Source organism: Physcomitrium patens, chromosome 22 (assembly GCF_059467195.1).
Source record: "Physcomitrium patens ecotype Gransden chromosome 22, ASM5946719v1, whole genome shotgun sequence".
Taxonomy (NCBI): Eukaryota; Viridiplantae; Streptophyta; class Bryopsida; order Funariales; family Funariaceae; genus Physcomitrium; species Physcomitrium patens.
The window spans coordinates 1139968-1212056 of record NC_143431.1 but is presented as its reverse complement, the minus strand read 5'-3'; the positions used below and the strand labels follow the sequence as shown (position 1 = coordinate 1212056).

The window sequence follows — 72089 nt, the reverse complement described above, 5'->3', positions numbered from 1 at the left end:
CATGACTAAACAAAGTCTTTTATCGCCTTCCAAATTTTTGGCCACCAAAAATCTCTAGATATAAATTCTAAAGTCTCATTGTACCAAAAATATCATGCTACTGAAAAGTCATGATGTGCTTAAAGAACATGTAAACATGCTTCTTCTTTTGGAATATATAGGAATCCTTCAAAATAGAGAAGGTTATTTTTGAATTCAAACTTTGAAATATCATGAATAAGAGAATCAAAGGACATACTTGATTGAATTTGTTTGACAAAGATTAATTCGACAGTCAATGTTGATTTCATTGATCAAAGATGGAAATGCTTTGGCTTTAAGAGGATTGTTCTTTGTTGATCAAAAGATACGTCTCCTTCTTTTGGTGCAAGATAAGAGCATTTAGATAGAGAAATTGATAAATCTTGTTGTTTTCTAGATCAATATGTGATCTTGAAATCAAATCTTGATAATGACATATTCCAACGGACTTGGCGACGATTTAAAATATGTACCAACATGAAATACTCAAGGTTCTTAAAATCTGTATATATTGTGACTAGACTTGAAGCGCCTTCTAGATAATGATGCCATCCTTGAAATGAATCCACAATTGCAAGAATTTCTTTGTCATATATCTCATAGTTAATCTTGGTTGCTGAAAATTTCTTAGAATGGAAAGCTACGAGATGGAGTTTGTTATCTTTTTTCCATTTGTGATAATATTGCATCCAAGGCAAAGTTTGATGTACCTATTTCAATAAAAAAAATACCTTAGAAAAGTCAATATAATACAAAGTTGGAGTAGAAGTAAATTCCTTCTTCAAAGCAACAAACAATACTTTGGTTTTTTTATTCCACTGAAGTTTGTCTTTACAAGTCAAATGTGTAAGTGGAGCTATAATTTAAAAAAAGTTTTTAATAAAGATTCAATAATAATTATCAAAGCCCAAAAATCATTTTACATTTTTTACTATTCTTGAGATCTTTCAATCTATGATAGTTTGGACCTTTTTTGGATCCATCATAAGGCCTTTATTAGAAATAATGTATCTCAAAAAGTCAACTTGAGTAGTGTGGAATACACACTTTTTCATCTTTGCATATAATCCAACATCTCTTAGTTTTTGTAACACATAACAAATATGAAGTTCATGCTTTTCTGTGTTCTTAGAATAAATTAAAATATCATCCAAATAACAAAGAATAAAATCATAAAGAAACTCACAAAAGACATCATTCATTAGATATTGGAAAGCAATTAATGCATTTGTGAATTCAAAAAGCATGACATTATATTCAAAATTTCCATACCTAATTTGGAAAGTAGACTTTCATTCATCTCCTTCTTTGATGGAGTCTAGGTTATATGCTCATTACAAATCTATTTTTGTGTAGAACTTTGCTTGATTTAATTAATCAAGAAGTCTTGAAATCAAAAGTAGAAGATACCTAAACTTAATAGTGATCTTGTTAAATCTTCAATAATCTACACACATCAGTAGAGATCCATCTTTTTTCTTCACAAATAAGATAAAAGTACCAATTTAAGATTTAGATTCAGGTATAAAGTTTTTAGCTAAGTTTTCATCAATTTATTTTTTGAGTGCAACCAACTCATTTTGTGATAGGCTATAGATTGGTCCAAATGGTGGTTGAGTTTTTTCTAGAAGATCAATGGTACAAACATAAAGATGATGCTTTAGAAGAATATATGTATTTTTTTTAAAAAAATACGTCCTAGAAATCTTGATACTGATTAGGAATACCACTTGATATCTTTTCACCATCAATAATAGACATGGCATATATAGTAAAAGATGGCCCTTCAGTTGTGGCATGTATGAGAGCTTTTGTATCTACTAATAAGGATTTGGATATACTAGACTTATAGATTTCTACTTGCATAGCAGGACCTTGGCCTAAACTAAGGAAAAAATTTAGATTATGAAAAATCCAATCTATTTGATGGTTATATCTTTCTAACCACAATAATCTAAAATAATTGAATTAGAATGAGACTTAATCACATTAAATATTATTAAAATATTGTAATCACTAGTTGCTACTTCTATAAGAATAGTTTAATGTGTAATATTCTCAGAAGATAATGTACGTCCATCTATTACTTCTACTTCTACATATTTGATTTTCTTAATTAAGAATATATCTTCTTTTTTGACAAAGTCTTCATCTATAAAAGAAGTTGAGGTTTCCAAATCCAACAAAGCTAAGACTTTGTGATTTTTTGGTCCTAAACAAACTTCTATTGTAAAACAAGGTGAGGGTTCAAAAGTGAAAAAATGACCTTTATTAGATTTTCCACATGATTCTAGCTGCACGATCCCTATTATAGCTAGAGCAATTCATTTTTCAAAACATTGTCTTTTTTGGCAACCTCGCTTCTCATTTTTGTAATTACATTGTTTCTTTGGATAATATTAAGTAGTATGTTTAGGTTCTCTATAATATAAGCATAAATCTTCTTAAAATTGTCAATTCTTTTTTTACTTAGTGAGGGATTTAAAACGTACTGTATCAATTTGCATTGATTCTAGCTTTGATAAATAAGTTTCTGAAAACTTAAGAACTGCCATTATTATTTGATTTATTCTTCTCTAGCCATATTTTTATTTTTGATGTCTTTCAAATAATCAATTGTCTCATGCAATGGCTTGAGCAATAAATTGTTTTAAAGATTCTACCTATGGTAGTGTCAGTAATAAGTCTTTAATATTATCCTTCAATCCATATTGAAATTGATTCCTTACGGCTGTCATTTCAATCTACGTCATAAGTGAAGTTTAGAATTTAATAACATATATTGTAGTTAACTATGATCTTTATCGTAAAGATAAGAGCTTGGTCTTTGCTACTCTTTTTTGATCACTTTTTCCAAATGTGGCAATAAATACTTCTAAAAATGAATTCAAATTATAAAAGAATCATGAATTTTTTTCTATTAAAGGTGCAAACTAAGAAAGAGCACTTCTTCATAGAAATGTATATATGAATCCAACCATAGTAAATCCATTGAGACATTGAAAAATATGCAACCTTAGATAGAGCTTGACTTGTTGTAAAAATCCTCAAAAATTTGATCTTATTCTATCAAACTTCTCAAGTATACTAATCCTTGCCCCCATTATACTTGTAGAAGTAAAACTTCTTAGATTTGATTGTAAGGTCAATCTACTTGCTTCCTTTAATTGTACAACTTCTTGCTATAAACTCTGAATTTTGTCCATAGACATAGGCATAATACTTCTATGATTCATATCAGAAATATGTGAGATTTTCACTCTTAAAGTATTGTTAAGCTCATAAAAATCTGCAATAATTACAAATCTATTCTTACTTCTATTAAGAGTAGCATCCATAATCTTTTCTTTTATAAACAACTCAAAAAAATTCAAAAAATTAAATTAGACGAGGATAATCTGCAATCTTTAATAAAATTTTTCACATAGAGGGATAATCTATTCTCTTTTAGGAAAAAATGAGTGTTAGAAAATAAGATTTTTTGTTTAAAGGTAGATAATCAATAACCTTCAAAATACAATAATAAAAGTGGAAAAATCCACTTACTTCTAAAAACAAGATAGAAATAATATGTTAGCACTTTTATCAAACTATCATGGATATGAATCTCAAAGAAAAAAAATCCTTAATATACTCTTGTATCATTGAAGAGAAATAAAAAGTCACTCAAAAGGTAATGTAATATTAAACTAGAATTCATATTGTCAAAAATAAAAAGACTAAAAAGTCTTGAAATAAGATTAAGGACTAGAGAGATATTGATAAAAGTGAAGGCTTCATTTTTTCCTCTATATATACTCTTAACTAGGAGCTACCTGACAATGTCGTATAAGACCTCCAAAATATGTTGACTTTGCAACACACTTATCTTTACTTGTAAGACAAGTTTTTTATATGTATGCCATATAATTAGCTTATTCTGCAAGCTACTAACACGTCGTTAACTTGTTGACCAAGTTTCAAATCTATCAATCAACTACAAACATATGTAAAGTCAAGCAGCATCTATGGAGCTTCTAAGAAGCTTTTCTAAAAGGTCTTATGAGATTAATCTACTTTTATCTACTTTTACCTATTTCTACCTAATCATATAGGTATTTATTATAATATCTATATATATCCATGATACTTCTTTATTAAAATTCTTTTGTTTAACTTCTTAGATGTTTATATAAATATATTGAATGCTTTATCTTATAGAACTGCTGAAATTGAGGCATTTTTTGTAAGATTTCATAGTGATGTAAGACTTGGAGGACTTAAGCCTATGATTTAATCACTTTTTTAAGCTTATATATCCAAGGAAGGAATAGCACTTACACCTCAAGAAGAAAATTCACCTATTTAACATCATAAAGAATATCAATTTAGTCTTTGAAAAATATTTGATGGTACATGCTCTAAATTCGAAGGATTTGCTAACTTAATTTAATTAATATTTTTTTTATAATTTGAGTACCATCCAACAAAAGAGTCGTGAGTTGGTTTAGTTGGAACCTTGCTCTTTTATTTGAGAAGAAATTTCTAATCTAAAGCAACTTTGAAGCTTTTTTTAAAAGCATTTATAGAAGCATTTAGAGAATATGATAAGGCTCGATGGACAACAACAAAGATTTGCTCATTAAATCATAGATCATGCTTTGAATTAATTTATGCATCTGATTTTAGGCCATTGATTTGTGACATCAATTGAGATAAATAAGCTATCATGAGCCAATTCTATTAAAAACTAAAGAATAATGTGAAATACCTATTATTATAATTATTTAATCTTTAAACATTCAATAAATCTATCAATCAAGTTATAAAGTGTGATAATCTATTATTTTAATGCCATGAAGATCAACGCTGTTGTATTACGTGTTATTTTGCTCAAGAATGCATCAGGCACTTAGTTGTAGAAGGTGAGATTATTTTTCATAAGTAGCCAAGAAATCCTAATAGGTTTCATCCATGCCAGAAGAATATAATTTGAATTTCAATTCAAAAGTGCTTAAAACACTCTTTTTAGTAGTCTTAACTATACATAAATCCCAATTATCTTGTTACTTTCATATTTAAGCAATTTAAATTTTTCTTATAAATCCCAATCCTAATCAGTGAGCTTTAAGAAGTTGTAACATCCAATCCAACCGTCTACTTGATGTGGAATTTTGCATACAATTGTCAATGCAAGTCTTCTAAATTCTCAAGAATTTTTAGCCCAATCCAACTTATAGATTGTGAGAAAACCTCCAAAAATTGCACCAATGTTACTTGGCCGCTAACTTGAAAAGCAAAGTAAAAATCCTAGTAATGATTTCTCCTTCTCCAACTGTTAACTTTGTCTCAAAATTGGTGTGTAGCTTGATCTATAAGTCTTCCAATACCATGCCAATTTTCACCTTAATTCGATTGATAGATCTTCAGATATCATAGAAATCCTACTCAACCTCAAATTACCACCTTTTGAAATCCTCTTGTGTTAAAAACTAGATATTTCTAAACTACACCGTTAGATTATTGCAAAATTTTGTATACACTTAATACACCCAATAATCCAAACAATATAAATTTTTCAACTATAGATGTCATGTCAATTGCACGAACTAGTCAAAATTGCTAGCTCTAATTATATTAAATAAAACCTAAATCACTGATACAAACCTTGACTTTGAACAACAATTGCTAAGTCCTTTAAAACCCTCTTAAAACAAATCTTAGGTCTCTGAAAAGAACTTCAAGCTAGCTCTCAAACACTAACCTCCAATCTTCGAATGAAACCCTATTTTGTCCTAGGCCGTCGTTTTAGTGGCTAGAGGTCCGATTTCAACCCTGTCTCACAAATGGTCGACCCTTCGGTATCAATCTATCCTATCCTAAGGATTTTTTAGCCCAACCCTACTCTCAACTTAATCCTAGTACCAAATATACTAATTATTTACCTCTTCAACCTGATTTCATCAATTTATGGTCTTTCTAAGATAGTAGAAGAGTCTCTACAACCTAGAAGGTAAATTTACTAACTAATCTTCAACATACCAATTATTAAGATAAGAAAATAACCTAAGAAGATTTTATAAAATCCATGTTTAGTTACCTCAAATTATAATTAAACTAAGATAATTAGATATTAATTAGAAATTCAATTTTGATTATAATTTCACTATATAGTCGTATTACATCACAACAATGCTTATAGACTTTGTCAACTCATTACATTAGAAATTTGTACTCTACTGCTTCAATAAATATATTACTTCTACACTTTGGAGGTGAAAATATGCAAATTGATGTAGCATAGTTCAAACCTTTCACAATAGAGGAAAAAGAAGCGTCAGTTTGAATAAGACCTATGCTTGTGTTATGGTGAAGGAAGCTACAAATTTGGAAATTGTACAAAGAAACAACATACAATTAAGATTAGAAGTGTGATTGTTCACAAAAACAAAGAGACCTAGTCACAATAGGAATAATGTAATTAGACATTCTAACACCTCAAATTCATCAAGATCTCTCTTCTTACCCAACCTGCTTATTGTTTTACTCTATCTTTATTTTTTAACCAACAAAAACATCAAAAAAATGCCGTATTAGATTTCAAGAGCATTTTCTTGATTTTTAGATGAAGAATTTTTTAAATTCCATAAAATTTCTTTTATACAAAAGTCAAAAATTGTACTTGTAGAAGTAATAGATGGTCGACCTTTATCTTAAAGCAATGTTACTCATGAGACTATTTTGTTAGAAATATCATTTGAAGGTTATAATAATAAAATAATATCCAATATTATTAGAACCTTATCTATTCTTATCATTTTAGGACTTTTATGGTTGAAAAGATATAATCTATCTATAGATTAGAGGTTTCATAAGATTGAATTTTTTATAGATTCTTTTGAACAAAGCCTATCAATATGTCATCAAAAACAAAATATTTATTTATTGGAGTAAGGACTTTTATCAAGATTGTTAAGAAAGAAATGTCATTTGTCATTTTGCAATCCTAACTTCTAAAGAAGCAAGCTTGTTAGTAGCTATCTTAAACTACTATAAGTATTTTTAAGATATTTTTTAAAATAAAAAATACTAATATATGATTAAAATATTGACCATATGATTGTGCCATTGATCTTCAAGAAGGACTCAACTACCATTTGAATGAGTTTATAGTATTAAAGGATTACATTAACAAAAATCTTGCAAAGAACTTTATTTGGCATTCCAAATTTTGAGTAGGTGCATGAATACTTTTTATAAATATGGGTCTCTGTAAATGTGTGTTTATTATTACAGCCTCATTAAACTACAATAAAGAATTGTTATCTATTACCATTGATATTAAGGCTTTTGAAGTAATTCAATCAAACCAAAATCTACACTAATATAGATCTTTGTGGATTATAAAATTTGGTGAAGATTAAAGAAGAAGATAAATAGAAGATAATATTTTAGACAAAATATGGATATTTTGAATATAATATTATACCTTTTGGATTGAAAAATGATCTAGCTATATTCTAACATTTTATAAATGATATTTTTTGAGAATTCTTGGATAAATTTGTAATCTATTATCTTGATGATATCTTAATCTACTTCAAGTCTTTTGAAAAATATAAAGAACATATAAGATTAGTCTTGCAAAAATTATAAGATATAGGATTATATACCAAATTAAAAATATATATATATATTCTATTAACTAAAAGTGGAGTTCTTTAGATATATTATATCGAATGAAGTTTTATTGATGGATTCAAAGAAAGTTTAAGCTATAATAGAGTCAATAACTTTAAAGACAATATAAAATATATAATGTTTCTTAAAATATGCTAATTTTTATCAGATATTTATCAAGAATTATCTCCAAGTTATTGCTTCTTTTACTTAATTGACATCCAAAGATAAATTGGAATGGAGACTTCAAATACAAATAGCTTTTTAAGATTTGAAGGTAGCTTTTAGTATAGCTCTAATCTTCATGCATCCAAATTTCATGAAGGTCATTTATTTAAAATCCGATGCTTTGAATTTAGTATTAAGAATTATACTATCTTAAATGAGAAATAATAGAAAACTCCATCTAATTGAATTCTACCCTAAAAAATATTCAGCTGCAAAGATGAATTATGAGATTCATGATAAAAAACTTCTTGTGATTATAGGCTCTTTTTAAGAATGGCATTACTTACTAAAAGGTGATATATATCTTATGATTTTATATATAAATCACAAAAACTTTGAATATTTTATATCAGCTTGGATTTTAAATCGCTTCCAACTTCATTGAAATATATCATTATCTTGTTTAAATTTTGTAATTATTTATCAATCGCAAAAGCAACAAAGACTATCAGATGCTTAATCAAGGAAATCATGTCTTGTTCCAAAGGCTGAAAAAGCAACATTTGATCAGCAATATACCACTCTCTTGAAGCTAGAATAATTTTACCTTTGTATTATTTCTATAGTTATACGTGTTGATTCAAGTTTTCTTGAACAAATTTATGGAATGTCAATTAAGGACTTATTAGTTTATAATATCAAGTAATGCTTTTATAATAATAGATTCAAGTTTTTGAAAGATCTTTTGTATTTTGAAGATCATTTATATATTTCAAAAAGACTAATACAACTTCATGTTTTTGAATCTTATCATGATTTTTTGACTATAAGATATTTTGGATTTAACAATACATTGGAATTTATATCTCAAGATTTTTGGTAGCCTCAAATGTAGAATACCTTGAAGGACTTTGTCCTCTTGTGTGACACTTGTTTAAGTTCAAAGAATTCTTAATATTATCTTTATAGACTTCTAAAGCCACTACCAATTTTGAAGCAATGATGGTCTTCAATATCAATAGATTTTATTATTGATCTATTGCCATTAATTATATTTGATACTATCTAGGTTGTTATAGATTGACTTATAAAGATGGCATATTTTGTTCCATGCAAAAAGGTAATTTTTGGAAAAGAAACGGCAAGGCTCTTTTTTGACAATATATATTAATATCATGGCCTATCTAATGACATCATTTTTTTTAATCAAAGACCTCAATTTGTATCAAAAATTTTGAGATCTTTTTTTGAAATATTAAAGGTGGATATCAAACTTTCATCTATCTTCTATTTTCAAATTGATGGTCAAATAAAATAAGTCAATTAAGTTTTAAAATAGTATTTATAATATACTATCAATATCAATAAGATGTTTAGATCTTATATTTACTTTTATTAAAATTTACTTAAAATAATATTTTTTATGCTTTGATTCAATAAATACTACTTTATGCTAATTATGGTTACCATTCAAAGCTTGATTTGTTAAATACATCAAAAGATGAAAATCCTTCAACTGAAGAACTTGCAAAAAAATTATCACAAATCTATTTAACTTTAAAGTTTTATTTATAAATAGCTGAAGTTTTTTACAAAGTAACTTTAGATGAATTTAAAAAGAAATCCTTGCTTTTCAAGTTGGAGATGAAGTATGACTTCTTTAATAAAATATCAAGACCAATCAACTTTGTGATAAATTAGACTAATAAAGACTTGAGCCATTTATATTCAAATCAATCTACTAGCTAATCAATTGTAACTACGTAAATTTATGAAGGTATAAATAATCTTTTATGTTTCTCCTTTAGTGGCATATATAAAATCAACTATTTTAAGAAAAATACAACTATGACCACCTTATATTAAAATAGATAATTATATAAAATATGAAGTAGAAAAGTTCTTTGATTCTTAGCAAAGAAAAAATAAATTAGAGAATTTTATTCATTAGCACAGCTACAATATCAATGAACATATGTAAGAATGAGCAAAAAATCTAGTTAATACACTACAAAAGGTACAAGAGTTTTATCAATACTATCTTCAAAAATCTAAACCTATTTTAAGATGACTTCTTTATGAAGCTATTAATAAAATATTATATATAAAAAATTAAGTAAGTATTACTTATAACAACCTTAGAATTTATTGTATCTAATTTATGATCCAATTAATTGAATTAGAGTGTATTTAGAGAGTCATTAGATCATAAATTTTAAAGTAGAATTAGAATTGGAGTTTCTTTTATCACTGCTACTAAATCAATTTTTCCTATTCTCGCAATACTTGTAAGATGATTCTCAAGATGATATTAAATCTTCTCAAAGGAGGAAATGCCTACACTATAATCAACTCAAATAAGAAAACCTTGAAGATGATACTTGAGCTTTGATCATTCTATTGCAGATATAAAATCAATACTCCTCATAGAATGCAAAGTTAAAAGATAAAGTGATGTTATGGACATTTAATAGGAATATTTTATAAATATTCTTAAAATATTCTATTAAGTTTTAGAAGTTATTAAAAGATTATTAAAATATTTTAATAGAAGATTCTAAAATATTTTTAAAATATTTTTGTAGATTCTAAAAAACTCTAAGAAGATTAAGAAAGTTTTTTGAGAAGCTTCCTAAAGTTACTTTATCTTCAAGTGATATGAAAACTTCTTAAGAAGCTTCATAAAGTTGCTTCATCTTCAAACAACATAGAAACTTCTTAAGAAGCTTTTTAATGTTACTTCATCTCCAAGCAGTATGAAAACTTCTTGAAAATTGTCTTAATACCTAATATATATGGGAATAACAAACCTACAAAATTTCATCTCTATAAACTAGGTGACAACACATTTTTTAGAGCTCTAGATCACCTTTCTTTATGTTGATTTTGTACTTATCTTATTTAAAAAATTCTTGCTAGCTTTTTTATTGAAATTTTTTTGTTCAACTTTTTGTTAGATCTTTTGTATAGTGTATTTGTGATAGCATCCCATGATGACTTAGAAGAAAGATTTTTACAAGAAGTTATCTAAAAGCTTCTTAAATTCTAATATACATAGATGTTGAGGCTAAGAGGCTCCTAAATCTTGACAACACATGTATTATGGTCTAGTTTTAGATCTTCAAGTCTTCTTCTTGTTCTATTACTGCATTATTTGCTAATAAGACTAATATATTTTATTAAAATTTTTTGTAGTCTTTGAATTATATCCAAAATATAAAAAAGGCTTATACATTTGAAAAATTAATAAATTTTTTATAAGATGTATAAGTGAAATTTTGTAGGTTTCTTAATATACTTGCTTTAAATGAATTCTATAAATTTAATGTCAATCAAATTATTACATTGAATGATATGAAATTTTTATTGAATTAGAATCTTAGATATTTAAAAATAAGAGTCAGTGAAATTTTTGTAATCTTAAAAAATCTAATGGTTTGATTGAAGCAATAAATTTTGAAAGTATAGTGGACTTAATTACCTATATTTTTGTTAATTAGAGACCAATTAAATAGTGCAATAAAGAATAATTAGTATTAGAAGATCATTATCTAGGTTTTAGGAGGATGATGGCTGATACTCAAGAATATTAAAAGCTCTTTCTTTCAATTGATATGTTTAATATTTTCAATTTTTTTGTGATTGCTATTTTCTTAGAAATTAAAATATAAATAAATTATAATTAACTTCAATAGCTTTATTTTTAGTCATTGAGATTTGAATTCAACTATAGAAGTTTTTTTAGGATTTATTTAAGATTTATTTAATATCAACTAAAATTATTAAAGATTTAATTAAGATTTACTTATTATTTATTTAGGTTTTATTTAAAATTTTATTAGGATTTTTTTAAGATTCAAAAAAAAAAAATTAAGACAACATTAATATTTGGTCATGAATTAATTAAGATTTATATAGTGTTTATATTTTTTAATATTTATTTAGGATTCTTTAGTTATTTTTTAAGAAATTTTATTTTTTATATCTCCATAAGATTTAATTATGATTTCTATAAAAGTTCTTATAAAGTTCTTTATTATTCTTTTGAAAATTCTTTAGAATTTTGTCATGTTTCTTTAATAATTTTATGAAGACATCTTTTGAACTTGATTAAGATTTGATTAGGACTGTTAAGTTCTAATTAAATTTTATTTCTAGTTCTATTATAATTGTTATGACCTTGTTGTTGCATTTTCAATTTATCTTCTACAGCCAAGTATCTAATGCATTCTTAAGCAAGACTTCATGTAATAAGACAATAGAGGCCTTATGAAGAGGTAGTCAAAAATAATAGATTCATGAAAGTAAGAAGATTCAAAGCCAAGAGTAGGAGATCAAACCAAAGTAGTACCATTAAGCAACCATAGTATCATTATAAAAAGTTATAGGTATTAAATGACCTTTATATATATGCTTTAATTTAATTTCAATGTTAATTTGATTTTGAGGCTTGAAATAGCATTGTTATATTGGCCACATAATCTACTTTCATTAGAATATTAGAATACATTATCATTATTGTCTTATTTAAAAACTAACTTAAAAATGTACTAAGCATTTGGCTAAAGAAAGATTTAAATTTAAGTTGAAATTTTATTTACAATTCAAAATAATACATAAGATATATAGGAACATCCTTTGGATTTTTTTAAAAATCTAAGTAAGCTTATAATTATCTTAAATACATCATATTAGACTTAAAAAATCCTAAATAAATATATCATATTTTAATTAATTTAAAAATAATCCTTAGATAATCTTTATTATATATTAATTAAATTTTAATCAAATTTTAATCAAATTTTAATTAAATTTAAAACAAATTCAATAAAAACTTAAATTTTTTTAAATTAAATTCTAATTTAATTCTAATCATACTTTAATTAAATTCTATCTAAATCATAATAAAATTCTAATAAAAGTTTAATCAATTTCAAATCAAATCTAATTCAAATTTAAATCAAATTCTAATCAAATCCTAATCAAATTCTAAATCCAAAATCCTAGTCAAATCCTAAATCTTACTCAAATCCTAAATCCTCCTTCCAATCAAATCTTTATCAAATTCTAATTAAATTTTAATTAAATTCTAATCAAATCTTATAATATATTAAAATCTTAATAATTTATATAAAAACTATGGATTTTAACTCAAAATTTGTAGGCATCTTAATTATTTAATTGAAAAAAAAAATTAAAGAAGATTGAAATTATCAATTAGGTAATAAACCTCATATTGTTTGCCTTGGTATCTACTAGCAACCTTCTCCAATCTTAATGCCAATTTTTGAGACTCAATATCTCTTGATTGTATTGTTTAATTATTGTCAAATTTTAGACAACTATAGGAAATTATATCAACTATTAGTGCAAAATGTTTTATCTCAATCCAATAGACATATTATTAAAAATCCTAAAAAAATCTCACTAGTCTTCTAACCTCTAATTTCTAAATTATTAATTCTTTTAAATTTTTATGATTTTAAAATTAATTATTCAATGAAGATCAAAATAACATCAAATATTTGACTTAATTATGATCATGAATCTATAAAAAAATTAAGTATAGGTTTACTACAAATCTTATAAAATGCTCTAAATTATCTATATTTTTTATTTTTCATAAATTAGAGTCACTCTAAAACATTCCTAACTTTGCAAAGTTTTTACAAATCCATTTTAAACTAAAATCACTAAAATTAATGCCTTAAAATCTTTTTTTAGTATACTTTCAAATCTTATTTTTTAATTAATCAAAGAATTTTAGATTTTTTTATAAAAGTATATTTTTATACCTCAAAAATTGATAGCAATCCATGCTTATATTGGTCCACTCTAAGTATTAACATTTAATTTTTTAATATAAATTTTTATCAAAAACTATTATTTATTTCTACCTTAAGATTCTAATGATATTAATTTTTTTATTCTACTTTATTTTATCTTTATTATAGCTCTACAAAGTAAATAGAAGCCATTTTTTTAGAAGAAAATATTAATACTTATTAATTTTACTACCTTCTTAATTATTATCTATATTTTTAAAGTAATTTATTATTTTTTTTTAATTAAGCTCTTCTATAGTGTAATCTTTTATTTTATTTTTTTACTTAAAAGCTATGTTATAATATGTTATTGTTGTAGTATCAATGGAAGCTATTAGTGGCTTCTATGACATATTCCAAAAGTAGGAGCTATACATTCTCCTTTTCTAGGGTTGTGAAGATGCTACAATATACTTCCTTCAATATCTTTCTTCATCTCTATAATTTTTGGCTTCTAGTTTTTTCTACGTAATTCCTCTAATTAATAATATAAACAAGTTTGTTTTTGACATAACCTCCCTTTTTTAGAGACAAGTACTACAAGGAATGGTAATCACATGTTGAAAAAGTCTAAGATGTTACAAATTATATTTACCACATAATTTTTTTTTTTCTAAGATAGTTGATAGTAAATCATATTAGCATAAGAAAGATATTTTATTATAAAATTATTATTAAAATCTTCATAAATTTATTTAAATAAAAAAAATTAAAATATCATTAAGAATAATTTCCATTTTTAATGATACTAACAAATATCAAGAATCTTTTCTAGAATTGTAATTCTTAGAAGCTTTATAGACACTACTTTGATATTATATGTATTTATAGTTGATTAGCAGGTTAAAAACTTAGTCAACAAGTTAATTACATATTGGTAGTTTATTCAACAAGCTCACTATGTAGTGCACATATAGAAAACTTGCCTTACAAGTTAAGTTATGTATCTTGCAAAGTCAATATGTTTTGGAGGTCCTATACAATATTGCCATGTAGCTTTAGTTAAGAATATATATGGAGGCAAGAGTAAAGCCTTCTTCACTCTTGTCAATGCCTTTTTAGTCGTTAGTCTTATTTCAAGACTTTCTAGTCTTCTTATCTTTGGAAATAGCCATTCTAGTTCAATAATATATCATCTTTGAGTGACTTTTTAGTTCATTTTAGTATCATAAGAGTGTATTGAGGATTTCTTTCTTTGAAATTCATATCCTTGATAGTTTGATAAGAGTACTAACTTACTATTTCTATCTTGTTTTAGAAGTGACTAGATTACCCTATTTCTATTGTTGTATTTTGAATGTTGTAGACTATGCATCTTTAAACAAAAAAATCTTATTTTCTAACACTAATTTTTTCTTTAAAGGGAGTGGATTATCCCTCTTTGTAGAAACTTTCATTTGATATTAGAGGATATAGATTACCTTCATCTAATTTAATTTTTTTAATTTATTTGAGTTGTCTATGGAAGGAAAGATTATGAATGCTAATCTTACAGAAGTAAAAATAGATGTACAAATATTGCAGATCTTTATGAGCTTGTTAACATTCTAAGAGTAGAAATCTCACATATTTCTAGAGTGAATTATGGAAGTACTATATCTATGCCTATGAATATAAATTTTACTTCTCAACTCCAATTACAAGATGGCCTCAATTAAGAATTGTTTATAATTGGTGGTATGAAGTGAAATAAGCAATTGGCAAAAACTAAGAGGAACAACCATAATTCAAGTGAAAGAAATGAAATCAAGTAATCACAACACTCAAAACTAAGTCACAGTGTGTTCACTAGATTTTTATCCAAAAAAAAATTAAAATTAAAATTAAAAATTATATTTTTAGATAGAATTTTTTTTATCTTTTCAATGACATGAAAATCATATAATTTTATATTACTGTGAATAAGTTATGATAGATTAAAGATAGAATGTAAATAATAAAAAAGTTCAATGAATAATTTTTATCTCAAGGATAACTTGCTTAAGAAATCAGGAGTTAGAGCCTCACCAAGGCTGATAAGTAGAGTATATTGGTCGTCTAATAGAGCCTTGAGGCTTTAATCTTATCTTCCTACCTATACCCAAGGTGCTACAATCCATATGGGAATTGTGCACCTCTCTTCCTTCAAGGACTATACTACCTGTTGGTCTTCCTATTTTCTACTAGTGAAATTACTTTTTTAATATTTTTGACTTCACCATGATATTTAAAAATATCCAATTAGCTTAAAAAAAATTCATCAAATCTTGCTTCATTTTTTCATAATGGCTTTCAAGGTGGTAAAACTCAATTTTACCGAGGTCTTGAAATTTTCTCTAAAAATTCATAAATAAATCTTAGATAAATTCTAAATAAATTTTTAAAAATCCTATAATATTTTTATAAGACTAATATCCATATAAGGGTGTATTTTTCTATCTTGGTGATTTTTTACAGTAATAAAATCAATTTAAATCTACTAAAAATCCTAATTTCTACAGACATAATTTAAAAGATATGAAGTTTTTTTAAAACTTCTTGTAACTATTAATTAATCATTGATAGGATTTTTATAAGTAATATATATAGATGTGAGGCCAATATATACATTGGTCTCAATTACTAATAATTAATACTCAATAGTGAGTGAAAATACTACACCAACTAAGATAATTGTCTCCAAGACTTATTAAGATTCTATTTTTGTAACTTTTCTTCTAATAAGACTTTTATACTTATAAATACTTCTAAATTCTAATAAATATGTAAATAGTCAAATTGACTCTCTAACCTTAGTATTTATCTCATTAAATGATTCAATATTATATTATTAACCAATCTACCAATTAAGATCTATTGGTGGGATTTTTAATGCCTATGGAAGAAGTTCAAAGCTTGTACAATTGAAAGAAGCATATAGATTAACCTTGTAATTAAATCTAGGAATTTTTTCTCTTTTAAGTATGATAAAGAGAAGGATTAGTATACTTAAGAATTTTGATGGAACAAGATCAAAATTTCAAGGATTTTTGCAACAAATCAAGTTCTATTTAAGGTTGCATCTCTTCCAATATTCTAATGGATTTACTCAAATCAGATTTATAAGCACATTTCTATCAAGAAGAGCTCTCTCTTAGTTTGCACCTTTAATGGAAAAAGATTCATGACTCTTTTATGTTTTGAATTCATTCCTAAAAGTGTTTACAACCACATTTGGAGAAAATGATTAAAAAAGAGTAGTAAAGACTAAGCTCTTATCTTTATGGCAAGGATCATGGTTAGGCACCATATATGCTATTAAATTTTAAAACCTCACTTGCAACATGGATTGAAATGACAAAGCCTTAATTAATCAATTTTGATATGAATTGAAGAATAATGTCAAAGATTTTTTACTCACAATGTCAAAGGTAGAATCTTTAAAATAATTTATTGCTCAAGCCATTGCATGCAATAATCAATTATTTCAAAGACATCAAAAACAAAGATTTGAATAAAGACAAACAAATCAAATAATGATAGCAGTTTTCAAGTTTTCAAAAACTTATTAATTGAGGCCAAAACTAATGCAAATTAATACAAAATATTTTAAATTCCTCTCAAAGTAGGAAAAGAATCAACGATATCAAGAAGGCTTATGCTTACATTGTGGAGAAGCTAAACATACTACTCAATATTATCCAAAAAAACAACGCAACCACAAAATGAGAAGTATGGTTGCCAAAGAAGACAATGTATTAGAAAATGAATTTCTTCACCTACAATAGGAACCATGTGGCTATAATCTTGTGTAATTCCTAATAAAGGTCTTATTCTCTTCTTTGATCTTTCATCTTGTTTTATAATAGAATTTTATTTAGGACCAAAAAATTACAAAGTCTTAGCTTTGTTAGATTCAAAAGTCTCAACCTCATTTATAGACAAATATTTTATCAAAAAAAATATATTATTTATCAAAAAAACTAAGCCTATACATATAGAAATCATAGAAAGTTATTTGTTATCTTTTAGGAATCTTATGCATGAGATTGTTCTTTTAGATGTAACAATTAAAAATTATAATAACATAATAATATTTAACGTAATAAGATCTTCGTCTAATCCAATTATTTTAGTATTATCTTAATTAAAAAAATATAATCCTTAGATAGATTGGATTTCTTGTAACCTTAATTTTTCTGATAGATTAATCCAAAATTCTATCAGTCAAATAAAAATATATAAGTCTTGTACATCCAAATTCTTAGTGATAGATACAAGAGCTATAATGTATGCCACAAAAGAAGGATTATCTTTTGTTTTATATGCCATGCCTATTTTTGATGGCAAGAAGATATCAAATAGTATTCCTAGCCAATATTAAAATTTCCAAGATGTTTTTAAAATGAAGAACGCAGATATTCTTCCAAAGCATTGGCCTTATGATTATTCCATCAATCTTTATAAAAGAATTCAATCATCATTTGGACCAATCTATAGCCTATCACAAAATGAGTTAGTTGCACTCAAGAAGTATATTGATGAGATCTTTGCTAAGAATTTTATATGTTATTTTAAATCTCTAATTAAAGCTCCCATCTTATTTGTGAAGAAAAAAGACAAATCTCTATGGATGTGTGTGGACTATCAAAGACTCAATAAGATCACCATGAAGAATAGGTATCTTCTACCTTTGATTTCAAGACTTCTTAATCAATTCAATGAAATAAAGATCTGTATAAAAATAGATCTATGAAGAGCATATAATTTGATAAGCAAAAAAAAAGTAAATAAATAGAAAATTACTTTTTGAACTAGGTATGGGTATTTTGACTATAATGTCATGTCTTTTGGACTCACGAATGCATCAATTGCTTTCCAACATCTAATGAATGATGTCTTTCATGAGTTTCTTGATGATTTTATTGTTTGTTATTTAGACAACATCTTAATCTATTCTAAAAATATAAAAGAGTATGAAGTTCATGTTCATCATGTATTACAAAAAGTTAGAGATACAAGATTATATGTTAAGTTAAAAAAGTGTGTATTCCACACTACTCAAGTTGAATTTGTAGGATACATCATTTCCAATGAATAGCTAATGATGGATTCAAAGAATGTTCAAACTATCATAAATTAGAAGATTTCAAAAACAGGAAAGGATGTGTAATGTTTTTTAGACTTTGTCAATTAGTATCAGATCTTTACCAAGAATTTTTCTTAAGTTGTAGCTCCACTTATACGTTTGACTTATAAAGACAAATTTGAGTGGAGTAAAGAAGCCAGATCATCCTTTGATGCTTTAAAAAAGGCATTTGCTTTTATATCAATTTTATATTGTATTGACTTTTTTAAGGTATTTTTTATAGAAATAGATGCATCAAACTTTGCCTTAAATGTAGTATTATTATAAATGAGAGTAGATAAAAAACTCCATTTAGTAGCTTTTTATTCCAAATTTTTTTTAGAGATCAAAATTAATTATGAAATCTACCACAAAGAGCTCCTTGCAATCGTGGATTCTTTTTAAGAATGACATCATTATTTAGTAGGTGCCATGAGTCTAGTCACCATGTATACAAATTACAAGAATCTCAAGTATTTCATATTAACATGTATTATAAATTGTTTCCAAGCTCATTGGAGCATGTCTTTATGAAGATTTGATTTCAAGATCACTTATCGATTCAAAAAACAATAAGATTTATTGAACATCTTTTCTAGACGTTCTTAATTTATGCCAAGAAAAGAAGTTGCATCTTTTGATCAGTAAAGAATAATTTTCTTGAAGTTGAAATATTTTCATCTTTGAGCAACAAAATCAATATTAATCATTGATTCAACGTTTGTCAAGTAAATTCAATCAAGTATGTCCTCTGATCATCTTATCTATGATATCAAGCATAATTCTTCTAAGTCTCATGATACTTTTAAGTTCAATTTTAAGAACAACCTATTCTATTTCAAGGGACAATTATACATTCCAAAAGGTGGGACATAATTACGTATTCTTCAAACTTAACATGACTTTCCAACAGCTGGATATGTTGGATACAACAAGACTTCGGAGCTAGTATCAAGAGATTTTTCATACTCTTATATGTAAAAGGCAATCAAAGACTTTGTACAATCATAAGACATTTGCTCAAGATTCAAAATTTCTTGCCATCGATCTTATAGACTTCTTTAGCCTTTACATATTTCAAAACAATTATGGTTTTTTTTTTTTTTTTTTTTTTTTTTTTTGGACTTTATTACGGATCTTCCAATCTCAAGTTCACATGATTCTATATTTGTGGTATTACATTATTTTATCAAGATGGCATATTTTATACCATGTACAAAATCTATCACAAGTGAAGAAATTTCTAAGTTTTTTCTTAACAACATTTATTGCTATCACGGATTACCTAAAGATATTATATTAGAGAAGGGGACTCAATTTATATTTAGAGTTTGGAGAATTCTTTTTAAAATTTTAAATATAGATATAAAGCTTTCTTTGACTTTTCATCCACAAACTGATGGGCAAACAAAATATAAGAATCAAGTTTTGGAATAGTATTTGAGGTATACCATCAACTATCATCAAGATGATTGGACAACTCTTTTATCATTAGAAAAGTTTGCATATAATAATTTGGTACGTTCTTCTACTCAATAAACACCTTTTTTTTGCCAATTATGGTTATTATCCACGTCTTGATACTTTTGAATTTTTAAAATTTAATAATTTTGTAGTGGAAGATTTAGCAAAATATTTGTCAGAGCTACATGCAACAATGAAGGCACAATGAAAAGGAGCTCAAGAACAAAACGAAAGTAATGCAGATGTATATTACAAAGAATAATCATAATTCAATGTACATGACAAAATATGGTTACTTTGTCACAATAATAAGACTACTCGTCTTTGTGATAAGTTGGATTATCATTCGCTTGGATCTTTTTTTATTAGTAGATAAGTCAATCTTGTTGCTTATCAATTATATCTATTGGAGTCTATAAAGATCCACCTCATATTTCACTTGTCTTTTTTTGAGCCATATAAGACAGTGAATATCTCAAGAAGAAGACAAATACTACCTCCTCCTATAGAAGTAGATAATAATCAAGAGTTCAAGGTGGAAGAAGTCTTAGATTCAAAGCGGCACCAAAATAGGTTTAAATATCTTGTTTATTGGCATAGATATGATATTAATATACGCTAATGGGAGCAAGCAAATAGAATTGAAGCTTTTCATTGACAACATCCATCAAAATCAAGATGAAGAATAGCAAATCTTTATTATAAAAGCAACAAGATCAAAAGAAGATAATATTCTACCTTTTATTTGTCTTTATAGCTTTTGTATATCTATGATGCTAAGAAGTAGCAACCAACACATTCAATTCAAGAACTTTCATTTGCGGACTTATTAAATGAGATATTATAATTATTATAACCTTCAAGATGTCAAAATCGACATGAAGATTCTCAAGAATGACATGTCTTTTCTCAAATAGATGGCAAGATACAATGTATTTGGTATCATGACCTTTGAAGAAACTCCCAATGTTTGGTGATTTTATTAGAGGTAGGAACAACTCTTCACGGTATTCCAAATGTTTTATTTGAAAGAAGTTACGAAGGCTTCAACAACGATCAAATAATATGGATCTTCTCTCTCTAGTATGGGACACTATTGATGGCTAAAAAGATCTATCAACTATATTCAAAGAGAACAAAGATCAGAGCATGTCGCAAATACAATTTGTTGCATCTTGGATTTCTTCAAGATATGAAGATTGCTCCTCATGGAACTTATTTTTAAAAGAGGAGATAATATCATGGATATAAATAGATATTTTAATAAATACCTATATGATCAGATAGAAATAAATAAAAATAGATAAAAATAGATTAATTTCATAATACCGTCTAATGAAGCTTCATAGACGTTGCTTTGACTTTACATGTATTTGTAATTGATTAGTAGATTAGAAACTTAATCAACAAGTTAACCACGTGTTGGTAGCTTTCTCAACAAGTTCACTATGTGGTGCACATATAGAAAAATTTCCTTGCAAGTTAAGATATGTGTCTTACAAAGTCAACATCTTTTAGAGGTCTTATAGGACATCACCACATAGTTCCTTGTTAAGAGTGTATATAGAGGCAAGAGTGAAGCCTTCTTCATTTTTTTCAATGCCTTTTTAGTCCTTAGTCTTATTTCAAGATTTCCTAGTCTTCTTATCTTTGGCAATAGCTATTATAGTTCAATAATATATCATCTTTGAGTAACTCTCCAATTTTTTTCAGTATCACAAGAGTGTATTGAGGATTTCTTTCTTTGAGATTCATGTCCTTGATATAAAATCTTTAAAAATCCTAATAAAATTCTAATAAAACCTTAAAGAAAGATTAATCAAATCATAATCAAATCATATTCAAATCTTCATCAAATCATAATCAAAACCTAATCAAATTTTAATAAATTTTATATCAGTTTTAAAATTTTAATATCTAATAATTTAGGAGCTGATCTTTATTCATAATTTTTATACTTTTTAATTTCATAGTTCAAAATAAATACAGAAAATTTGAAGAAGATTGAATTTACAAATTGAAAGAAATAAATTTTAATATATTTAGATGTCAATCAGTTTTTTTCTTCAATATTGATGGCAATCTTCTAATATTAATATTATTTTTCTTTCAATGTTTAGTTATTTTCAAATTTTTCATACTTATTTTAAATTAAATTTTCTACTAGTCAATGAAAAAATTACCTAAATCCAACTAAAAAATTATTCTAAATCTTATCCAATAAAATTTTAATTTATAAATATATATATATATACATATATATATTTCAATAGTTAAATCAAATTTTATTGAAATTCAATGGATTAAGATTTTGGAAATTGGATTTTAAAAGCAAATAAGTTTTTCTAAGATACAACTATATTTACAAATTTATACAAATTGCAACAAAAAGCATAGACAATGCTATTCACAAGTAGCACTTTCTAATTAGTGAGCATAGTCTTTCTATTCAAGAAGTAACAAAAGAAAGAAGATGAAGATGAAATTGGCACTAAGGTCTACCAGCATTTCCATTCGTTGTGGCAAAATTTCTACAAATAATGGTAGTGTAATCTATAAGCTTAGTTGGCAATCATTGCAATATTGATAGATTAAGAAGAAGGGAAGGTGGATATCTTTAACCTACACATACAATTGTAGTAATTGTGTGGTGAATAGTTATAGATTCTACTTTGTAGAGATTTCTCTTCCACATGATTTTATAATTTAAGAGTCTAGTTTGAAAGATGGAGGTATTGTGATTCCCTTGACATCATTTGTATATATCTAGTTGTTATCAAGTGTTTTGGAATGTGGTGCAAAACATACAAGCTTGCAAATGGGTGGATCTATGCTTCACTAATTTTTGTATAGATTATTTATTTATAGCTTTGAATTCTATTCTTAGAGCAACTTAATTATTCTTTGTAAAACTTATTCTTAAAAAAAGAGATAATATAATAAATACCTATCCTATTTAAATAAATAGAAATAAGTGAAATTCAATAGAAATACATTAAATAAGAAAATGCCTACTTCAAAAAACATCAAAGAGCTTCTTAGATATAACTTTTGTATATATATATATATATATATATACTTTAAGATATGTCATGTGACTAAAAATTTATAGAAAAAAATTGTATCTTATTCCATCATCATACCATTGTTGTTTATATTTTCTACAAATTTAAAATGAAGACTTTGGTCTTGTTCTTTTGTATCTTGTATTTAGAATTGCTGCAACTCCTTCTCAAATAAATACAAGTTGAATTTACCCTTTTCAAATATCAAAATGCTATGCTATGCTCCTACCATATCAAAATAAGTAAATTTTGCACAGTGCCTATTTATAGACAAATTGGATTCAGCAAAATAAAACCATCTTTTAACTGATTGACTCGACCCATGACAAAGTAACCACACCATTTGGTCCAAATTCTTTAAATATGTCAGACTTAATTGATCGAGGACTTTGATAGGAGTGGTATATAAATAAACAAATAGACTCAGAAGAAATATAATCACTCGCTCAGTTTGCTGGCATGTGGCCTAAGAACAGTCTGTTCTACACCAGAAATATAATGGAAAGCCAAGCCTCAGTTATTCCACAAACTAGAATACTAATTCTCTTCTGTGAGCCAATTACAGTATCTCTTGACCCGCCTGTAGCTCTTCTTCATGGCAAAGAGGTAATCACGTTCAGATTCATACAATTAAACGAGAAAAGGAATAAAAGTGTATATAAATATATTTATACAAATATAATTGTCTTAATGACATTCTAAAACTACAAATTCTTCGAATGTCTAACGGTCGACTTTCCTTAGCACTCGTGCTCCTGCTTCGAATTAGTTTGCTTAAGTTTCTTACGCGGACAAGTCTCTCTCCAATCGGGTGCTAAGGATAAGGGTGTTGGACAAGTAGTCCATTGCAAGATAGACACTTCCACGACATGTAAACTACAAGCTAGACCATTAGCAGGTCCAGAGACCCTTATGCACATAGAAGGACACGAGTTGCAACTTTCCTCAAACCTTAATCGGCACACCAACCATTGAAGGTTTACATTATGAACAGAGTACAGGCACCACGGAGGACTTCTGTAAGCAGAACTTAAACTGAACAAATCAACATAACACAATAGAATAACATCTCCAAAATTGATTAAGTGGAAGTAACCTAGTAGACATGCCACTCTGACTAACAAATTTCACACTCTGACTGCTGTGAATAGGTCTCCAGGGCAACAGCCAAGGCGCGGTAATAGGAGCTTAACAGATATATCGTCTCCCCATCAAAACCAACATTCTGTTGGGTATGAGCGTTTGCTGCAATACTAAATTGGCGGCGTAGCAAGCTACAGCAATGCATGGGCTGGACATTTTCATCAAAACTTATAGCAATCGATTAAACGAGAGGTCTTGCATATAGTTTCCTACTTGGCTTTTGCGGCCTGGGCGGCCTGAATAGCTTGTATACGCTGTTGCGTCTTCATTACCTAACACAATTCACAGTAATTAGCGACGTCAGACTCGTCACGAAAAATATGATGACGAGATTTACCGACAGTAGAGCAAGAGTCGTCCTTGCACTCCTTCAAAACAAAAAAAGCTACTATGCAAGTGAATACAGTAGTTCCAAGAGGCAGTCTAGTCGACCGAGTAGCGAACAGCTAAGTGGGCAACTAACCTCGTCTCGCTTAGCCATTTGTTGCTCTTCCATTGTCTTCAATGTAGCATCCATACGTTTCCTGTCAAATGCGGCATTATTTCCGATATCAATACCATAAAAAAACAAACATGGACACTGTACGACAACATGCACGCAACAGAGACTACTTGATAACTTAAACGAGTCCAAAAAATGCACTGAATGACTACTACGAGAAATTGGCAAAGATTAAATAAATAAATAAATAAAGTAAAATAAAAACTTACAATTCAGCAGTAATGTAATCAAGCCGTTTATTGACATTAGCTTTCGCTTCAGCCAAGTCTTGCTTCACCAAAACAGGGCCAATCAGCTTATACACATTCGCGTCATCTTCCAAAAGTTCCAGCTCCTGCAAGAGCACATCGACGCTTGACTATCAGCACCTCCGACTGCTCAGGCTCAAATACAATCTCAAAAATTCACCGAAGTAGTTCACTTTATGCTAACATGTCATAGTCATACAAGAACTAACCTTCTGCACCATTTCGTTCTCCCCATGCTGTACAGTGTACTGACGTCTTACTTGATGGTTCTTACCTATATCTGTAAGAAAATCCCACTACCGACAAGTAAGATTATGTAACATACAAGATGGACCACAATAGAAGTATGAGCAGAGTAATTAATAAATCAATATTATCCATCGTAGCAACCAGCATGCACCCCCCAACACCGCCGATCAGACCTATTCTGGTTATCGTCTACAAGTAATGGACACTTGGTCGCCCTAATTACAACGAAGAGAAGAGATTGGGATTTTTTTTTTTTTTTTTTTTTTTTAAAGAAAAAAATAAAGAATACTCTTCTCTACAAGTAGAAAAACCCTAAAATGGCGACAACGGCTTTTGTGGAGCTAGTTCGTTCTAAATGAACCATACAAGATCACCTCCACAGCAAAAAACCACAAGTAAAGAACTCGAGCCGAGATAGGACCGACCATCCGATGCAAACAGATCACACCAAGATGTAGCTGAAAACCTTTTTGGATTTTATTCAATGAGGCGGCTTGGTTTTCCAGCTGCGCTTGCAGTTCTTTCAATGCCGACGCCATCGCGAAAATCCTCTTCCTCGTAAAACCCTACAATGTGCCCACACTACCCTAAACCATAGTCTAATGAGTCCAACGAAAGCACGCTTCGCATTCAAAACTGCGACCTCAAAAAACTTCACCCACAAGCAGAAGATCTCTCAATGAGCAGCTCCAAAGACATCAACGAACGCCAAGTCACTTGGCGCAGTCAAGCGCTTTCAACCCGAGATTGAGCAGAAAATCGACAGCTTAGCTCACCTCTCCGAATGAACTTCCTCAGCCAAACCACATCGAAACACCAACTCCAAGTCCGGAAGCCCTCCTTCAATGTCCTAATGTAAAATAAATAAATAAAACACGGGGTCGGTACGAAAGCAGCATCGGGTTGGTTTTATACCACGTCGTCTGTTTCTCGTCGAATTTGTGTGATGTGGCATGACAACTGGGTATGTGTCCTCAGGAGACCTGTTGGTGATTCAATTCACAATGAAAATAGTTGGAAATGCTGTGAAAAATCTGCATGTGTGCTTGAGTTTGGAAATTAATCTCCTGGAATATAGTTTCCACTTTATTACTTTCCTACCTTCTTTTTTCTAGTTTTTTTTCTTTTTGTGTTAACTTGAGTTAGCGACGTACCAATATCTTGCTTCTCAGTAATTCAATCGTTTATTACGCGAATACTTTTTCTGTATTGCTTTCATTTTCTTCATTACAAAGAGCCACTTAAGCAAATCGGGTTTTATTCATTTGTTTAATATGGGATCAAATTTTGTTAAAGATACTTGTGTTTTGTAATGATTTGCTTAAGAGTAAGATGAAAGTAGATGTTTTGGTGCAAGGTTATTCTTTGAAATGGGAATTCAGAGTGTTCAATCTGAAGTACTGTTTAAATGCTTTATTGGTCATGGACAAATTCTGCCACATTTCAATACCTTTGATGATCATTAAAAGCATCATACGTGGTTTATGTGCAACTTGAGTTTCAACTCTTGGGGATTCAATTGTAAGCCTCTTAGATTCATTGAAATCATCTCAACGAGCATCTAAAGTAAATGGAGCATTTTCGAAGCATTTCAATGTAGCAGGTCTACTTAGGATAAAATGTTGTTCACACAATACTCTTTGAAATTTCCTTTCATATACAAAAGCTTTAATGTACCCGTCAGAATGTTGTAGAGATACTTGTTTAAAATCGTGTGTGGGAGAGAGTGTGTGTGTATCACAAACCTGAACACCCGCGAACTCATCTTGGTATTATGAACCACATCTACCACACCTAATGGTCCATGGCTACACTAGTTTCTCCTACCTCAAATCTAGTTCTCTTGTGTGTAAATACAAGCCATATTTCTTGAACAGGCTCTCATCCATAAGCTCTGGTTAAATGTTTCAGTTTATTGAATTGTCACTAAAAAATTGAAGATACTAATACTGTGTCAATGACAATCTATGCAAGGATAAATTGCAAAGAGCTCCGAAGGCCCAAATCAGGCTCTGTGCCTGAGCTTCAGGAGTTGTTATGGGAGCACAATAACGTCAGCCGTTCAAGAAAAAAGACAACCAAATGAGAAAGCAGCTCCCATACTCCTGATCATGTGTGAGTCGCAGTTGCAATTCGTAATCGCAGCCCAGGCTCACACAGCATAATTTTACCGATTCGAGACAACATGCATTGGAAGGCACGCGCGCACAATCCTTGCTCAGATGGTGGTGTCGTTTCTGGTGCTCACTTGCTTAAACTGTACTCATGATAATATCACTCGATGCTGTCCGTGGCATACAATCACAGAGTTGGATTACACAGTTGCGTGAGATAGATAATGATTCTTCGTGTCCACTGAAGAATGGTGGACCGTCCTAACATTGCTCAATTTACTCTAAGTGTTGTTATCATGGCTAAATCATATGTCCATGGCGCAGAGTCAAAAGAGAATAGCAAGTTCATCCTAACCGATCATTAACTGCTCTAAAAACAGATGGACATGGCGAAAAGTGGATCAAACTGAAAATAGAAGCTTACGCATCCATAGTCCTGAATAAGCAGGAATCCAAACTCGCTCACCATTCAATCACCGACTTCAATGATGAAATAATTCTGCATCAGCTCCTGAGAATGAGTAGGGTCCAAACCCTCAGTCCTGCAGTCATCCAGAACATAAGCTTTAGATGCAATCTATAGATTGTCTATAATCATACAGCTGCTCCACTGCGCCAACCACCTCCATCCTCCAACAACTATGTCGATACTTCACTTTTCACGTATCCCGCCACTGCTAATCTCCCAACATGGATTTCTTCTCCGGACTGTCACAACTGCACCATGTAAACCAACTCAATCACACCAAATCCCGACCACGTGCTTACAACACACATCACCATCCAAAACAAATAACCTCGCTACACGCCATTCAACGCACATTCAATTACTACCTCACTCGGTATTCTATTCCTTTCCTGGACAACCACCCAACTCAAATCAAACGCACTCTTCACGTTCCTACATCACCCACCCGTACCACTAGTTCGGAACTCTCATGTCAAATTCAACTACTCTAAATATAAAAATCCAATCCCACACAAATTCATCACCCAATCCACCACACACACAGGACATCCTTAACACACCACAACACCACCCTGCGGAATCATCGCTTACAAACACTGTCCATCCAAACACTCACTCCTCACTCCATTACATACCACAAGCTTCCAACACATACTCGCGATGTTTCACTTGTTGCTAACCCTGCACGGACCGTTTCTTCGCACGATCCTCATCACTTGCGTTCACAATCCCAACCACTGACAGCGTGCACCACACTCATCTCCCTTCCATTGTCATACCATACCCATCCATGCTCCGCCGCTGCTCCTCAAAAATATCCTCCCGTTTTCAGCACCTCAATTGGATTCAAAATCCTCGTCTCCAGTTTATAACACCTAACAGCACCCACCCCACCATGAGCCGCCAAGAACGAAAAAATTGATGACAGCCTCTCTTTCCAATTGCAGAAGCACAGGGTAATTACTCACCCCAGTTGCCATTCAGAATCCAGAACAAGCATACAATCGTCACATTTGCCAATGTACGGCTCAACAACCAAGTCACCATTATGCTCACTCATCAAACCAAAATAGAACCGCGTAATCAACAATCCAATTCCTGCACCATCCACTTCAGAAATAAAATAAATAAATAAACTCCCATGACTACCCTACTTTCCTAGTATTACGTGTTTTAATGAAAAATTATCACATCATCATCCACCATCATAACCTAACCTCGATCGTTCACGATCACCCATACATTACCGACATCGAGTAATAATACTCACAAAACCAACCAAACCTACTGCCTAAAGCTAAGTCACGGGACACATTATCATGGGCGTCAAGACCGTTCATAAAAACAACCACACTTCATAATATATCCCTTCAACCAACTTTCTACAAAGTCCTCATAAATTCCACTGCTCTATGCATATGTTATACAGGTGAAACACAACAGCGGATCATCAAAGCAAGTTACTGCAGCACGAGTTTCACCTATTATTTCCAGCGGCTGCCACCACGACTGCGATGCATTTCCAATATTTGTCCAAGGTGGACTGATTTCCACCCGTCACCAGTCTGAGCAAGTATGCTTTGCTTAGCATTGTCTATGACCACACTCACAGCACCAAAACTGTATACTTGAAGACCCTCGTGCATACGCCCTGGTTTGGGCATAAACTGGACATCGTTTTCTTGGGCAAAAGCTTCAGTCACTTCTTTCAAAGTCATTTCTGGAGAATCACTCTCGTCCATATGAACAGCATGTTGTTTTGGTGGTTGTACGGAAGGGGCACTATGAACTTGTTGAGATATGTTATGAAGCCTGTGTTCTGCAGCTCGAAGATATGTCAGTTTATCCCGTACAGCCTGTGGGATGCTTGGTGTCGCCTCAATACCCTGATTAATCAAATCAAGTGCTATGCTGAGCTGGTGTCGTATCTTATCGTTAGCCAAAAGTTCGGTCGGCAGCAAAGACTTCCAACCCACAAACCAAGCAGTAACTTCATCATAATCCGGACGAGCGCTTAGCCAGTGAAGTAAGACTTGGTGCCACTTTGGAAAGAAGTTTACTTCCAAAAGATTAATCATGTGATGCGAAGGTACAGCCGAAACCCATGCCATAACCCAGTGAAACTGATCTAGAATTTGGTTGGCAGGATTTATCACAAACTCCTGCATTGCCTGGATAAGCTTGGGCATTATCGAACGCAAAATTAACATCTCCCAGTTGGCAGGATCAAACACAGTTTTCCAAGGAGAAAGAAGAGCTAAAGCAGAGGAGTCTCCTGGGTGCCAATTCACTAAGGCAACATTTAACTTGTATCGAATGGGAACATAAAGAGGTTCCATTCGAGCACCTAGCCAAGGTAACCAGGGATGGAGCCACGCATGGATGGGGACTTCTTCAAGGCGAGGATCCCATGCATCCACCGCAGCGGTCAGCTTAGGCATGACAAGTCCTTCGAGGATACTCTGTTTAATCCCTCCAGGGAGCAACTTATCCCACGCCTCGAGAAACCTTAGCATTGGCTCCGGATCTCGAGGTTGCCACATGTTTGTTGTGGCCAATCTGATGTGTGGGAAAACAATCTCGAGAACTAACTGGATGTAAGGCGAATTGTCGATGTCTTGAAATATTGCATGATCTTGTGTTTCATTTCCTTGTAAGAGCTCCTGCCATGCAGTCATGGCCTCGATACCATGCAGGGGTTGCACAAATGGCTGCCAACTTCTAAAGAGGATATTCATCAATGGCAGAGCCATGGAAAGGGCTATGATGCCCACACTGAATAACTTGAACTCATCTCGGTATGTATACCTAACTCTTGCAATCGCGCTGGCTAAACTCTCTAAAGTCATTCCTCCTTCATCAATTTGTCTCTGAATCTGTTCAAGAGAAGCCATCACGTCCTCCAGGACAGCAATCTGCTTCCTCTGAGCACCTACTGCAGTTTCCAGTCGCTCTCTATCTTTATTAAGAATTAACACTGTATCTCTCTCATTCTGCAACTTCTGATTGCAAGTTTGAACCTCTGCCTCTGTCAAATCTACAATTAAACGGAGATTGTGTTGCAACTCAGCCATTGGAATATTATCCTCTATTGCCATCTGCTCGGCATTCAAGTTCTCCAGATTAGTGAGCAACCTGGGCTGGGGACCTCGCATGTCGAGAACTGTCTGACGGACAACCCCTCCATTTTGGGCCTCCTTCTCCGCTAGCAGCTCAGCTGCAGTTCGTAGCTCCGTTTTCTTTTTCCCTCTGTTTTTCTTCGTCCATAGCCTCTCCTTAGACTTTGGTTTCTCTGCCACAACATCTTCATCTGGTTGCTGCATCCCAGGTGGAGGAGGCAATCCAGTTGATGTTTCCCTAAACTCGTTGAATCCCATACCCATGTTCTTTGGTCGAAGTTTCGCTTCAATAGGTTGCGCAATACCCTGCTCATTCTTCCCAAGACCTCCTCCTTTGTAACCCATCTTCTCCAGCAACTTCGACCCAATACCTCTGGTGAACATTTCAAAAGAGGGGCCAGGACCTTGACCTCCACTAGCCAAAGATTTCGCCTTAGTAGCAGCTTTCTTTCCCTTCTCTCTCTCCAGTTCCCTCCGCTCTGCTCCTTCTTTGATCCTTCTCCCAAATGCTGTCGGAAGCAATTCCTCCTCTTCAGCATTGTCCCCCTGTTTCGTACCCCCGTTCGTGTCGAACCCTAGACCAGCGGCGGATCCCAGACCTGCGGTTCCGAACCCTAATCCAGCACCTACACCAGCCGCATGCTCCTCTTTCTCTTCCTTGTCAATCTCTTCCGATGGCATGACTGTCCCCGTTGACACAAAACTCACAGGCTTGGTCAAGTCGCTCTTCTTATTGTCCCCCCGACGCCTCCTCTTCCCTGACTCCTCATAGTCCGAATCACTATCATCCACACCATACAGTGCCTCCTCCTTCGACTGTCGCTTCTTTCCTTTCTGCTTCCGGGCAAAAAAGTCGCCCCCAATCCACTTTCCGTCTTCGAAATCATTGTCTAAGTTGAACCGCTCGTAATGCTGATACTCGTCCATGTTGCCTAATTTTAATGCACAATCAGACCTGCAGACGGGAGCTCCGAGGAGCAGAAGACCCTGCAACTCTTCGAAAACAAAAAATAAATAAAATAAAAACCACCCGGATTCAATGAACCGCGTTGTGCTGCCAGGCAAACGGAAACCTACAAGCAGATGTGTGCCTAAAACCCACTCACCAAAATTTTGCCAAAGTGATCAATACATGCTCCACGCCCTAATTCATTATCCGGAAGAAGAAGAAAAACAAACAAAAAAAAACAAAACAAAACAAAACAAAACAAAAAACAAAGACCGATATCACAGCCAACCCTCAATACAAATCCAAGCAGGGTTCACGATCTCCGTGATTCGGAATCCAAACACCGCCCATCATCTCGCAACTTAACAACACCCGCGGAATAAACCTCAACCCCCAAGACCCTTGTTGGTGCCAGATTACTCTCCAGACACAAAATCCTAGGACTGGTTTCAATCCGTGAAGGCTACGGCTACCCCCTCGATGGAATTCCTTCCACCACCAGCTCGAATCGAGAGGCTCCAAACTCGAATACAAGCAATCAAGCAAGGTGTGCAGGCCCGAACAAGCCAGGCCTTCCAAGGGAATTCAATTGGTAAGTCGCCGAACACGTTGACATGTGACTCTGTTCGTTCGCAGGATTTCAAATTCTAGAACATCGGGGAAGCGATCGGCGGGAATCGGGGCTTCCCCTCCGCGAGGCTGTGTGCCCTCACGGCCGTGGAATGCGTTTCCTAAACCCGCACGTCCCCATAGCCATGGACTAGGAGCCCTAAACCCAGAGAGTTCACAACCCAACGTGGACGCATCCACGCACACCAGGGCCTCTTTGAAAATAAAATCTAAAATAAAATCATTGAAGTCTTTTCTTTTGCATTTTTAATGAAAATATCTCCACTTTTTTGTGATTTATTATTGAGATGAATCATTATTTGTGTTTTTATCACAAATCTTCCATGTACAAAATATATATATATATATACTATATATAGTGTATTTTTTATTTTTTATTTTATAACTTTTTTCGTACTTCTATTCTTTGATGATTTATTAAATGCACAAACACATCTATACCATGGGCCAAACATAGGATTTCTTAATATACATGAGTTATCATCCTATTGTTAAAAGTCTTATTTTTGCTATAAATCAATGGAAAATAAAAATGTCTAATATGATTTCGAGATTTTCATAAGTAGATCAAGAGACTTGATTTTTTGTGAATGCAATACAATTAAACACTTATACCATCAACCTTTCATTTTATTTTATTTTATCTTCTGTAATGTCTAATATGTTTAGGAAGCAATGAGATATTTTTAAAATAATTTTATTTCTGGCTAAATGATTTAATTACAATCTCTTAAGCACTTCAAATACGTTCTTATTGAAAATACCACTTTATACACAATCAATTTAGCTGGTTTTAAAATTTTGTAGAAATTTGTGGATTGACCTTATTGTGTTCTGCTTATACAGTAAATACTGTTGACCTATGACCAATTGTGTCATGTATATATATATATATATATATATATATTTTCAACTATTGTAACAAAAAAATAATTTTATTAATTACATAATCATTTGCCTCGTATTCACATTGATTTCACATGCTAAAATCAAGCAGTGATTTTTTAAATAAATAAACACCATTTTTCAGTCTACAAAATATTTGTACAGCTATCAATCATTTTCATCAATGGTATGAATATCATACATTTAAAATATATATGAATGTGTACATTGAAACAGGTCTTTATATTACTTGTCATTAAAAAAAACCATTTTCTATATAAATAAAATGATTAATGAGATGGTTTCTATTGAATCTACATATTTATAATTTCAAACTATTAACAAAATTTCTTCACTTAGGATTTTAATTCAAAAAAAGTGTTAATTATCTCTCAAAATGTGTACACACAAATACATGTATATTATTAAAAATCTATTAGCTTTCATTGTTTTGTTTGTATGATTATTTCATGCAAAGTTGCATTAATTTGTACTTTTTAGATTCTTAATTGTTTGGCTTCATTGTTTGATAATCGTAGAAAAGTCACATAAATCCATAACCAAGTTACAATCCTTCAAAAAAGAAACACACTACTTAATATATACATCATCCTACTTGATTTTCAAATGCAACACACACACACTATAAGTTGGTATACCTACATATTAAATCTCCTCACTAATTCTTTTTGTTTTGATTTGTTTTTTTTTAACAAATAAAACCTTTGACAAAACACCTAAACAGTATCCCAACATTGAACTCAGAGAACCTGTGGATCAGACAGTTCGAGGTTTTCCTGCCAACTTCTCAGCTGAAATGAACCCACATCACTTAAAATTGGGACGAGGTAGTCGAAGAAGCCATAGCGAGAAATTTCAAATATTCGACTCAGCCCTGCCTTGCCTCGTTGGTTGCGATGCAGGGAAGAAAGAAATTCCAGCCCTCTCGGCACAATCCAGTGTCTTAATTGCATCGCATTTCTGTATGTCGTCGCATAATATCTAGCGGCATTGTTGGGTTTCGAGAACCCAATTCGTAGACACGATCGGGGCCGTGGGATCTTCGATGCCGAGGGTTTTTAGTCACTTCCATCACATCTACAGCGAGAGCTTGTTTTGGGTAGATTCGAAGACTTTCATGCTCAGTTTTGAGCATTTTGAGCGTCGCAGTGCCCAGGGTTCGCCTTGTGCTTTCATCATCGACATTAGACTTGGAACACAGCTGCTTTTTCCTCTCGGAAGGGGATGAATGATGCGTCCCATCTGTCAACATTAAAAAGCGCCGCCTCTTGCAACTCTTCAGCCATCCGTCGCTTCTGACCATGTGCGAGTTCACGTACCTTCGTCGTCGTCGTCGCCCTGGGCCTTGTCTCTCGCCACACCTCTAGACCCGCCTCAAGTTTCCGTCGTCTCGGTGGTGTGCGAATTGGCTCTAGATCTTATTTCGACTGGGCCCAATTCCATGCGTGTGGCTGCGCTCGGATGTTGAGGTCTTGCTGTAGCCAACCGATTTCACACAGTTCATTTCTGTGTTCTGGCCTTCTTGTGCTCAATTGCTTGCAATGTCTCGTTGCTGGCCACCTTAACTCTGTGATCTCGCGCAAGTTTTCGTGTCTTGGTTCGTTTGCCGTTGAAATGTTGCCTCAGCTGCTAATGTAGGGTGCCCATCACTTTTTTTCTTGTTCATTTTTTAATTTTATTTTTTATATGTTGTATTTCAACTTTCACTTAACCCTGTTGGACTTGCAAGAAAACGATGTCCAGTTTATGTCCAAACCAGGGCGTATGCACGAGGGTCTTCAAGTATACAGTTTTGGTGCTGTGAGTGTGGTCATAGACAATGCTAAGCAAAGCATACTTGCTCAGACTGGTGACGGATGGAAATCAGTCCACCTTGGACAAATATTGGAAATGCATCGCAGTCGTGGTGGCAGCCGCTGGAAATAATAGGTGAAACTCGTGCTGCAGTAACTTGCTTTGATGATCCGCTGTTGTGTTTCACCTGTATAACATATGCATAGAGCAGTGGAATTTATGAGGACTTTGTAGAAAGTTGGTTGAAGGGATATATTATGAAGTGTGGTTGTTTTTATGAACGGTCTTGACGCCCATGATAATGTGTCCCGTGACTTAGCTTTAGGCAGTAGGTTTGGTTGGTTTTGTGAGTATTATTACTCGATGTCGGTAATGTATGGGTGATCGTGAACGATCGAGGTTAGGTTATGATGGTGGATGATGATGTGATAATTTTTCATTAAAACACGTAATACTAGGAAAGTAGGGTAGTCATGGGAGTTTATTTATTTATTTTATTTCTGAAGTGGATGGTGCAGGAATTGGATTGTTGATTACGCGGTTCTATTTTGGTTTGATGAGTGAGCATAATGGTGACTTGGTTGTTGAGCCGTACATTGGCAAATGTGACGATTGTATGCTTGTTCTGGATTCTGAATGGCAACTGGGGTGAGTAATTACCCTGTGCTTCTGCAATTGGAAAGAGAGGCTGTCATCAATTTTTTCGTTCTTGGCGGCTCATGGTGGGGTGGGTGCTGTTAGGTGTTATAAACTGGAGACGAGGATTTTGAATCCAATTGAGGTGCTGAAAACGGGAGGATATTTTTGAGGAGCAGCGGCGGAGCATGGATGGGTATGGTATGACAATGGAAGGGAGATGAGTGTGGTGCACGCTGTCAGTGGTTGGGATTGTGAACGCAAGTGATGAGGATCGTGCGAAGAAACGGTCCGTGCAGGGTTAGCAACAAGTGAAACATCGCGAGTATGTGTTGGAAGCTTGTGGTATGTAATGGAGTGAGGAGTGAGTGTTTGGATGGACAGTGTTTGTAAGCGATGATTCCGCAGGGTGGTGTTGTGGTGTGTTAAGGATGTCCTGTGTGTGTGGTGGATTGGGTGATGAATTTGTGTGGGATTGGATTTTTATATTTAGAGTAGTTGAATTTGACATGAGAGTTCCGAACTAGTGGTACGGGTGGGTGATGTAGGAACGTGAAGAGTGCGTTTGATTTGAGTTGGGTGGTTGTCCAGGAAAGGAATAGAATACCGAGTGAGGTAGTAATTGAATGTGCGTTGAATGGCGTGTAGCGAGGTTATTTGTTTTGGATGGTGATGTGTGTTGTAAGCACGTGGTCGGGATTTGGTGTGATTGAGTTGGTTTACATGGTGCAGTTGTGACAGTCCGGAGAAGAAATCCATGTTGGGAGATTAGCAGTGGCGGGATACGTGAAAAGTGAAGTATCGACATAGTTGTTGGAGGATGGAGGTGGTTGGCGCAGTGGAGCAGCTGTATGATTATAGACAATCTATAGATTGCATCTAAAGCTTATGTTCTGGATGACTGCAGGACTAGTTATGGCTGAATGTTGTGTGAGTAGGGAGGAGGTTCGATTTATGGATCCAAAGTCCATAAATTTCACCGAGGATAGGATTCAGTTTTATTTTCAGAGAGGAGCCCCGAGGGCTAAAGCAGAGAACGGCAATGCTGCTGTGTTTAGACCACGGAACGATGAATCGTTGCTGAGCCTACTGAGGGGTTTAAGTTCCCGCAACGTTACGGTGTTTGATATCCCTCGTATTCGGGTCATCCAATATAATGACACTTGGTACACGTTCGATAATAAGAGGCTGTGGGTATTTAGACAATTTGGCGAGGACATTCCCGTGCAGATTGCTATGCCGACGAATTTGCAATTGGCCAAGCTTTCCAAACGAGAGGACAATGGCAGGACGAAGGACCTTGAGATCATTGGCAAGGAACTGGAGAAGAAATTTCAAAGTCATGAGTTTATATGCAAGCAAAACTTGTTGAGTCATATATTGCAATGGTCTGTCAGGGATTTGTTAAGTGCTTGGCCGTTGAAAGAGGTATATGTGGGGGTTGATTAGGTTATTAACGTATAGTGGCTTTACAGCAAGTTGTTAAAAAGGCCGTAGTTGATTTTTTCCTCTGCACGTTGCCATGCTCTTGTGTTATCCTAAGTACAATGCTGGGTTTTTTGTTCCAGATGGAGCCGATCTCTCTTCGACACAACAACGTTGAGTCCTACATGGAGCTTCTAAGTCAGTGGCTTCTGGAAGAGACCCGTGCGCAAATACAACAGAATTTAGTGAAAGTTGCCGACATGGCATGTACTAGGATCGACATTGATTCTGATATTCGACCTATCAGCAAGCTAAGCTGTTTACGTAGGGTTACATGCACAATTGATCGTAACGCATTTGCGATGTTCGAGAGGTATAAGCAGCCAAAAACGTACCATCCAGCAGCCTCTGATATTGTACTTCTATCCACTTTCGCACCGCAGAAGACCGGAGATCTATTCCAAGCTGATGAATGTTTCACATTAGGTGTTGTGCAGGGAGGGCACATGTCTGGGTCATCATTTGAGGTCATAATTTATGCCACAACCCACGGGCCAGTGTATGCAGAGCTTGTGGGAGGGGAGAAAAGTTGGTATGCGATGAAACTTGAAAGCCTCGTGACATGTCAAAGGATATGGGACTCACTACATCAGCCTGAAAATACACCTCTAGCACAATATGTCGCTACTTATCATTCACCTCAGGTAACTTCACGTTTGATCACTTCGAGCAACGTCAATGGAGCAACTAAGTGCCACATATTGAGTGCAATCAAGTGCATCTAGGTTCTTCACAAGTGCATCGCTTACTTTTCTGAATTGGATTTTTTTAGTTTTTCTATTTCAGATATCCGAGACCCCAGTTGAGGAGTCCAAACTGCAGAAGTATTGCTGCACAATACGTCGTCTCAATCTCTCCCAGACAGAAGCTGTTAAGAGATTCATTATGAGGCACTTGAATCCGCAGCAAGGTTATGGTGTGGAACTGATTCAAGGACCCCCTGGCACAGGCAGGAATACTTATTTTCACTCTGTCATTGATTACTTGTATTCCGTATTCCTGCTGAGGTTAGCTGTCTATTGACTTCTATGTTTGTGAAAGCTATTGGTTTTTTTCTTCTGATAGAACATAAGTTTCTTAGTGATTTGATAATCTTTTTCTCATATTCTGGTGTCCATTTTTCTGTTTCCTACAGGCAAAACATCGACCCTGACAGCCATGCTCTCTGCAACGGTTTGTACGAGCACACGCATCCTGGTCTGTGCTCCGACAAACACTGCTGTGAACGAGGCTGCACGAAGATTTCTTCTTCAAAATCAACGAGACCAGGAAGATTCTCAGAGGGTGCACTTTTGTAGCGATTATGTTCACTCCGCATGTGGTGTAAGTTCTGACAGTAATTCTACTTGTACCCCCTTGCGTCTTGGCGATATTGTTATGCTTGGCAGTGAAGATAGGCTTGCTGTTGAAGGAAGTGCGTTGAAGGATATATTTTTGCCTCTCAGAGTAAAACGCCTTTTGGCCGCCCTTCATCCTGAAAGTGGATGGGAAGTCCTCTCTAGAACATTCCTATTCCATCTGATGGAGGTCTCAGAATCCACGGTGAAGGAGCCAGAACAACAAACTTTGGATCGTATCGTAATAGAATCAGTTGGACGTCAGGTAATTGGGCATGGGGAGGTGCTGTGCAACGATCTTCCTTCGTCTCACCTCAGCACACGAAGGATAAAAATGATTGCAGCAGTATCATGTTCAATACGTAATCTTCTCGAGCTCTTTACACATGAGAATCACAACGATGGTTACACTCGCTTGAAGGAACAATCAGCTGCCCAGGATGAAGTGGAGAATGATAATAATCAGAGAACGAAGGATCTGATTAATGACCTAAAAAAGTCTCTTTCCAGGCCCTTAAAAGATTCACTTGTGCTAAGTGACGACGCCCAATTCTCTCCGAACCCATACAAAGATGAGACTGTAGAATCTTGCACACACTATAGCAGCGATTTCATCAAGGAAAGTTATACCCTTCTCGAAATTCTGACAGCAAATGCTGAAGCCCCAATTTTCCCCCCAGCAGCAGCTAAATCAGCTGACTGGGTAGAGTCTGAGTGCCTTTCAAGTGCCAGCCTTGTATTTAGTACGGTGTCCTCTGCAGCTCTGAGAATCATGAAGTTGGGTTTGCCGTTTTCCTGTGTTATTGTTGACGAGGCTGCGCAGTTGGTAGAGGCGGAAAGCACAATAGTACTGCAAATGAAAGATGTTAAACAGCTTGTCCTCGTTGGGGACCAAAAGCAGCTACCAGCAACGGTCATGAGTCAGGTGATGACCTCCTCCAGTTCAGTATAGAGTATCTGATGTCAAGCTTTTGTTTGTTCCTATATTCTGGGCATTGACTAGAGATTTTAAGCAGGTTTTTGTGGATTGAAGATGGTGCATCTTCTTATTATGAAGGGCATTAAGCTATATGAAGTCCTTACCTATTCAGTTGATATTTCCAGCTAGCGTTGAAGAATGGGTATGCCCGTAGTCTTTTTGAGAGGCTGCAGTGCCTGGGGCATTCTTGCCAATTATTAAACATGCAGTATCGTATGCATCCCACAATCAGTGCCTTCCCAAACAAACAGTTCTACAATTGCAAGTTGAAGAATTCTGAAGACACTCTCAGTGAGAACTATGGGAAACTCGTATACCAGAAGAACATTTTTGGACCTTATGCCTTCATTGATGTGTCTGACGGCATAGAAGTCAATGCAGGCTCCAGCAAGAAAAATGTTCTTGAGGCAAATCTTGTTCTCCATTTAGTCAAACGTGTTCAGGATTCTGGTAATGCACGCTCACACTTTTTGTTGATATTTTCATGTGGTTCTGGTTGTTTCTAACATTGTCTAGTAACAATATATCATAGATACCATAAGAAATTTCAGTGTAACTTGCAGATTGTTACTCTTACAGTGTTCATGAAGTCTGACCCTTAAAGACGCTTTGTTTTAGGGCAGTTTGTGCAAATTCTAAAGAATCGGGATCGTCCACAAAGCCGATTACTGTAGGAGTGATATCTCCTTACAGTGGTCAAGTGGGCTTCATCAAGGACCAACTATGCAAAAGTGACTCAATCTGTAAATTAGAAGCAGGTGCAAATGTCCTGGATATCGAGGTGAAGTCGATTGATGGGTTTCAAGGAAAAGAGACAGATATTATTATCTTCTCTGCCGTTCGAGCAAATCAAGCTGGGAGGATCGGATTCGTGGATGATGAGCGCAGAATGAATGTTGCTTTGACTCGCGGCAGGTGAAGTTAATTTTACATCTCAAAGTGATGCAATTGCGAATACATTTGTTTCTATTGGCTTGACGATCTTATTTTGGTAACCTGAATAACTGTATTAACCCTTACATGTTCAAGCTGCTTAGCCGAGCGGTGGCAGAACCAACCAACAAATGTAAGGCTTGTAGATGCTTTCTGGCAGGCATGCGGTCTGGATTTTAGGATCAGCATCTACGTTATGTGGTCACAGCAAACTTTGGAGGAATTTGGTTGATGACGCTAAGCAAGTAAATTGCTTCTTTAAGGCCACTCAAGTTGAGTGGATGAGCGACGTCATCAATATCTTCAAAAGACATGGTAGTAGTTCGTTGCAGCAGGGAGATGGTGATGAAAGAGACATGGGCACCGATAGAACTATTAATTTTTGTGCACAATCAAGTATGGCAGCATCTCCTTCCGGGAGGAGCTGGGAGTACGAGGAACCTCCACAGGTCTGTCTGCTCGTAACATTTAGCAATTCTTTGTCTCGATGTGACAAATGGTCAAGACTACGATATAAGTCTATGTTGCAATTGAAACAGATCATCTTTAAATATTGGGGGTCTCTGTGCAATCTTTGAAATCATTACTTATAGGGGCGTTGGTAAGTGAACTTAAGTTACCGACGTGTCATTAAATTAGCTGCTTGGTCATCTGTTACACTTGTTTAGTGAAGAATCATCCGATAGAGACCCTAATGATATTTAGGAAGCCGTTCGATTCTATCTGAATGCAATCTACATTTGTCGTTGTATAACGTTAATTGATTCACACTTCCTCTGTTTCTTACTGGCTTGCGTTTTGCAGATTGACGGTCCAGATTGGTCTTCCGTATCCTCTTTTACAACAACCTCGTCACCAGCAACTAGAAGTTTACCACATTTAACGTTGGGAAAGCGACCCAGAGCAGGGCGGGACCGTGGGAGGTGGTACAAACTTAATGATAGTCGTAGCCGAGAGCCCCACCACTTTAGGGACGAACGCAGGCCCCCACAGAAGCATGAGTGGCGTTGAAGAGCAGAATACCTTAGCTAGCATCATTGAGAAAACAGCAATATCAGGTTAGGAGAATTTATGTTTCGTTGCTGTCAATATGTATCCAATTCCATTCATAAAAACCTTGTGTGTGTGTGTGTATATATGCATCTTCCTTGGTTATTACCTTCAATTCAATTTTCTAGTTAAAGGATCTTTGTTGTTCCGACTAAATCCTGATTCTTATAATCGATGTAAAACAAGCGAACTAAGAGTGCTCCTTAAGTGTATTCTTGAACTTTCATCTGAAATTTAGGGTCGAAGTATTCATACATCTGTGATAACCGTTCTGAGAGATGAGGTTTGATTTATGTTCATCGTTGTGTGTCATGAGCCGTGTTTCTTGCATTTATAAACATACATCGATTGGAGCCGTCACAAGGATTTGCTCTTACATGAGAAGTTGCAGGTCTGGTAGTGATTTTCCTTGGACATCTTCCGTGTCTACTCTGCAACGTGGTTGAGACCTGCCTGCAAGTTTGTGACAGGCAGACTGGGTTAGTAATATCCAAAACCCAATCTGCAAAGTATTAATACCTGAGAACGGACTGGGCGGCGAATAAGAATGAAGGGTTACTGTTTGAAGAAGTGACTACAACACAGCACTCTTTATCGTGAGTATTTTCGAGGATCTTTACTGGAATGTTCACAGTTCCTTTTTGTAAATAGGAAGTTTTGAAGTTATCTATATCAAAACTTATGGCAGTATTCTAGTGTGTGCAATATATGTACATGATGAAGCAGGGGTGTCTGACGATTATGACAAAAGTATTTGTTGCAGGCTACACATGTGGACCACAAATACATGTAATTTGAAATGTAAAATTTACACACTTTAATTTTGTAGGTGGATGATAAACCTGTAGATTTAGTCAGTGATGGTAAGTTTTTTCGAAATCCTTTTCTATGTATGTAATAGAGGTGCCGAGTGTGAGAAACAGGCCCTTCCCGTTGTGGAATCTCATGATCATCAAAAACGTCAAGAACAATGAGAATGGAATTGTAATTGTCACCCCAGATAGGCATTAATTAACACCCTGAACCAGTGCACTATAATTGCAGGCATGAGAATGCGTAGTTTTGGGGTTTTTTTTTATTTGTTACATGGAATTAATGTTTTTAATGACTAAATATTAATAAATAGTTCATTTTCTGAAAAAAGTCACATACCTTACCATACTAATTGCCTATTTATCTACAAAATTTATGATACAAATTTTCATCTCTAACTTGTCTAATTTGAAATTACCAACACATAATGTTTTGAGCATTGATATGAAATAAGATCAAATAAATATTAGAAATCTGTATATAAATGAATATTTATTTGGAATACTTATATATATATATATATATATATATACATATATGTACACATGATTATATACATGCATACATAATTGTATACAAATTATATATAAATAGATTAAAAAAGAATATTTATTTTAAGTTTTGAAGCTTATATGTACAAAAATATGTATTTCCCTTCTTTTTTGCTTTCTTCCTCTCTTTCACAATAAGCCTTCTCCTATCAAACTAAAAAATAAATAAAAATATACAACTCACAAGAAGAGTTGCTCAAAGACATCCAAACCCATTTACTCATACAGTCTCCCTTCCTTCTCCCACCTTCCCCTCTCTTATGTAATTATAGATATTAAGCTCTATACAACAACAACAACAACAACTAGTCAATTAGAGGCCTTCATTTTTCTTGGATGTGTTCTAAACAAGATCCAAGATACATAAGTCTTATTACCAAACAATGCAATAATTGAACAAAAATAAGATTAGAAGGCCCAAAACTAGACCACAAGACATATATTAATGAAAGTGAGAAGTCCCTCAAGGACTGAGTCCTTCAACCTTGATACCTACATACTAGGATTTAAGAAGCTTTTAGATAACTTCTTTTGGAAGGCTTTGTCCCCAAGTCATCCTAGAATGCTTCTTAATGGTTTCCTTGTTGCTTCATTACGAAAAAACTTCAAGAACCTTCTCTTGTGACATCCTACATTGCTTGAGAATTAAACCTTACAAACCTCCTTTAGAACTTTCTAGAATCTTTAAAGACCTTCTAGAATTTTCTGAAGCCTTTGAAAACCAACTAGAACCTTTGAGAATCTTTTTGAGATAGATATCTGTGATAAGGTGTGTATATGGCAATCTAAATTGTGCATGTAATATTTTGAGGTGTGCTTGTAGCTTGAGTCTAAAATTAATTTTTTTGAAGTTTATAATTAAAAAAATTATATTTTATATTCAATTATAACTATTATTTAATATTATTAAAACTTTATGTTAAAATTTTAATTATAATAATTTCTATTTTTTTAATAGAATATTATTTAAAATTAATATAAAAATAAATTATAGCAAAATTATATAAATTTTTAAACCTTATAAATTAAACCTAAATAGTATAAACAATAAAACTCTAAAATTGTGGCATAATTTCATGTCCAAATATATTTCATGTCCAAACCAATGAAACTTTAAATCATAAGATATTATAAGATTTATTTCTAAAGATTGGCAATATATTTACACAAAGGGTTATTAAATTAATAGCTTTGTTAATTATCATATAATAAACTAATAATATATATATATATATTAAATGAATTATATTTTATGTAAAAAATCTGAATATGGCCAGTGATGTTAAAGTACAAATAAATAAACATGGATATATGTATATTTATACATGCATATATATACACATATACAAATGAAGGTTCAAACATAATTATTAAAAGGTACTTTATAATAACTTACCACAAAAAATTAAAAATTTTATCTACCAAAACACAACCTGAGCCATTATTGGGTGTCAAAAACATCAATCAATTATGAAAATAACAATTATATATATATATATATATATATATATAATATTTGAATATATATATATAATATTTGAATATATATATATATATATATATATATATTCAAATATGTGGTATAATCTTTTTATACATTATAAACTTGCACTCTCAAAATATAAATACTCAATAAAATCATGGTATTGCAGCAAAAAGACTGAAATCAATATAACTCCTAAAAGGAAGTTTGTGATAAGATAATGTTGACATATAAAAGCGTAATTTAAAAACACCTTAAATTTTTCAAATTTTATGCAAAATAAAACGGGTCATAACAAAATTACTGCATTATATCTTTGAATCCTATCAGAACATGAAATAACAGTTCTGTTGACATGGTACATTTTTCATTCCAATTGTCAGACCTCACCGTTTAATTGGTGATCCTGACCTAATTTTCTCAAAGTCAGTTGCAACACTCCATGTTGAAGTGTTCCAAAGTGTTTCTAAAGCCTGGCAAGGGAAGGAAGGAATCAATGGCTCATCATCCAGATTGAGATTGAGATTGAGAGTCTCATCCTCAAAACAACGTCCATTTCGTCATCTCCGATAGACCTTGCAAATCTGCTCGGTTTCGTCGATGTTCCTCAATCACACCCTTCAATCTTCAGTTCCACTCTCACCCTATCGTTGATTGTGCACGCTTTGTAGCTGCACTAGACATTTCCCTATGAAGAATTGATGTAGCTGGGTGCCATTCAAGGCCATTTTTTTCTCACAAGTTTGGGCCAATTTTGGGCTGTGTCCAGATGTTTCCGGTTTTTGGATTTTGAGGTTCTTGCAATTTCATGGGTTTCGAGGAATTGGGGTCCTTTTGAGAGTGGCTTATGGTTGGGGATTCTGGTGTCGTGGCATAGTTAGCAGGATTAAGGCGGTGGAGAGCTCTTATCACAGTGTGGGTTTTCGTCACTGGTTCTTGGTTGATGGAAGTGGAGTTGTTTGTTCTTCCTGATATCTTGCTGAATTTCACAAGCTCTTGATGGAGGGTTGAGAGCTGATATCTCCTGACAACGTCTCCCTCGTCGCAATGTGGTATTGGCTTGCTTTACCGTTTTTTATTTTTTGAGTTTTACAGCCTTCAGTGGAGTGCTCACCATATGGTGATTGCACTCTTTGAGTTCTAATATTGTTGTCTACTCCGTCTCTAGTTTTCTTGGAGCATTAGTTCGTAGTGTGCAGTCGTGCTGAAAGACTTCAAATATTTTACGGAAACCCCCTCGTGACGTTGGACCCATTATGGCTTGGTTCGTCATCTTCAGCTCGTGGTTTTTTGATGGGAAACGGTGATGCCAACGGTGATTTTTTGTTGATTCCTTGCATCAATTGATACTGATTGGTTTGCAACTTGAAGTAATTGCTCTGGTGCTCCTTTGATGTAGGATCACGTTGCTAGAGTGGAATCAAAATTGGCAGAATTTTTGCACGTACATGTGAAGAGTGCTCAGCATCGTCGTCGGATTCTGCTGGAAAGGCCATGGATTCGACACTTCAGCTTCTCAACAGCCCCAATTTATCAAATGAGCTTATTAATGGGCAGAATGGGAGCGGTCTTAATTTTTCATTCTTCCAGAAAAGTGATGTAAGTCTTCATATCAAATACATTTCAGAGGAGGCGACTTGATGTCTTTTGATGTGGTTGCAAAACTTACAGGAAGATATATTTTGCAAGTTCCCGCAAGAGGGCTGAGTTTTTTTCTTGTTTTTGTTATGTAATGTCCTGTCATAATAGAACTAGGAAAAAGTGTAGAAATATGTCCCTTTTTAAAATAAAAAAATTGATATTTTTTAATGCATCTCTGACTCCTGATTGATACCATAAGAATGTGTCTGCACGCGATGGTTTGCTAAGTGTAGGTTATTTTCAGTAGTTGCGCCTCGTCACATGCTAGTCGTGTAGGATCAATATCCTATGTATGAGAATCTGTTGCCCATGTGGATGTAGCTTTATTTAGTACAATAGATTTAGCAAAAGTTACTTTGACGAGATTTGTTTAAAAGGATGACTATACTACATGCTCATTTTGTGGTACTACTATCCGTCTTCTGATTGTGGATTTTATATGTGCAGAGGCAGACAGTTTCTGTAGGCACAGTCATCTGGTCGGAACAACAGTTTCAGCGCCCACATGAATATGCCTCGTCTGTTCCTAGAGAAAGACATAATTTTCGTCCCATAGCTTGTGCATCCTTCAGGAGTGGGAAAAGAAACTCTGAACCTACCAGTACGAATGTTTTGAGGCGAACTTCACCAATTGATGATGCTGGTAAGCACTTGCAGCTCTTGCAGAATACGGATGAAGCGAGGGAGGCAGTTATTAGGTTGAAGGCTCGTGTTCAACAGGGCATTTCTATAGACTCTTATACGTACGTTGATATTCTACAAAAGGTTTTCAAGCATAAAGATCTTGTGTTGGCCAAGCAAGTCCATGAGTGCATCATAAAAAGTGAAATGGAGCAACATCCGTATGTGGCTAACAAGCTAATGAGTATCTACATTAGATGTGGGAGGTTGCAGAATACACGCGAAGTATTTGACACACTTGTGGAGAAAAATGTTTTCAATTGGACCATCATGATTGGAGGATATGCTGAGAATAATCATTTTGAAGATGCAATAGAAGTATATAATAAAATGCGCCAAAATGGTGTGCAACCAAATGAGATAACTTTCTTCAACATCCTCAAGGCTTGCACCAGCCCAATGGCTCTAAAGTGGGGCAGGAAAATCCATGATCACATCAGACATGCTGGCTTTCAATCAGACCTGCGTCTGGGAAATGCGCTTATTCACATGTACGCTCGGTGTGGTAGTATGGATGATGCAAGGCTGGTTTTCAATGGAATGGTGGATCGCGATATTATTACTTGGAATGTGATGATTGGTAGACTTGTACAGCATGGGCGTGGACATGAGGCTTTCTCCCTCTTTCTCCAGATGCAGCGAGAAGGGTTTGTTCCAGATACAACCACTTATTTGAGTATGCTCAACGCGAATGCTTGCACAGGGGCTTTGGGATGGGTGAAGGAGGTTCACAGCCACGCCCTCAGAGCAGGACTGGAGTCAGATGTGCGTGTGGGCACAGCACTTGTGCACATGTATGCCAGGAGTGGCAGTATTAAGGATGCCCGATTAGTTTTTGACAAAATGACGGAACGCAATATCATCACGTGGAACTCTATGATTGGTGGACTTGCACAGCACGGATGTGGGCTTGAAGCATTCTCCCTCTTTCGCCAGATGCAGAGGGAAGGGCTTGTTCCGGATGCAATTACTTATGTGAACATCCTTAATAATGCATGTGCAAGCACAGGGGCTTTACAATGGGTGCGAAAGGTTCACGATGACGCTGCGAAGGTGGGACTTGACTTTGATGTGCGGGTGGGCAATGCACTGGTTCATATGTATGCCAAGTGTGGGAGCATGGATGATGCTAGACGGGTCTTTTACGGAATGGTGGATCGTGATGTTGTCAGTTGGACTGTTATGATTGGTGGTCTTGCCCAGCATGGGTTTGGGCGTGAAGCATTCTCTCTTTTTCTTCAGATGCAAAGAGAGGGATTTGTACCGAATTTAACTACTTATCTCTCCATCCTTAACGGGAAAGCAAGCACAGGGGCTTTGGAATGGGTAAAGGAGGTTCATACTCACGCCGTCAATGCGGAGCTTGATTCTCATTTGCGTGTGGGTAATGCTCTAATACACATGTATGCTAAGTGCGGCAGCATCGAGAATGCCAGATTGGTTTTTGATAGAATGGAAGATCGAGATATTATCAGTTGGAATGCAATGATTGGTGGACTCGCACAAAACGGACATGGGCGTGAGGCTTTCTCTCATTTTCTTGAGATGCAGAGAGAAGGATTCATCCCTGACGCAGCTACTCTTGTGAGCATCCTGAATGCATGCGCGAGCACAAGGGCTTTGGATAGGGTTAAGGAGGTTCATAGTCACGCCCTCGAGGCCGGACTTGAGTCAGATTTGCGCGTTGGCAGCGCTCTTGTGCACACGTATGCCAAGTGTGGCAGAATTGACGATGCCAGACTCGTGTTTGAGGGAATGGCGAGTCGTGATATTATCACTTGGAACGTGATGATTGGAGGACTTGCTCAACATGGGCGTGAGCATGAAGCGTTCTCCCTCTTTCTTCAGATGCAGGACGTAGGGTTTGTTCCTGATGCTATTACTTACCTAAGCATACTTGGTGGGAATGTAAGTATAGAAGCTTTGGAATGGGTGAAGGAGGTGCACAGGCACGCCGTACGTGCAGGATTTGATACTGATCCGCGAGTCAGCAGTGCACTTGTTCATATGTACACCAAATGTGGCGATATTGATAATGCTAAACTAGTTTCTAACGGGAAGATAGAAACTGGCCCTTTGACATAGATGACAATGATCAGTGAATTTACACCACTCAGTCGTGGGTATGGTCAAGATGCCCTACAACGTTCATGGCAGATTTGTCAGCCTGTTATCATGCAGGTGTCGTTTGTGGCGGCCACTGCTAGGATTCTGACTATGACGCAAGATATTGGCACTGCAACTACAGTAGTGCAAGCAGGCCATTTGGAGTAAATCGAGCATTTCACTCCAAATATGCTACCGGATCTGGATGGAACCGCATGGGGAGACTTGCTTGATGCTTGTAGAAATCATGGGGATGTGGAAATGGCTGTACCTACCGCTGAAGGTGGAACTATTGGGTGCCTGTACGTACAAGGCTCCTCTTCGATATCTATGCTCCAGCTACCAAATAGGACCCGAAGTCACCTGTTAGCAGTTCGAGTTAAGGAACAGGTATATAATCACTTTTTTCACAGCTGAGAATATCACGCCGAAATTTTCACTTTGTAGTGATTTCAACCCTTGAGCACTACCACCTGGCCGCATGCACCAACCTGTAAAAGAATCCACTCACAGTAATGCATTAAAAGCCCGGAATCGAAAACCATGATCCTTGGATGTAAACAAAACTTAACCTCATCAGGCTTAGCGATTCTTGTCTGCAAGAAACGTGAGATATGCAGAAATTAATACGATGAATAACAATGGAAGGTTCAAATGGCACAGAGCTAAGGTCCACAAAAATATAAATTGTAAACCAACATATCTTTTTAATAAAAATAATAATAAAATTAAAAAACCAACTAAAAATTGTACTGACACTCACTTCGAATTACCAATTGCAATTTAAATATGTATTTTTTTTTTGCCATAATAGATGCACCTGTGCAGAAGAAGAAAAGAAAAACTGTGGATGGAGAATTCAAGTATGCAAAAATATAAACTGCAGCAAATAAGTCAACTGCGGACAGCTTTCATCGACGTAAAACAATGCCTCAAATTCGGCAAAGCTTCAAATGACAGCATCGTTGCCGGAGAGCCGTTCAATTCCTGGCCCTTGATGGCAGTTCACCATTTCGGTGCGATGTGGGTGCGAGATCCGTTCCGAAGAAGCACTGTAGATCGATTGCATCGGAATGCACCGTGCGAGTTTAGTCGACGCAAGGCGGGCTTTTTTAACTCTATCTTAGCCCGGCCATGTATTGGTTACTTCCTGCAATGAATTTACTTCATTTATGCCAAAATAAAAATAAAAATGCACCATGCGCTGTAAAGATCCGAGCTTCATGCGAATCATGATCTAGTATTTCAGGATCTCATGGTCAATATCCGAACATTTTCCTCCGAAGTTTCAAGAACAATGCCCACGCCTCCACCTTACCGGACAGTTTAAATGCTATGTTCAGCTGTTTGCTAATGTTAAGAATCTATGTCCGGGTTCAATTTACCGCCAAGTGCCACGGTCCATTCGCAACGGCGCATAAGCGGGGCTAGAATGTTGGACTTGTCTTGTACAGGTTGCACACGGTGGTTGCCCTCTGCGAGAAGCCGGATTGGAGTTCATATACACTTGGAGTTCGCCTGTTCGGAGAGATGTCTAATCATGTCTTTGATTTATGTGGATTGCACTGGCTGGTTCCCCGGAATAGTTCGTGACCGCTGGTAGGGGGCTGCAAACTTGCATTGAGTGGCGGAGCGGCTCTCGGGATTGAAGTGACCTCCCTCGCTCCGAAAAATGTGATTGAGGTGTGCCCCCCACACCTACAGAGCCGCAGTGCTTTGTGTCCGATATGAACCGGTCTCAAGTTTCAGATCAGCCCAGTGGCATGCTCATGACAGTGTTGGTTCGGATCTGTGCTTCGAAGTGAAAAGTGCAAATGCGATTGCAGTGTAAATCCTGTATTGGGAGAAGGAGACCTCGCTTACAGTTTCGTGCGTGCTCCGTTTAACTTTATGTGATGGACTTGCGCAGTTCATGCCAAAAAATACAAATAAATAATAGTAGATTGCAATGTGAAACCACCGAGCACACCATTATTAGGACATACTACTTGATTCTTCTCGGGTCGATCTGGAAACCCGCGGTACATTCTGTCAACTCGATATTTGGATGTCAGAAATCACACGTGTCCAATGATCGCAACCAATTCGACAAGTGCCCACCGCCATGTTTGCGATCCTATCAATGCCCAGGTGCTTGAACAGATGATGATTCGATTATGGGTTGCACCTGACATTCTAAACACGGATCGCTTGTTGCGTAAAATGCGGTTCTCAGCATGTCATGGTCCTTACATGAGCGCTTCCTCTTCCCCTACTCAGCTGAGTCTTCAACATCCAGCACCATCTGGTAGCTTGTATTCGAACAATCCCTTGTTGTTGTAACAACATCGAACGATCAAATAGAATGGCCAAGGTAGAGAATCATCTCCTCGCTGTCATCTTATTGGTAGTTGTTGCTACTGTCATTGGTGAAGGAAGAGATTCTGACGCAAATGTTACGATGTCGAAGAGCAGCGTATCCCTTGAGCTCGTCCTGTACAACTTGGCGCAGGGAGATGTGACATTCCAGTTGGGGACCTCAGCCCCGGTGGTTGTACAGACGGGCCAGTCGTCAGTCATCAGACCGGTTACGGTTAACCCAGTCAATTTTCCCGTTGTCACCTTGAATGTGATAGTGAACAAGACCAGAAAACATATTCCGGTGAAAAAGGTGTTGCAAATCAACTTGCTGAAGTATTTTCGGCGCAGCGAGCTTATGTCCAGCGGTAGCAAATAGCTGGTTCTGACTGCCGTGGAGAGCTGGAGGTTGAAGTCGGGGAAGTATTTGGTGATCAAGCTGGGGTTGCGAGAGGTGGTCCTCACTTTCAAGATGTAGGTCTAATTTCAGGATCGCCGTCGTGGTTATCTGCGGCGTCTGTTCGGCAACCAGCGTAGTAGCAGCAATCGGGTAATCTACTCTGTATCGATGTTACAGCAGTCGATCGGGTACTACACTCTGCATTGTGAGAACTTATTAAAACAATCAATTCCACGTATATATATATATCTATTTGAGCTTCTCCTGGTGACATAGTTTTGCACGGTTAATGAGTTGGACCCGTTGGGTAAAATGTTGGTCATAGTTGGCCTTGTAGCTTCTGCACAGGTACTGAGATTGCTTCAGCAAGTTTAACAGAAGCTCATTTGATCACATCCAATAGAAGTTTCTCCTCATGGTCCTTGTACATCGCCTGGATTTGACTCTTATTGAAGTGAGGTCAGATGAATCGAAGGATCTGAGTTTTTTCATGACTTATTCTGAACTGAGTTTTTGTCGTGTTGGATAATGTTGCACAAACTCCTAATTCAATGCCACGAGGCAAATATTAAATTAGGCCTTATCTGTGGATAACATTCTTGAGCATACTCTCACACAAGCTGGTCAATGTTTTATAGTCAGCCCTCATTACCCCCACCTTGACATGAATTACCTCCGTCGACTTGGCGTTCAGATTAATTTCTGTCAGCTTTAAACACCTTTCAAAGAAGCATTAGGTGCATGACCCAGAGAAATGACCTGAAGAATTGGAAGTCATGAATTTCATGAAGAGACCATTCTGAAAAACGAATCTAAAATAACTTTCAACGGGAGTCAAAAGCTGAATCCAAAGAGAAGTGGTATCGTCATAAGATCGTCCAGGTTTCATATTATGTTATAATATGACCTTGCTCAACTTATACTTGGTAGCAGTAGGTGCAAATTTGCCCAAATGGAGCATAAGAGACGATCTGTGTGTTTACGAATCTGTATGTATCGGAAATTAGCTTCATGCTAAAATGATTGACTGTGATTGAGGTTGTTGTTCAATGCAGTGTGGTTTTTAGAATTATTGTTGGGAAATGTACACATTGTTAAACTAGAAGCCATATTTACGTTCGTTATCTAATGAGTATGGTATTTTCTATTTTAAACAGTTGTTCGTGTTGCGTTTGGATTCATTAGAATATAAACACGCATGCTTGTAGGATAACTATTAGTGCAGGTGTAAGTAGCTTACATTCTTTTGCTCCTAACATACTAATACCGTTTTGATTTGGAAGTGTGAACTTATAATGATTGATTATCCAATTAATCGAAAAGAGTAAGATAATCGGAGACTAGATATCTCAAATCTCCAAAAGAATTTGTTTCTAATGCCAATTGTTGGTTGATACAAGAAAAAAATATGATTACTATTATTTATGCAAAATAAATAATAAATTGAAGCAATATTTTTAAAATATTAAATACCAAAAATATAAGAATATGTCATACACCAAATAAAATAGAAGTAAATGGTCTCTCATAACTAGACAATTTTTAGTATTAAAAAAGATAAATAATATATATATATATATATATATATATGCATGTGTGTGTGTGATTTTAAAATTACATTTTATGTTAAATAATTTAATGAATATGATATTAATATATACTTAGTTAGGCAATAATTATTTTTAAAATAGTTGCTGTAGAAAAAAAAACCTTTAAACTTATACCCATCAATAAATGTCATCCTTGAATGATCATCTAGAAGTTAAATTTGGGTAAAATTCTTTGTTACATACATATTTTTAATTTTTAAAAAGAAAACCACAAATTGTGGATTATGATGTTTATAACAGATGAATGTATTGCAACAAATGAAGTTTTAAGTTTGATTCCTGGAATTGATGATAATCTCATTTTTCACCTTTAAAACAAAATATCTTTATGAAATCTTATTATCCAAGTGTTCAAATCAAAAGAGTTTGAAATTATTAAAATTCTTAAATCAAATGAATGTCCACTACGATTGTTCATGAGCAATATATCTTCTTTATATAGAAACTTGAGGATTTTTTTGTTCCCACCTCGAATAAATTCCGTTAAGAAAGGTTACCAAATAACTTGCTGATAAATAGCATGATATAGCACCTTTCACTGTCCCACTCAAATTGGCTCTATTATTACTATTATTATTATTTCTATTCATGTAATGACAACTCTTACTTCAGTTTTGGCTATCTCGTAGAACCTTGATATTACTTGAGTATTCTAAACTAGTTCTATAGTTTTGTTAAAGTACCCCACATTCGACTTTGACAGATAGTAATTTTCATGTTGACAAGTTGGAGTTCACAATGGTAGTGGAAGGTATGCAGGGACTGGTTGGAATCTGAGTGCATGCAACTGACAGCTATGAAGACTTCCATATCTTTTACATATGGGAAAATACATATTAAATTCCTCACTTGTGAAGGTACAAGTAAATTTTGATCCAACTTCCTTTCACCTTGGATAGTTGAAACCGACACTCATCTTTCCTTACCCTACGGCCTCTGGGAACAGTTCATATGTAGCCTTCATAGACATGAACATGAAGTAGAAAGCTACAATTCTTGACGTAAACCTGGTTACACTTGACAGACTTGTTTGTCAACAGTACAAGAGACTGTTGAGTTGAACATTAATTGACCGCCTGTAGTTATGCATTGCTATATTTCAAGGATGAACTTAGTACTCTTGTGACTACGACGATTGTAATGTTAGCTATATCGCAAATTGGAGTTGACAATCCTTTGTCAGCCAAGCCTTGTTCGGACAATTTTTGGTCACAGATTGGATAATTCTTCTATCTGGTGCAAACTTCTTCAATTTCCCTTCAGATGATAATAATGCTGGATGCGTACGGCAGGATGGACACAAGATTCCACCAAATTATGAATTTGAATCTTGAAATCAAATAGCTGCTGGGTATAACTGGATGGACACACGAATCAAATATGACACTGCCACGTCCACTTTAGAAGCTGAAGCACGAGAAATCAAGACTCTTCGTCCAAGACAATACCTTGCAAATGATTATATTGCCCGACCTCAGCTCACAAGCTGACACCTGCTCCTCGATTCCAGTTGCAAGTTCATCGCGACTCACTGGACTGCTACTATGAATAAAAATCTTCAACGAAGTAACTGAAGTTCCTAGCAGCAACCCTAAAACCTTTAGGGAGGCCTCCCTATTGTGCGGAATCATGTGAAGATACAAAGTATTTATCACAGGCCACTTCTCAACGGAAATGAGGGTGTCAACTTTCGCTTCTAAACTATACCATAACCCAGGTCCAATGTTTAACACTTCCAGCTTTCGTAAATTATGTAAGTGATCAAAACTCGGTAAGCTCAATGGAACGTCTTTCAGTGGCGCCAAAAACCTTCCATCTTCCGCGAGAGTCATGCAGGGTATATCCAAAAATACCTTCTTCAAGTTCGGATTTTTTTCCACAAGACTTGACATTGGTATAAAACTGGCGGCTCCATATAGAAGCTCTTCTAACCCGGCGCCCTCCACCTGTCCACTATAGTTTATGTGTGATTCCGTTACTGTATGACTACTTGTTGATTTCGGCACAGCATCTATGCATTTCAGCTCCACTTTCGAACTTTCAGGCACTTCCAGATTAAACGCAACATATCTCAAAACAGGCGCTATGATGACTAGATTCTTGGGGCATTGCATCTTTAATTGCAGTTTCTTAAGTGTTGGGAGGTTCATTACTAAATCTTCCGCTGGAGTGGAAAGACCAAGACAAAGAACCGTCATATGTTGGAACGTCAAGTTTCCTCCTTCAGCACCAAATACCCCAAGCAGCGCCAGAGTACTCAAGTTTGTCATTGAATCTTTCACATTTCGTAAAGCTGCACCGTTTACTTTGACACAGCGCCACGTTAAACTAGTCAACGAGGTCATTCTATGACAATCACTCATGTCAATAAACATATTCCTTAAATCCAAAGTCTTAAGTCGATTGCCTGCAAAAGGACAGTTTGAGAGAGAATTAAAACCCTACGAAACGCACCTCGTTCACAGAATTGCGAGCAAAAAAAAGTGGACTCTTGAGGAATTCTAAGAGTACAGACTAAGCGGACATTTCAGAGAAAACTACAAGACAGAAACAGTATCAACAAAATCGAAGAGAAGACCTAAAACTTCTCCAGCACACGACTAGCGTCGTCTATTCACTTCATAGAAAGATTGAAGGATAGGTGACTCACATGTTACGGATAAAATACTCATAATGCTGGATTTCCGCATAATTGACTGCTGGCCGTAATCTACTATGCACAGGTGTTGAAGTGTTGACGCGAAAGGATTCACGCACTGCTTCAAAAACCGGTGGTCACTCATCCAAAAGTCAGTTTTCTGCCTTTCATCCTCGCGGACCGACTTCGCCTGCAGCTTCGGATCGATCTCTAACCGAAGCTGCAATAAGCAATCTTTACCTTTAAGAAACCTGACTATCATCTCCTTGATTGGTAAAGTAGGCCCTCCAACCTTCTTAGTATTTGATGAACCAGCCGTACTCGATTCAGCTAAACTCAAAGACTTCATATGAATACTACTTCTGGCATTTTCATGATAATCATTCAAGACCAGAATGCGCAGAGACCGGACAGATTTTCCAGCGTCCCGGAAGTCCTTGCACACTAACTGGCATTTCGAGATATCTACAGCATCCTCCACCCGGTTCAATATTTCCGTCAAGATGTACAAAGGTAACTGGAACGAGCTCATGGTCACCACACTGCTAGGTACCTGCAGATACAAAATCAGAACTGGCTTGCAATTAGGCTCAGAGAAATGAATCTTACCTTCGTGAAGATACAACTGATGTCAAATGTGCCCCCAGAACAATGGAAGTTACCGTTGAATGAGCACTGTCATGTTCAAACTTCCAAAAATAGTTTGTTTGCATACTACAAATAAGGAAAAAATACAATAAAAGCAGGACTACCAAACCCACGCAAATCTAACGTTGATGCTCACAGCTGCGTCGCTAAATATATTGCAGAACTGGTCTTGTAAGGCGATGCAATGTCAGCACTCGTGGTGCACTTCGCAACTCAGCAGTGAAAAAACAAAGTGCAGACAGTGCAATACAACATAATCAGAAACTTGACAAATACTCAAAGCCGATTCAGTGGGCCTACCTGAACTTGCAACCTCAACTTCACGAAAGCTTGCTTTGTAACCACCACTTCAAGAGAAACAGTGCTTCCCGAAACTAAGGTGGGGGTGGCCCATCATTTGGAAGAAATCACCGCCCATCACTCGAAACTGACATCGAAGCTGAGCCACCGCTTCTCTTAGGTCAAGAAGCGCCTATGGCCACCGCGCGTGAAAGATCAAAAAACCCTCGTCCGAGTGAGCACAGAGGATTTCGCATTCTTATGGGTTTTAGGTCGACTGCTGTTGACTAAGGTCCACGACACGTACCATATCTAAAAATAGAAACAACTACAAACTGAATTTTTGAAGTTGGTCTGTTGGAAAGTAAGGATGATCGTGGAGGTTTAATGGTTAGAATCATCTTCTGATTAATACAAATTAAATAAAAATTCTACAAAAATTCAACTGTATTTATATATGAGTTATTTTAAAACCTCATACAACAAACATTTATCTTCATAGATTCTATGTAATTGACATGTTGATATTATATATATATATGAACAATAAATATAAACTCTTCTTTGGCTTTTCTGTAAGAGACTATAATTTAGAATTCTTCTTATGGTTGAAGAAGATATATTTTTTAAAATTTCACTTTCTATCTATTAAATGTTTAAAATGAATTATATATTCATACAATTACAAAAATCTTGATTAAAATATGAATAGTCTTAACATTATGTAATGCTATGAAAATTAAAATATCAGTAGATCAAAATACCTAATCTAATTTTCTTTTTCGAATGAAATTGATGGAAAAAAGAAAAAGGAAAAAAGAAAAAAGAAACTTTTTGAACATGTACATGTATATAAATATTTCTAAAAATTAAAAGAAGTGTCTATGAGATAAAACAAGAGCAGAAAGATTTTAAAACAATTTGGTAATATAATTGATAGTTAGTAAATTGAATTTATAATATATAATATATTTTTTCTATACAAATATATATATATATATATATATATATATACACACACATAAATTTTCTTCTATGCATTACAAAATATTAACAACATAGATTCAATTAAAAAATGATGCAAATTCTTAAAGGTACCTTGGACTTCAATAATAATGTTTTAAAAAACATTGTAAATATTTATAAATTTGCATGTGATATTTACAATTCAACATATTATAACAAAAGAAATGATCCATGGTATTTATATTGCATTAAATGCTTACAATTCATCTTAAATCATTCTACCATAATATCTAGCAGACTAAGTTTTTATTGATTTTAATGGAAATGATAGACATGTGCTAGTCGATGAGAATGGTTCAACCTAAACAATAAATTATGTTTGGAAATTTTCAATATTATTGGCATTTCATTTGTTTCTTGGACAACAATTTATTTATTTATTCATTCATTAAACATTCTTATTTGTTTACTCTGAAACCAATATAACAGTTGTAATGCAAGTTAATTTCCTTTTTTTAAAATTCTTAAATATTTGCAACAGATTTATTATCACAAATAGTTCAGACATGCTGAACATGCTGAGACAAGCTGGCAATTACAAGGATGCATGTTTTATTGCAAGATAACAGACAGAAATGAGCAGGAATGTGAGGTAGCCTCTCAGGAATGACACATGCAACCCATGTTTATGTGAGTGTACAAACTGAGGATGGTTTGTCACTCTAAACATGCATCTTGTGTCTTGATTCTAAATTCCATCATTCATATCGTGTGGGTTCCAAGTTGCTTTAAAAGCAGGGAGAGGTGCATCATGTGTTTCCACTCTCTAGCAACAATTTTGTATGCTATCACTTTTGACATTTAAACAGAGAAAAAGAAGAACAAGAATAAATCGATATTTATCTACCCATATATAAAAAAAATCAACTAGCCTATGTTTGGTTCGAGCGTCCAAAAATCCCATTGGCATGCACTTGGTTGACATGGTGCCGTTTTTGTGTGTTTGTTTGTTTGATTGATATCTTCGTTTGTGTGTTTGTTTGTTTGATATCTTCATTTGTTTGTTTGTTTGATATCTTCATTTGTTTGTTTGTTTGTTTGTTTGTTTTAATTGCATTAAGGAGCACTAATTGGTATATTGTGTTTTTTAATTTTTATTTTTTTGATTAGCTGCCAAAAATGTATTTGACATTGGCAATGCTAATAGACTAACTAATAGAATATATATATATATATATATATATATATACATAATTAAAAGGTTTTAGAATACATAAATTTGTATTTATTTTTTTATTCCATTAAAATTTCTTAAAGATATTAATTTATATTTTAGATACGTGAATTTGTAATATTAATCAATTTTCACATGATAATTACTTTCAAATTTTAACTCCTAGATTAGATTATTGGTAAAATTCTGCTTTTGTATTAAATTTGGACGTGAAAGATTTTTTCAATTAAAATTTTAGGTAGCACAACATAATTGTTTTATGTAGGAATCTAATTATAAGTATTGCATTAAAAAAAATTAAAAGAAAAAATCAAAACTCAATAGCATCTTTTAAAAAAATCAATATCATCAATTATAAATTATAGTTCAAATTATTTAAATTATAAATATGGTCATAGTTAAAAAATACTTTCCTTTAATTTTAAATATTCTAATTAAATTGATAATAGAGCAACATTTTGACTAAATATTGAAAAGATAATATTTTTTTTAAAAAAAAATCATTTGTGAATTTAAACTTCTAAAACTTCTTGATATTAATTTATCCAAACTAAAATTAAAATATTTGAAAATAGAAAATTAACCTTAAATATAATTTTAATTTAATTTTAATAATATATTATTAAAGATAAGAGCTCTAAAGAAATTCAATCTTAATGTGTAGTTACAATCTTAAAATAGAAATAAATAACAACATTAGTTTGTTAAGATATTGACTCATTTACTTATCCTAAATTAAAAAAATTAGTCTTGCATAGTTTTTGGAAATAATCTTAATTTCTAAGGTATAGGATTGGATAACAACTCTTCTAACTAAGATGTCAATAAGCCAATAAAATAGGAGCCTTGAAAACTTTTTAAAAAAATTATTATTAGTTAAAAAACTCATGCCAAGATTTTTAAAAAATTACAATCACATGATAACTTTTAATAAGCGTATGGTTCTAAAAAATATGGATTAAGGAGATGCCATGAATTTTGAAGGAGAAATTTTAAGTAACCAACATACAAGTTAATTCACATAAGAAAGCTTTAATAAATATGAATAAGTATTATTAAAAAATACAACAAAAAATATAGCAAATATCAAAACAATAAATCTTTGATTGAAGCTACTTTGCTTTGCTTGTGGAAAAGCTCTTGGATGACAAGAAAAACAATAAAAAATAAATAAATATATATAGATAGAAAAAGAAAAACAAAAAAAAACAAAAAAAAAAAACAAAATAGCAATCATACACACATTGGATAGAGATTGGCTAGATATGTATTAATATATATATATATATATATGGAGAAAGAGGGGAATGTTAAATAGACCCATGCTTTTACTAAATAGACCCACGATTGATGAAGAATACAATAATTACTATGAATAGGGTTGGTTTTTATTGATTACAAACTCAATGGTGGAGAAATGATTCTATAGAAACGTAGGCCGTGTTAATCCCAGATTTAGAAGAGGATTGTTCTGTGGAGACACAACAAATTTACATCTTAAATATTCTTCCACTACTACTGTATATCTGGTTGCAAATAAAGTTTAAAAATTCTCTTCAATAAGAATTAGGCATGGCGTGTTCGGAAGGTGTTTCTTTTTTTTTCATCTCCACAACAGCCGCCTCCTAAGCTGGGTGTGAATTGTGGCCGCATAATTGCCTCAGTGGGTTGTACATGAGTAAGAGATCGGCGTTCTATGCATTAAGAAAACAATAAGTTGGTCATGCCAAGGTGAGGGCTCTGCACACGTTTACCAGCAGCCAAATATTGGTGCCGCCAAACTGTAGCTATAGTCAGCAATTTTGACTGGTAACGCGATCATAGGTGTTTTGCACAGTTGGCTATTTTTTATAAGCGTAATTCATGAAATGATCCTAAACTAAATGTTTCTATCACTAACCCCACATCTGTCTAGACAGAGTTGGAAACAATATTTTCGTGCATGAACCTTTAAATTTATCTCAAACTTGAGATGCAAGTAACCTCGTCACCTTAGCAAAACAATATCGACATAATCCAGGAATTAGAGGAGAAACAATCGACTCGTGAGTAGATTTTCACCAAAATGTTCTGGACAGACGAAAAACAATCATGTATACACCAAATCTGTCGCAACGGATTCTTCCACATATGTCCCTTTCCAAAATATCCTCTTACAAATTTATTTTGGATAGTTACTGCTTACAGTCGATTCACAAGCTGCGTGGGAAAACATGACCTGTGTCTGCACAAATCATATCCTACATGCAAGGTGGTAGCTTCCAATCGGTAGGACAGTCATATTCCGAGAAGCTTTTATATACGCGATTTTCCGAGATTTTCTTTAATATCCATTAGCAGAACATGACATGTATAGCACCATTGTGTTAGCCCGTAACGTTCTCAGTTCTCAATGTCCCTAAAACGTTTAAATTCATTTCATACAGACGTCAGGCTAGATATTAAAGAAAATCTTGTCTTAAAAGCTCGAATCAGAATCGAATCTAGTTTCCATTCCTGATCTCATGGGATATTGTGGTAAATGTCCCTCTAGAGATGGCGTCTGAAGAGATCCTGAATTCAAATTTTCTAAGACAAAGATGAAAAAATCTAGTGGAAGACTTGAGATTTTTACATCAGTCTTCAATGATCTTATGAAGATATTGTGCGGTTCGAGCTGATACAATGCTACTGCTTCGGAATACTCCAGTGACTTATCATCACATCATCATCTTCGAGGATGTCCACCACCGTAGCATAAAATCTTTGTCATATATAATTTCTTTTTCTGCAGGTACTTGTTGGTAAACGTAACCATCGGAGTAATCATGAATTCCAAACCGTCAATTTTGGAATCCCACCACGGCTTCTTTATCCTTGATTTGGATCTAGACCAAACATTAACGGTTGAGTTATTGTTTGAAGGTATCAATCATGTTTTTACAACTTGATGTACGACACAAAAAATTATAATGTTGCTCGGAGACTTACAACTTTGTGTAGTTGTTCACTTGGCCTTTTCAAGCTGTGAGAGGATGTTGATTCGATCCCTCTTTACTTTTCCTGCAACGATTCCAGGATACGACTCTCGGGTTCCCGGCAAGACAACGTACGCCAGATTTTCATGCATTGATGTGATTTGCATGCATTTTTCACTGAAGAGGTCTGCTGAATGTTCCAAACAGTAGCGTTTCCATGGACAGAGGATTCCACTTTCTCTATCTATGCTGCTTGATGTTAAACTACACAGACCGATATAGACACGGAGCACAATCAGCTTCATATCCCATCACTTCTGGACAGGTTGGACGAAATATCAAAAGAGACGTGTACAGAACACTAGGTGTGAAACAGCGACTGTAAGTGGACCTTGAGTGGAACGGGACAGTTAGTAACTAGCTTATTAAGTGTGAAGTTACTTGCATTGAATCTCTATGTTACGTACCACAACTATTCTTATTCACAAATGTTGAAGATGTCTGTGGACGGAGGAGTTAGACTGGGTATGCTGCAGCAAGTCTTACAACACATCTACGGTTAGTTTCTTTAGCATGTCCGAGGTCACATCGACGAGGTCCTTGAGGAAACTGTAGGGCGTTCATACAGACTGAACCTAAATTATCGAGAAGTCTCTGTATGCATTAGTAAGTATTAATTCCAGTTACCGACTTGCTCGAAAGTGGCCCGATGATGACAGTTGGATGTCGTCAAGGGAGAAACTGGAAGCTCAACTGGGCAATCGACGAATGTATTTCATTCATGCTCGAAGCCCGGTCCTACCTGCCCTTGCCACGTCCTCTACTCCGCGTTGCCCCTACCCTGCCACTACCCTGCCCCTACCCTGCTTGTTTGACTCCACCTGCTGCCGTCCCCTGCCCCATCCCCTGCCCCACGATGCCCTTACCCTGCCTCTATTACCTAGCCCGCTGCCACCGTCTTGTTATCCTAGCTGATACCCCTGCGGCTGCCGCACCTTGCCCCACCCAACCCGGCAGGTGGCACTAACTCTAACCGCCGCCGGCCAAGGTTAGAACCTTACACAATATAAACTAATATTTTAACATATATTTTAACATATATAAAAATTTATATATAGGGGTTATTATATGGTATAATATTATATTTTCATATCATAAAAGACACTGAATATTTAGACTATTATTAATAATAAAAAAATAGAGCAAAAAATATTTGTATGCACCAATGTCAAGTTTGTTGCTATGCTAACATTGTTTTTGTTGTGATTGGATTATAAGATTTTAGTTGTAGTATATCTATCATATCCATTGTTGTATATTCTTTGCACTAATAACTCTATTTCTTGCTACAAGTATTTACAAGTTTGATACAATGTTTTTTGTTCCTTGAAAGTTTTATCTTGAACATGTGTGATATTGTCTTTGCAAAAACTTGTAGAAAGATTGAGAAGAAAGGGACCCTACATTGCCTTGCATCTTTGGTATGAAAAAGATATGTTAGTATAAAAGTGGCTACATTTATGGTCTATCATACAAAAAACTAATAAATTGACTACTATAAGATAAGCAGATTTAAACTCTATTATTTTTTCCATCTTATACTAGTGTCATATATGCATTGTATATGCATTCCTAATGCATATTATGTATTAATTCTATCATGCACCTTAGATTATAAAAAAAAACTTAATTTATTTTTATTGGGCATAAAAATTTACATCTTATAATTTCAAAACATCCAAACTACCAAAGCTTGAGAACAAAGTCAACTGTTTTTATAGAAATCATCAAGTCTTATATATGATTAATCAATCTTTGATGTCGTGAACAAACAAATTTCAATCCATTGAAAGGTGAAAGACATCAATTGTACCAATCATAAGGTAAAAAAATATTTCCTATTGATACTAAAAGAAGTTAAGATATCATTCAAGGCTTTGAACTATTGAAAGACCACACTACTACAAACACTATGTAGGCATACATATTATAAACTATTAGAGTGAACAAATTTTATGAATATAAAATGGTTTAAATATAGATGTTTATTTTTTAATTGATGAATTTATTTTCTTTCATTTCAACTACAATAACTTACTTAAGATAATATTATTTTCACTATGTGGTTTTTTACATTCATAGAAAACCTAATATCTTACTTCTTCCAAGAGCTTATATGTGAATTTGGTCGTAATTGAGTTGAAAAATGAGGGCATAGTAAAAGCCAAAAGAAGTCATGATACTATCTTCTTTTGATGTAGGAATCTCTTGTCAAGATGCATAAAAACAATTGTTATAGGTAAACATCCATGACCATTCATATGCCTCTTTCTATTTTCAATATTAAAGAGAATGTCTACAATAATAAAGAAATCCAAAGGTATGTTAGAAATCTGGACTTCGTAGGCTACAATATTGAGCTATATCTAATAATTCAATGAGCTATACAAAATCCTCCTTTTAGACTATTTGAATGAGGTGCATTGAATTAAGTATTGAAATAATGTTATTAAATTATATATATATATATATATATATATATATATAAAAGAGCTTAATTAAAAATATTATAGCAAATTATCTTTGAAATTACTATAGAAAATAATAATCAAGGAGATAATAAAACTAATAAGTTCAAATGCTACTTCTTTGCAAAATGGGCTTCTATTTACTCTTTATGGACAAAAATGAGGTAAAAAAAAGTTGATAAGAAAAATAATTGATAAGTACATTTTTAAGAAAGAATTATAAGTAATTTTTAGCAAAAATTATCTCAAGAAACTAAGAATTGATACCTATAGAAGGTCAATTGTGAATCAAGGTCAAAATCAAATCCCAAGGCACAAAATTGTACATCTATGGTAATTCTAAGGTTTTTTTTTTGATTGGAAAGAGAGAGATCTTAGAGAAAATTAATACAAGGTTGTTTGGACAATGATTTTGAGTGATTTGAGTTTGTAATGGTTTTATAAAGGCTTTGTAAAATCAAGGTTGTTTTGAAGTAACTTTGGTTTTTTAAGAAACATAAAGGATTTATATTTTAGAGAATTTTGTGAGATTGGCAATTTAGCTACAAGTAAAATTTTGTATTTTTTCTTTAATTGTAATTGTATTAAATGTATGTGATAAATTTAAACTTGATCATAAAGACTTTGTAATTTAATTTTTTTTAAAACTTAAGAGTATTAGGGTCTCAAAAATTAGAATTTAAGTCTTAAAATTACAAAGCCTTTTTTAATAATATTTGTGTTAAATATAAGTCATAATTTAAAAATTTGATTGAAATTTGGTTAGAATTTGTTTAGAATTGGAATAGAATTTTAATTTAAATGTATTAGAATTTGGATAGAATTTATTAGTATATGACTAAATTTTAATAAGAATTTTTTTAGGATTGAAAGAATATTTAATTGGATTTAATTTAAATTTATTAATTTTTTAAGGATTATTTTAAAATTAATCAAAATGTGATAAGTTTTATTTAGAACTTTTTAGATTTAATAAAGTATATCTAATTTAATTGTAAGCTCATAATATCTAATAATTAAAAAAATCTATCTTGTAAAATTTACCATCAAGATCTTAAAAGACCTCTTCCATATAATTGAAGTATGTGTGCTTCAACCAAACCATGTAAATATTGATGGACTTGTAGTTCATGGATGAGTAAAAAATAACCAATGGAGTATCTTCTCAGCCCACTTGTCTCTAGTTATCAAAGATTTTATCAATAACTATCTTCATTGAGGAAATACTATAGCTCAAATAATGCAAAAATATATTAGATTTCTAAAGTAGGAAATGATGTATAGAAAAGAAATTACTTAGAACATATTTATAACTACAAAAAACATCAAAAAATTATCGAAGAAACTTGCAAGCAATACATATATGTTACATAAGAGCAATGCATAGAGTGTATAGATGTGGGTTTATAAAAACTATGAGAATATGTTTTGCTATACTAAAGCAAACCTAGTAAAGCTGATTCAGGTTATAGATAGATTGGATAGTTGAAACATGTCATTCACAATTGGAATCCAAACATTGTGGCAACAACTAATGATAGTGAAGTACAATAATAGAAGTAGTATTTCAATTAATGCCACCTTTGATAAAAAAATAATGAAAAAAAAAATATGCATCAAATTTTAAATAGTATTTTTTTATCTCTTTATTATAATATGTAAAGAGACAATAAATTTTGTTGACATTAAATTTTATTTTTAAAATATTTTTAATTATTTTTTTTTCTACATCTTTATGGTATTTGACAAGTGGCACAATAAGATCTTGGTAGCATTCATACTCTCTATTCAATGTTCAAAAGTAGATTTGATCCCTTAGTTGTGTGCCTTAAAAAATTGGATACAAAAACAATGTTTGGACTAATAATTAACAATCTTTATTGTTGACTATGCAAAAGGAGAAATTAACACCTTTTTGTAAGGGTATTTTTTATTATTATTATCAATCTTCACTTATATTTTTGCAACATGCTTTATCTTTTTTGTTTCTTATAATGACTACATATAAAATGTCACAGTGTTACAATGTGGCTATAGAATTGTTTTGATCTACTACGATTTTATTTACAAATCCATTTAGCTAGATATTATTACTTTCTTCTTCTTTTGGCGAGTCTGCCATATGTAGTATTTTTTATTTATTATTTATTTATTTTTTCATTAGATTATAGATATGAATTAGCAAAGTAAAATATTTCAAGAATTAGAAATAATAATATGTAAGAAAAATATTTTTTCAATCCTAATTCTAAAATTAGAAAAAAATTAAAACCTATCAAAGATATACACATGTATCAAATTTTAAAATTACATGGAGCAAGAATGATTAAACAAGGTTCATATGTATGTATTTGGTTATTATAATTTTAAGTATGTAGGATAAGACACCAATGCATCTATTGAAAGGTATCATGGCTTGATGAAATCAATTTTGAAGTTCAAGAAGAATAGGATGGTATAACAATGTGTTAATTGGTGCATCGACATGCTAATTATTGATACACTTGACCATTATTAATATAAGCTGATAAAAAAAAATCATCAATAATAAGAAGATATAAGATATTATTATATCTTCACTAATTGTCAAGAATAAGAATTCAAAGAAGATATGTAAGATGTATATCAAAGAGAGATGACAAAATGGAAATACAAACATATGTAAGTTTAGAATTTTTTTGTTATGTACAATATTGGTTATTCAAATTATTATCATTGAATAAGATCCAATTACTTTTTTTATTGCGTTAGATCATAATCAATGTATTTAATCAAATCTTTCTTTATTCTTTTTTCTTGTTTCTTCAACCTCTCTATTATTACTTCAATATCATCAAGTCTTCTTTTTTAATTGTTGAATTTATACTGCTAAAAGCTCTTATCTATTTAGATCATCCTTCCAAGTTAAGACCTTCCATTTTGGCACTATTTTTTATTTTAGAATTACTTGCTTTTACCTGTTTACTAATTTAAAAGAAAAATAACTTGTTATTATACCATAATTAATATAGTGTCATTTTCCATGAAAGTTTCTTGAGAATGCACTAAGCACATGGCTATAGAAAATAAAATAGAGATTATTACAATAAGATTTTTAAAATTCTAATAAAATCCTAAAAAAACTCTAATTAAATTTTATCAATATTAATCAAATTTTAATAAAATCTAACATGAGTCTTAAAGAAATTACAAAAGAAATATAAAAAAAATCATAAATTAACCTTAAAAAAATATTTATAATAAAAAAATTCTAAAATAATATCAAAGTAATCTTATTAAAATATTAAAAATAAAAATTATCAATAAATCCAAATCAAATTTTAATATAATCCTAAAAAAATCTTAATAAAATTTTAAATCAATTTTAACCAAATCCTTATCAAATCTTATTTAAATTCTAATTAAATTATAAATCAAATCTTAAAAAAATCTTAATCAAATCTTGAAAAATATTTAAAAAATTCTAAATCCTAAACCAAATTTTAGTCAAATCCTGACTAAATCCTAAAAAATCCTAAAAAAATTGCAAATCCTAATGGAATCCTAATCAAATTCCAAAACAATTTTTAACCAATTCTACAATAGATTGAAGCCTCAATAAGTAATAATCTAATTTTGGATTTCAATTTAAAATTTGCACACCTCTCAATTACTAAATCGACAACAAATTCAACTAATTTGAAGAAGATTGAACTTATCAAATATAAGATAAATCTTAAAATTGGCTTAGGTGTTGGACAACCTCCTTTTTCAACCTTAGTGCCAATCTTCTAATACCAATATCTCTAAATTTCACCATTCGATTGCTTTCAAATTTTTCTTAGTTATTGAAAATCAAGTCAATTACAACTATAGAATTTTTTAACTCAATCCAACTAAAAAATTGCTATATATCTTTAAAATCCTCACTTATCCTCTAAACTCTAATTCTTCAGACCCCAATATGTTTGAATTCTAACAACCCTTAAACAAAATATTAAATCAAGCTCAAAATTATGATACAAATTTAATATAATATTAATCACATAAGCACAAGATTTTACTCATATATCATCTACCAATCTTATATAATTATCCAAAATATGAACTCTTTGTATTTTTCAAAATATGAAGTCATCCAAAAAATAACCTTAACTTTACAAAGCCTTTATAAAGTTAATACAAACTCAAATCACTTGAAACTAATGCTCAAAAACATCTCACAAGTTTTCTTTCAAATCTTGCTCTTCAATCAAATAAAAAATTATAGAATTGCTATAAATGAGTGAATTTATCCCTCAAATTTTATTTTCAATCCCAGTTCATAAGTAGTCTTTTTTAGATTTCAATTCTTAATTTTTTTAAATAAATTTTGCTATTTTTTTTTTTTTTTTTTTTTTCTAAAGATGTCTATAATAATTATTTTTCTAATGCACTTTAATTTGTCTTATATATGGCCCTTCAAAGCAAATAGATTTTTTTTTATAAAAAAAGAATATTAATAATAATTTTTTTTATTACCTTCTTATTTACTATCTATATTTCAAAGATAATTTGCTATAATATTTTCATTTAAGTTCCTATATAATATAATATTTCTTTTATTTTTCACCTAATATCCATAATATAATACAACATTGGTTTGTCCATTGATGTACTTTGTTATTGCATGCTTTTACTAATGCCTTAACAATAAGTAAATGTCCATGCTCACTCATCCTATTACCTTCTAGATCATATTTTATTACTAAAAAAAGTTTAAGTTTCATTCTACAAAAAATCTTTTTGCTTCTTTTGCATTCGATTTGCTTCTGACTTTTTGAATACAACCATAGCAACAAACAACATCTTATATATATATATATATATATATATTTTATTCTTAATGCTCATCCTTCAACTATATTTGATGAATCTTTTATGCAAGTATTAAATAATTTATTTGTTTGAATCTTATAGACATTGCCACTAAATCCACCTACTTATAATGTAATGCTAAAGCATAGGTTAGATATAATCTATCTTGATGTCAAATATTAGAATAAAATATAAAAATCTCACATAATCCTATTAATTCAACTATATCTTTGTATATGCTTTTCTATCAATATTTTTCTTTAAATTTAATAAAAATTGTCCAAATTTTTCTATATCTTACCTACAAATTCTCATAGAATTCTTTAATAATCTTTTGGTAAGCTTTCAAACCATATATCACCTATTTTGGTACTTCTTCTCTTTTCTTTACATGCTTCTATAACTATCCATCATATAAAAAATATTTATATGTCTTCTTATATTTAAATATTTACAACCTTCTTATTTCTTTAATGTGTTTGAATACTTTTTAACATCTCTTCATTCATCTTCATATAAATCACTTAAAAATAATTCTAATAGTATGTTCAAATATATAACTAGTTCTTTTAATTATGAATTCCTATAAAAATTTGTACCTACATCATCTTTTAAATACATCATATTTTCTTCATTATAATTTTTTTTTTTTAATTTCGTATTTTCAATTGAATTGTCTTTCTCTATAATGTGTTCAAACTCTAAACTAATAAATTTGATATATGCTATCTACCTTAATATAATAATATTTGAAGTTGAACAATTTTTAATCATATTTAATAAAGATAGAAAATTTATTTTTATAACTATTAATGCACTAATCAAGTATTTTATTTTTTATTTTTTATAGCTATTACTATACTCCATATTTCTTTTTGATTTATATATGTATCTTTGGTCTTGCATTTAAAATTTTAATCCAAATCTTACTATATATGTATTTCCATTTCTATCATCTAATCCAATTGCCTAACCTATTTAAATTGGATTTGCATCAAATATTAATACCACAAGCCTTTTATATTCATAATTCACTTTCTTCAAAGTTAGAGATAAAAATATAAAAAAGTTCTTTCAATTTTTTTTCTTCTTTCTATTAATTTTTTTGATTATTTTTTAATAACTCATATAATGGATTTTTCATATATATAAAATAGAATATGTATATATAATAGAAATCAAATTCTCTTGAAAACCTTTTGATCTTTATTGTAATTATACATTCTTTTATCTTTCTAATAATATCTATATTTTTCATACTTGGCTTGTATCCATATGATCTAAAAACAAGAATCTCATTTACTTTAAACATAGACTTTATACTTGATAAGGTCAAATGTATCTCTTCCAACTATGATCAAATCTTCTCATAATCCATAATATGATTTGCAAAAAAACTTTGACAACTTTTTTAATCCAATATTTTATTATTTTTTTTATTTGTTTATTTTATTTTTTTCCATTTCTTCTATACATCCATTAATTAAAATATTATCTAAGCATGACATAGTCTTGTTTGGTATAAAATCTTTAAACACTCAATTCATTCTATTCATCATATGAGCTATTAAATTAGTAGCTCTTTGAGGCTATATATATTTTTATTAAATTTAATAGACTCTTCATAGTAGTTAAAACTCTACTTTGTCAAATAAAATTGATTGTATTTTGATTAAAGATTATCTATTGAATAGATTATTCTTTCAACAAATGTATTTGCAAATTCATTTATAATTGAAATTGAATCCATATTTCTAAGTCACATTATTAACAAGTTGCATATCTTAGAATAATATCATTGTTCCATTCTTATTTGGTATTCAAAACCATCAATTAGAATAGGGTGCCATGGATGGTTTTAAAATTCCTATTTTAATCCTTTTATTTAATATATCTACTAATTTAGATAAATATACTTTAGATATTAAAAATAGATATGAAATTAATATATTATTAAAATAGTAAAAATAATCATAGGTACTAAATTGACTTTGAAGATACTTATTATTTCTATATCAAAATCTATTGACAACATTCATTCTATTCAAACGGTCATTTGATAAAGATCCAATTCAATGTAATATAACATTTAAATTACAAAATCCATCCACATAATAGGCTTTGAATAGACTTCTTTTGATAATAAAAAATAATAAATGAAATAAAATTTATGAATTAAATATATATATATATATATATATTTGTGCATACAAAAATATTTGTAGATATAGTTACACATAGCTATGCATATATACACATGAAGAATGCATATGAAAAAAGAAAAGAAACAAAAGAACAAGAGAGTTAGAGAGATAAAGAGAGAAAAGAGAAGAGATGACGAAAGAGATGGTAGGTAGAGAGAATAATATATTTAAGCATGCATAAGGTGTTTGACAAATTTGAAGTTCCATGCAATCAATCACAATTGAGATGCATGGTGAAAGATAACTTCCAATTGTATAGAAAAAGATATGTAAAAGTATTTTTAAAAATTAAAAATAGTAAAATAGTAAAATAGTCAAAATTAATTTTAAAATATAAGCTAGTACA

The 72089-nt window shown here is 33.0% G+C and overlaps 6 protein-coding genes across 18 annotated transcripts; 3 read left to right on the top strand and 3 right to left on the bottom strand.

Moving 5' to 3' along the window:
- Positions 1-24221: 24221 nt before the first annotated feature.
- On the bottom strand, positions 24222-26235 carry LOC112274893 (prefoldin subunit 6). Of its 2 annotated transcripts, none has more exons than XM_024504744.3 (6): positions 26207-26235; positions 25897-26017; positions 25391-25461; positions 25143-25267; positions 24895-24955; positions 24222-24703 (listed from the first exon to the last, which is right to left on the bottom strand). In XM_024504744.3, the coding sequence occupies exons 2-6, from the start codon at positions 25967-25969 to the stop codon at positions 24641-24643; spliced, it is 393 nt and encodes a 130-aa protein (XP_024360512.1). In that variant the 5' UTR covers positions 25970-26017; positions 26207-26235; the 3' UTR covers positions 24222-24640. The 2 variants fall into 2 exon arrangements, with proteins under 2 accessions (XP_024360512.1, XP_024360513.1); XM_024504745.3 differs by having other exon boundaries at positions 25897-26012.
- An 841-nt stretch (positions 26236-27076) lies between these two features.
- Positions 27077-32676, bottom strand: LOC112274892 (septin and tuftelin-interacting protein 1 homolog 1). 6 transcript variants are annotated; one of them, XM_090246158.1, is made up of 4 exons: positions 29495-32676; positions 28649-28888; positions 27969-28261; positions 27077-27714 (listed from the first exon to the last, which is right to left on the bottom strand). In XM_090246158.1, exon 1 carries the CDS (start codon positions 32057-32059, stop codon positions 29498-29500), a length of 2562 nt encoding a protein of 853 aa, XP_090102284.1. In that variant the 5' UTR covers positions 32060-32676; the 3' UTR covers positions 27077-27714; positions 27969-28261; positions 28649-28888; positions 29495-29497. The 6 variants fall into 6 exon arrangements, with proteins under 6 accessions (XP_090102284.1, XP_090102283.1, XP_090102286.1 ...); XM_090246157.1 differs by having other exon boundaries at positions 28011-28261; XM_090246160.1 differs by having other exon boundaries at positions 27969-28086.
- Positions 32677-34455: 1779 nt separating this feature from the next.
- Positions 34456-42646, top strand: LOC112275050 (uncharacterized). Of its 6 annotated transcripts, none has more exons than XR_016499964.1 (12): positions 34456-35546; positions 36153-36392; positions 36780-37475; positions 37616-38176; positions 38319-38481; positions 38668-39794; positions 39974-40298; positions 40472-40763; positions 40942-41230; positions 41586-41839; positions 42223-42427; positions 42595-42646. XR_016499964.1 is itself a non-coding variant. In XM_024505003.3 (11 exons), the coding sequence occupies exons 3-10, from the start codon at positions 37204-37206 to the stop codon at positions 41790-41792; spliced, it is 3120 nt and encodes a 1039-aa protein (XP_024360771.2). In that variant the 5' UTR covers positions 34456-35546; positions 36153-36392; positions 36780-37203; the 3' UTR covers positions 41793-41839; positions 42223-42646. The 6 variants fall into 6 exon arrangements, 4 of the variants coding, with proteins under 4 accessions (XP_024360771.2, XP_024360768.1, XP_090102222.1 ...); XR_016499965.1 differs by having other exon boundaries at positions 42583-42646; XM_024505003.3 differs by having other exon boundaries at positions 36780-37359; positions 42223-42646.
- Positions 42647-45138: 2492 nt separating this feature from the next.
- Positions 45139-49548, top strand: LOC112274825 (pentatricopeptide repeat-containing protein At4g18520, chloroplastic). The gene is made up of 3 exons (XM_024504612.3): positions 45139-45730; positions 46078-46277; positions 46767-49548. Exons 2-3 carry the CDS (start codon positions 46173-46175, stop codon positions 49083-49085), a joined length of 2424 nt encoding a protein of 807 aa, XP_024360380.1. The 5' UTR covers positions 45139-45730; positions 46078-46172; the 3' UTR covers positions 49086-49548.
- LOC141044782 (uncharacterized) lies at positions 49296-50306 on the top strand. The gene is made up of 2 exons (XM_073530344.1): positions 49296-49496; positions 49921-50306. Exons 1-2 carry the CDS (start codon positions 49296-49298, stop codon positions 50263-50265), a joined length of 546 nt encoding a protein of 181 aa, XP_073386445.1. The 3' UTR covers positions 50266-50306.
- A 3946-nt stretch (positions 50307-54252) lies between these two features.
- On the bottom strand, positions 54253-57239 carry LOC112274826 (F-box/LRR-repeat protein At4g29420). Of its 2 annotated transcripts, none has more exons than XM_090246212.1 (3): positions 57040-57239; positions 56104-56766; positions 54253-55860 (listed from the first exon to the last, which is right to left on the bottom strand). In XM_090246212.1, exons 2-3 carry the CDS (start codon positions 56621-56623, stop codon positions 54854-54856), a joined length of 1527 nt encoding a protein of 508 aa, XP_090102338.1. In that variant the 5' UTR covers positions 56624-56766; positions 57040-57239; the 3' UTR covers positions 54253-54853. The 2 variants fall into 2 exon arrangements, with proteins under 2 accessions (XP_090102338.1, XP_024360382.1); XM_024504614.3 differs by having other exon boundaries at positions 56104-56644.
- Between the last annotated feature and the right edge of the window lie 14850 nt (positions 57240-72089).

What these genes read in the sequence shown, in the direction of transcription:
- LOC112274893 (XM_024504744.3), bottom strand. Translation starts at nt 25,969, where the DNA reads ATGGCGTCGGCATTGAAAGAACTGCAAGCGCAGCTGGAAAACCAAGCC. An exon ending in AGAACGAAATGGTGCAGAAG is followed by an intron (nt 25,268 to 25,390) that starts GTTAGTTCTTGT and finishes GTGCTCTTGCAG; the next exon opens with GAGCTGGAACTTTTGGAAGA. An exon ending in AAATGGCTAAGCGAGACGAG is followed by an intron (nt 24,704 to 24,894) that starts GTTAGTTGCCCA and finishes GAATTGTGTTAG; the next exon opens with GTAATGAAGACGCAACAGCG.
- LOC112274892 (XM_090246158.1), bottom strand. Translation starts at nt 32,059, where the DNA reads ATGGACGAGTATCAGCATTACGAGCGGTTCAACTTAGACAATGATTTC.
- LOC112275050 (XM_024505000.3), top strand. Translation starts at nt 36,936, where the DNA reads ATGTTCTGGATGACTGCAGGACTAGTTATGGCTGAATGTTGTGTGAGT. An exon ending in GTGCTTGGCCGTTGAAAGAG is followed by an intron (nt 37,476 to 37,615) that starts GTATATGTGGGG and finishes TTTTTGTTCCAG; the next exon opens with ATGGAGCCGATCTCTCTTCG. An exon ending in GTTGCTTTGACTCGCGGCAG is followed by an intron (nt 40,764 to 40,941) that starts GTGAAGTTAATT and finishes GCTTTCTGGCAG; the next exon opens with GCATGCGGTCTGGATTTTAG.
- LOC112274825 (XM_024504612.3), top strand. Translation starts at nt 46,173, where the DNA reads ATGGATTCGACACTTCAGCTTCTCAACAGCCCCAATTTATCAAATGAG. An exon ending in CATTCTTCCAGAAAAGTGAT is followed by an intron (nt 46,278 to 46,766) that starts GTAAGTCTTCAT and finishes TTATATGTGCAG; the next exon opens with AGGCAGACAGTTTCTGTAGG.
- LOC141044782 (XM_073530344.1), top strand. Translation starts at nt 49,296, where the DNA reads ATGCTACCGGATCTGGATGGAACCGCATGGGGAGACTTGCTTGATGCT. An exon ending in CAGTTCGAGTTAAGGAACAG is followed by an intron (nt 49,497 to 49,920) that starts GTATATAATCAC and finishes TTGCCATAATAG; the next exon opens with ATGCACCTGTGCAGAAGAAG.
- LOC112274826 (XM_090246212.1), bottom strand. Translation starts at nt 56,623, where the DNA reads ATGAGCTCGTTCCAGTTACCTTTGTACATCTTGACGGAAATATTGAAC. An exon ending in GAGTATTTTATCCGTAACAT is followed by an intron (nt 55,861 to 56,103) that starts GTGAGTCACCTA and finishes GTCCTTTTGCAG; the next exon opens with GCAATCGACTTAAGACTTTG.